At 30.6% G+C, this 72089-nt stretch overlaps 6 protein-coding genes and 2 long non-coding RNA genes across 12 annotated transcripts in view; 6 read left to right on the forward strand and 2 right to left on the reverse strand.

Moving 5' to 3' along the window:
- Window positions 1–4849: 4849 nt before the first annotated feature.
- LOC100810800 (zinc finger protein 10) lies at window positions 4850–6181 on the reverse strand. Its single transcript, XM_003529080.5, has one exon. The coding sequence runs from the start codon at window positions 5886–5888 to the stop codon at window positions 4971–4973; it is 918 nt and encodes a 305-aa protein (XP_003529128.1). The 5' UTR covers window positions 5889–6181; the 3' UTR covers window positions 4850–4970.
- A 5797-nt stretch (window positions 6182–11978) lies between these two features.
- On the forward strand, window positions 11979–17528 carry LOC100803880 (tropinone reductase homolog). Of its 2 annotated transcripts, XM_041017041.1 has the most exons (8): window positions 11979–12287; window positions 12490–12675; window positions 12789–12900; window positions 14340–14457; window positions 14554–14761; window positions 15802–16018; window positions 16330–16442; window positions 17080–17528. In XM_041017041.1, the coding sequence occupies exons 4-8, from the start codon at window positions 14366–14368 to the stop codon at window positions 17245–17247; spliced, it is 798 nt and encodes a 265-aa protein (XP_040872975.1). In that variant the 5' UTR covers window positions 11979–12287; window positions 12490–12675; window positions 12789–12900; window positions 14340–14365; the 3' UTR covers window positions 17248–17528. The 2 variants fall into 2 exon arrangements, with proteins under 2 accessions (XP_040872975.1, XP_040872976.1); XM_041017042.1 differs by lacking the exons at window positions 11979–12287; window positions 12490–12675; window positions 12789–12900 and adding an exon at window positions 14074–14269.
- A 4281-nt stretch (window positions 17529–21809) lies between these two features.
- LOC100817405 (tropinone reductase homolog At5g06060) lies at window positions 21810–26093 on the forward strand. Its single transcript, XM_006583537.3, has 5 exons — window positions 21810–22269; window positions 22380–22587; window positions 23322–23538; window positions 23646–23758; window positions 25648–26093. The coding sequence occupies exons 1-5, from the start codon at window positions 22181–22183 to the stop codon at window positions 25906–25908; spliced, it is 888 nt and encodes a 295-aa protein (XP_006583600.1). The 5' UTR covers window positions 21810–22180; the 3' UTR covers window positions 25909–26093.
- A 12165-nt stretch (window positions 26094–38258) lies between these two features.
- Window positions 38259–42612, forward strand: LOC100804946 (tropinone reductase homolog At5g06060). The gene is made up of 5 exons (XM_003529069.5): window positions 38259–38494; window positions 38588–38795; window positions 38879–39095; window positions 39186–39298; window positions 42364–42612. The coding sequence occupies exons 1-5, from the start codon at window positions 38403–38405 to the stop codon at window positions 42532–42534; spliced, it is 801 nt and encodes a 266-aa protein (XP_003529117.1). The 5' UTR covers window positions 38259–38402; the 3' UTR covers window positions 42535–42612.
- Window positions 42613–44165: 1553 nt separating this feature from the next.
- Window positions 44166–49768, forward strand: LOC102667055 (uncharacterized). Of its 3 annotated transcripts, XR_005892204.1 has the most exons (7): window positions 44166–44402; window positions 45986–46067; window positions 47330–47472; window positions 47973–48054; window positions 49135–49279; window positions 49389–49446; window positions 49579–49768. It is a non-coding gene; the product is annotated as an uncharacterized lncRNA (long non-coding RNA). The 3 variants fall into 3 exon arrangements; XR_005892203.1 differs by having other exon boundaries at window positions 44167–44402; window positions 45986–46229; window positions 47973–49279; XR_001389176.3 differs by having other exon boundaries at window positions 44169–44402; window positions 47973–49279.
- A 9589-nt stretch (window positions 49769–59357) lies between these two features.
- LOC100818477 (tropinone reductase homolog) lies at window positions 59358–61345 on the forward strand. Its single transcript, XM_041017494.1, has 4 exons — window positions 59358–59384; window positions 59518–59734; window positions 59834–59946; window positions 60542–61345. The coding sequence occupies exons 1-4, from the start codon at window positions 59358–59360 to the stop codon at window positions 60707–60709; spliced, it is 525 nt and encodes a 174-aa protein (XP_040873428.1). The 3' UTR covers window positions 60710–61345.
- Window positions 61346–61634: 289 nt separating this feature from the next.
- Window positions 61635–62344, reverse strand: LOC102667183 (uncharacterized). Of its 2 annotated transcripts, none has more exons than XR_415153.4 (2): window positions 61998–62344; window positions 61635–61858 (listed from the first exon to the last, which is right to left on the reverse strand). It is a non-coding gene; the product is annotated as an uncharacterized lncRNA (long non-coding RNA). The 2 variants fall into 2 exon arrangements; XR_005892205.1 differs by having other exon boundaries at window positions 61635–61887.
- Window positions 62345–65959: 3615 nt separating this feature from the next.
- LOC100819003 (ultraviolet-B receptor UVR8) overlaps window positions 65960–72089 on the forward strand; it is a 12267-nt gene continuing 6137 nt past the window's right edge. The window contains exons 1-7 of the mRNA XM_006583538.4: window positions 65960–66410; window positions 66638–66711; window positions 66811–66895; window positions 69503–69634; window positions 69735–69965; window positions 70138–70368; window positions 70586–70629. Of these exons, the coding sequence (XP_006583601.1) occupies window positions 66185–66410; window positions 66638–66711; window positions 66811–66895; window positions 69503–69634; window positions 69735–69965; window positions 70138–70368; window positions 70586–70629 (1023 nt within the window). The 5' untranslated portion in view covers window positions 65960–66184. The remainder of the gene's footprint in view (window positions 66411–66637; window positions 66712–66810; window positions 66896–69502; window positions 69635–69734; window positions 69966–70137; window positions 70369–70585; window positions 70630–72089) is intronic.

The raw sequence follows: 72089 nt of genomic DNA on the forward strand, positions 1-72089 counted from the left end.
GAAAATGGGTCAGTGATGTACATATTATTGATTTGTATAAATTAGCAACATAAAAATGTATTAAATCTTTATATAAATGGAAAACAAAATGTATAAAATATAACAAGTCATGTTTTGTTTCTTTATTTCGATTTCTGTGAAAATCTTTATAGATTTCTTTTATAAATTTATACTTATAAGTTATACAGCATCCCTTTATTATATTTTTGTTAATTGTTAGATGGAATTTTTGGGTGAGAGACTGAATTTAAACAATTAGAAAATTATAAGGATTAAATTTAAATAATTAAAATTAGAGAGACCAAAATATGTAGACTAATTAAAGTATGGTGACTAACAATGTAACTAAGTCAAAATGTAAAATATAAAAAATAAGTAAAATTTACGTCAACAACATTATCTCTGAAGAAATTGTATTGGTTGTGTCTAAGTGAGCTCGTGATCAAAGGAACCACTCCCATGCAATAATACTCTTAATTAGTTTTGTCAAAACCTAACTAAGTACTGCATAAAAAAACATAATTAAGTATAAATAATAAAATCCCAGACAATACCAACTCCCAATATTCTGGAATGTCTATTTGTAAATTTCAATTCACCAAAACAATAATTTTGAGTTAACAAATTAAAGATTTGCTGAACGTAGAATTCCCACGCAAATTCATAAAAACAACATATATTCTTCTTGTTATCTATGGTCGCATTCTAAAATTCGAATTCAAGTTCTTCACATGTGCACTTCTGCAAATGCTCCCAAAACATTATTGCTATCTCCGTCCCAACGATCACTTCTTCGAAAGAAGACAAACCTCGATTTTAAACCCTCAATCCCAGTTACATGTATTTCCCCTGTATATTTAACCATGTATTTCTCAACCCCTTCTTATCAAGTGCAAAATGAATTGAGAGAAACAAAAACAGCAAGGTGAGTACGTTATATGTTATTGTGGTATATCCAAAAGAAGAGTTGGGACAAGTTTAAATTCAACCCTATCTAATTCGAAAATTTGGATAAAACATGATTCAGGTCCTTGAAAGTGTATATGATTGTCACATTAGTATCTAAAAGTATAATTTGTCAATATTTTAATCTAAAATTAAAAAATTATCCGATTTAAGTGATAATATAACATATATTTAAGGATTAAAGTGACAATAAATAGCTACGTCATATGTTAATATTAACATATATACATGTCAATATTTTAATTAGTTTCTAAGTTACACGGTTTTTAAATTTTGGACTAAAATATTAATATATTATATTTTTAAAAATTGATGATTTGAACAAAAATTAGTTTTAGGAACTAACATTGTAACAATGTTATATACTTTTAGGACTAAGATAACAATTTACTCTCCTTTGAACTCGAACCCAATTTGATTATGATCATTAGATAATGTGTAAGACGTACAAGTTGGGTACCTACCAAATGACAAAATATACAATTTTCAACACTATACACTATCATGTCATAGAATATTAAAGTATGAAATTAAAGTTAACATATATTATATAGTATATCTATTTCAAAACAAATAATATTAATATAAATATATCATTAAGTTGTGCAAAAATTAAGTTATACTCTTTAAGTATTTTTTTAGAAATTCAAGATAATATTAATTACTATATATAATTGTATTTACATCTTTATCTTTATGTAATTTTTAAATATTTTATACATTTATCATAAAATTAAGAAGGAGATAATATTTTTTATATAAAAAAGATATTAATTATATTTCTTAATTTATGTGTTATCATTTAAAATGAATTAAATAAAGACAACAGTAGCTTGTACAAGACCTAATTAAACTAAAATGTCAACAGAAAATTAATAAAAACAAGCACTATAATTCAGACAAACATGTGCCAATAAAGTTAGGGGAAGTTGTGGGGGATTTTATATGAGTTGAGATTGGCTTGGGGAGAGGATTTCATAGAATAAGAGTTTATTCTGACTCTAAAGCTACTGTGAGTCTCCTAATAAAAGGTTGTTGTCTTTCCCATCCGTGCTTTAATCTAGTTAAAGGTATTCATGAGATTCATACGCACCAAGGGCTTATAGCTTGAGTGAATGGGTTGTGTGAGGCTAATGAATTAAATTAGCTGACAGTCTAGCAAAGCATGTTTGTAGTTGAAGAATAATAGTAAGGTGTTTGAGGTTGTGCGTAGTTTTGTTTGGAATGCGCTTTACAACCTGACTTGTATTACCTATCGTTATATATAAGAAATAAAATATAATATTTTCTTGATTTCAATTAAAAAAATATAAGATCACTTTATTGTTAAATTATATTTTATCTTTAATTATTTGTTAGATCTATTAGTGATTACACTCATTTTTTAAGGAAAGTGAGTGTATTTATTGGTTGAATTTGAAAAATACCCACCTCTTAAACTATTGGGTGAATTTAAAAAATAATCACCTCTTAAATCATTTAATGTAGAATAAATATTAAAATAAAATAAATTTATAACAAAATAACAAAGCTAATCACTTTTATTGATGTTGATGAATTAAGTAATAATTTCTTATATACAAAGACCATAGATAATATTAGTTCTCTTAGAGGTTTTTAATTTTTTGTAATTAAAAAAAAGTGTCAATAAGCTAGATTTGAGGATAATTAACGAGCGTTTTACACTCTTGGAGTTACACCGGCCACATTTAAACTTATGCAAAAGAGTTGGTTGAAAAAGTTGTGATATATGATAGAAGGAAAGACAAAAGAGATAAAATAAATATAAAATGATCGTGTAAAAAGAACATAAAAAATAGGTACTCAATAGTTGTGTGTGTATATATATATATATATATATATATATATATATATATATATATATATATATATATATAAACAAAAACAAAATAGATATGTGTCTCTGCATGCTAAGGTTTTTCAAGATATATTTCTATATGTGAAAAGGTATCCAATGCATATAAATAATCAAAGTATGCTTTGTTTCTTTCAATATAGTTATAACTTTTTTATATGTATGATTAGAAAATCAAATTGATATTAATATGCTTTAAAAATTTAATCATCTATTGTGTTGAACTTTCTTGGTACGTGTATGTTGATATACATTTGCGTTAAGTTATTCTGAATGTAACTAAAAAAAGAATTACTTTCATTCTTACCAAAATTATACTTAAACTAATTAATTCGATTCCTCTCTGTATATATAAATAAAGTGGTATTTAATTGAATTTTTTAGGTAAAAACAAAAGATACCATTAAGTCAAGGGGTTCTCCATCAAATTCCCATATATTAAAGGTATCGATCAGAAAGAAGTACTAACTACGGTCACCTCGCATCCTGCATCGATTTATGCAGCAGACTCGACTAGCTATGGTTAATTCATAGGGAAGTTGGAGTTCACACACATTATAATTCAGGGAGCTTGTCATTAAGTGTGTGTACCTAATTCATGCATACAGAAGAAGAAACAAAAATTGCGTTGCTAGGTCCAACGAGTTGTTGGGATAATATTCTCCTTGTGAATATAAAAAAAAAAATAGAAGCAAAAGCATAATATATCTAGCCAATTTTTTAAATAGATTGATTCTGGAGTAGGTGGCAAATTTTTGGATAGATTTAGAAGAGACTTAGGAAAAGAAAAAAGGTGAGACAGAGAATGCAAGCAAATGGTTTTTATGCGTAAAGGGATACTAATTAACTGCAACAAATCTGGTGTGTGAAGAGAATAATACACAGTAAAAGGGAATCAATGTTGGGATGTATCTGACTTTATGTGGCTTTGAAACGCTCAAACAAGGTGTTTTATATATGGGTAACTTTAGTGATCTGTCAGTGAGGTACTGAATAGGAAAACGGGCTCACAATATTCCATGCAGTTCTTAGTAGGATCCTTCACCCCTTAAACCCCACATGCATGCACTAGTCTCAATACTCAAACTCAAAATTTTACACACAGAATATATGATAAATTCCTTTATGCTCCATGTTACTTCCTCTAGGAAACCCAAATCCACCTTAGGATATTTTAGAAGTAGGGGGCCCGCAAAATCAATAAAAGAAGCATGCATCAATGGCAAACATGTTCAGTGCATGCATGGAAAGCTTCTTTCCAGCAACATACAATAAAATTCCCATACATAACATATTACAGTAATATATATCTTTCAAATTTTCAAACAAACATTGACATATGAAATCTCGAAGTTGAGACTTTAATTTCATGTACAGTTTTCCACACTGAAAATGAACAGGGATGATATTTAGACATTTATTATTTACAAACAACTTTCTAATATCTTTTGTTTCTCTTTATTTCGTATTATTTTATTAATCATTTATTTATTCTTTTTTTTCTATCTATCCCAAGATGTTTATAAATTCAAAGAGTGTCCAAGAATCATTTTTCCAAAATGAACTATTGAACCGGACTGCTAGACCATTTTAAGTTCTGTACCAGATTTACAAAACCTGCTTGCATAAGTTCTGTCAATTAAAAGTGTAAACAGAACACATCTTTATGACCGGATTTGTGGCACAAGAAAGATTTTCTATATGGCATTAATACAAATAAACGAAATTAACCTATAGCTAGGGTGCAACGTAAGCTAATTATCTAGTTATTAAATTTCTCATATGATATACTATACATCAAAATAGAATATATGTTGTACAATTTACATGTGTCTTAAATAAATGCCTTCACGTGTTCCTACTAAAAATGATAGAACCATGATATATCTTATATGCTTGTACATGATCCTAGTAAAAATTGATGGAGACATCAATTATACTTGCACTCCATGATGAGCTATAGCTTGTTTGTGATTGGCATATATTGTTATTATCACAAATCCAATATATTAAACGTGAAAATCTTCCTTACATGGTATCAAAGAAATAAACAAGGAACAAGAGGAAAACCAGAAGAGTAAAATTACATTTATAAACAATATTGGTGCTTCATATCTGTTACTACTTACTATACCATGGACCTATAACCAAGCCTTAGCTCCAGATCTAGCTCTTCTATGGAACTAGGGCTCAATTCAAACATCTTTGACTGCATATGAAGCCTATCAACAGAGCATGATTTGGGGAAGAATGGAATGGATGAAGCATCTTCTTTCCTCTTCTTGAAACTTGTATCTTTCTCCTTAGTCTCAAACTGCACAGTTGGGCGAGCTAGATTCATAAACAAGTTCAAGCTCACAGCCACGTCCGTTTTATCATCATCTCCCTCAGTACTCCCACACCTAGAATCCAATCCCTTCAATTTTTTCTCAACACCAGCTTCAGGATCGAGCCTACGTGAACAAAATCTGAAGTCTTCAGTTAAATTTGACATGGATTTAGAAGGAAGATCAGGAGAAGACTCATGACATCCTTTGTAAAGCGGAATCTGGGGTTTCTCTCTTCCTCTCTTATTGATTGATGAGACTAAAACCTTGGAAGGTGAAGGAGGAGCATGAGAATAAGGATCAGAATTAGGGTTAGTGTTATTATGGGTCAATACACCAAGAGAAGATGGGTATAAGTAACCCAAAGAAGTAAAAGAAATCTGAACTGAATTCAGGGGTTGCGTGGTAATTTTCTCAAGATCAACACTTAGGATTTCATTCTGAGGGCTATATGGCTGCTTGAGTCTTGCCCTATCTCTTCTATGAACATTCATATGGCCGCCTAAAGCCTGTGCTGACCTAAATTCCCTTCTGCAAAAGCTACAAGAATATGATCGAGGTGGCCATGTGCAACCAGACCTAGCTGCATCTTTTGCGAAGGCTTGTTCTTCCCATGATGAGTGGTCATCATAGGAGGAGGGGTAATTAGTAGATGAGTCAAGATTAGAGCTCATTGAGTACTTTCTCCTACTCTTGATCCAACATTGATCCTCCTCCATTATGTTCAACTTAATTCAGGAAAAGGAAAGGAATTAGAGATGGGAATTGTTGGATTGTGGAGAGGAATTGAAAGCTACATGAGTCTACTATGAAAAAATTAAGCATGAGATATATGGCTTAGAGGAGAGTGTGGTGTGGAAGGTGAAGTGGTTGGTACTCTCTACCTTCAATGTCTCAGAGCATAGTCTTTTTTTATTGTTTGGTATTTTGTGTTTGGTTTCCACCACAGTCAATAAGACATTAGTATGAATACTCCAAGTTCCCGTTTTTCCTGCGTTTTCTTTGTGAAAGGAAGAAATGCAGCGACAGTTTAATTAGAAAATTATTCATGTGGGTCCTTAAATTTCTTGCATAAGATGTGAGGTGTAGATAGAGTAGTACAGACTCAAATGAAGAAATATGACTGAAATACCCTCTATTGAGTAATACATCAAAGTCGTGTCGTTTGGAATTCTTTGCCCAATAGCGGATACGGGGTCTTCATGATATGTCTAGTTATGCAGTAAAAAAAATTATATGTCCTGTTATAATATTTTTATTTGATGGGAATATAAATTTTACTATAATCTAGCAAAATACCATTTAAGACCTTCTTGTGTAGCAGTTAGCAAGGTCTTCAGTGTAAGTGATGATTAGAGTAAAATCCAAAATGGTTGAGAGTACTATATATTCAATTAGTTGTATCCTGCTTCACAATAATTATCATGTAAAAGAAATAAGTATCAATGTTATTTTATTTTTTAATATCATATTAATTCATTTTTATTTATATTCCTTAAAATATTAATGATTAATAAAAAAAATTATAAATAAAATAATGGTATATTAATTTTATAAAATTATTATTTTCTTTTATCAATTTATTAATTTTTTTTTATCTCTATGAAAAAATCTAGAGCAACAAATATTATGAGACCATAGGAGTCTTTAGATCAAATACAACACATTGAAGTAAATAACGTAAGATTCCCTATTGGAGAAATTCTAAAGCATTTATGCATCCAAATCATTAACTAATTGACTTTGTTTAAAGATGAAGTTCTATCAACACAATGAATATGGGAAGGAATTTTCATGATCACATTAATACATTTAACCAATTAGTATTTCAATTAATGAATGCAAACTAATGAGAAGCACAAAATGCTATTGACCTCTCTACCAAGAGCTGAACCTCTAATTTCTTATATGTAGTTTGTAGCGAGGAGTATGTTGAAATTAGACGAGTTTATGAGAAAACGAGAGAATGATGAAAAATAAGAATACCATGACAAAGATTGTATATTATGGAGGAGTATGAACACAGGAGGAGTCAATTAAAGAGGAAAAAAAAGTGGTCCAAATAGAAATTCAAAATCATCATTGCACTTTCGACAGAATATGAATGAGTAATGTGAAGTGTTAATATTACGAGAAAGAAGGCATGTACAAGCTACTTGTACAAAAATGAGGGAAAACTTGAAGAAGGAATATCATAACTCCTAGACTAATGTGGTCAACAGAATTGGAGATGAAGACATGTCCTTAGTAATAATTGAGGTTATTTATTAAATCAAATGAGTGATGAATTATGATGCCTCAAAACACATTTACTTTGTTGAAATTGAGCAACGTTTGACACCTTGAAGATTAATGGAGTGTTTGTTCATTCAGGTAAGGAAATGGTGAAAAAATGAGGTTGAAACTTGAGAATATTAAGAGTTTGAGAATGAAGTTTCACGATGGTGTCATCCAAACTATAATGTGAGATTTGTGCCTTTTGTGGTCACAAATATAACATCTTTGGTGGGGAGAATGTTACAAGTTTGTTAGTTCCAAGTAAGGTTGTAAGGTGTGCAAGAAGAAATAGTTCATCATGCAAACATAAAAAAAAGACAATATTTGTTCCTTAGAAGGGAAGGTCAGAAGACGAGCAAGTGATGGTATGTAGCAAAAGAGAAAAATGAAAGTTTTCTAATGATGGTGAAGTTTGAAAATTTTAATTAAAAGAAAAATTGTTGAGAATCAATTTAAGTTTCGAAATAAAAATTGAAATGAGAGATTCCAATGCCTTACAAATTGTTGAAATTATTTTTTGGGAAGCTTGCACTAATTTTTGGATGAAGGCATTGAGGTGGAGATTTCAAAGGTTTTGCAATTGCGAGAGCAATAAAGAGACACATATCCATTATTGAAAGAAGCGACACCCCCACTCTTTATGAAGGGAATCTTGTACAGAATTGTATTTGTACCAATCCAAGTACAAGAAAAAAATAGTAATTAGGTGAATTTGTTTAAACTTTTTTTTAATAAAATAAGTATTTTTTTTTTGTTTTCCTTGTGTGTTTGTCTAAATTATTTTATTTAAAATAAATAATTTTCTATTTTTTAAAACAAATCTTATTTATTTCTTAAAAATATATTTTAAAAACACATCTTTTAAACTTAAATAAACTTATCTATTATTTATATGTATAATGACTTGTAGTGAGAAAGTCTCTCGTGAATGAATATTCATATCTATTGAGTTGAATATTTGAATTTGTACACTAATTTTAGAGGGATTTAAATTTTTAGCTACTAAATTAATTTTTAATCTTGTGTGATATATTTAACATGTTTATTGACACATTTTTATGTGTGGATATATATAGCCAGGTGTCAAATCATACTCTTTTTTATGTATTCCATTATTTCCTTTGTAATGTATTTTTATTTGTGTTTCATCTTTAACTTATTGGGTGTAATTGTCTCCCAACAATTTAGCTATTTCTGTACAAAAAATATTGTAATTTTAACTTTTCTATTTTGATAGGTTGGATGGAATATTCCTTAATTATACCCCCATACATATATTTTTGTTGCTAACAAAAAAAATAGTACACAAACTAGCAATAAGGAATTTTTTTTACTATAACTAATTGTCCTTTTTTGTCTACTTGTAGAATTTAAAATTTTCAATTGGTATACAACGTGATTTATCTGAAATTCCAAGGTTTTGAGTGCGAAAAACACACGCAAGTTTCTTCATTAAAAAATCATTGATTAATACCCAATCTCGAAAATTTATATAATTAAGTTTGTTTTAAGAAGAGAAATAATAATATAATTCAATCTGTTTGCTTCCTGCTGCAGTTAAGACGAATATTTGCGTTACGTTATTCTCTTCAATAAGTATTGGACGAATTATAAAAGACGCCCACCTGCTACACTGCATACATTATATTTTTATTTATTTTGTAGGTAATTTCACTCATTAGGCTTATCCTTTACAACGAGATAGGTCTTTCAATTCCATTAAGATATTTCATCTAAATTGTCCTATGCTAGCTTAGTATCGCTTAAAATGTCTTCATTCTCTCTACACGAGTCATTTTTTATCCTCACTCGATTAAATATTTTTTTTACTGGCACTCCATTAAATATTAAGGGAGGGAAATATATAATCAAGTATAATTTGCAATAGTTATGACTTAAGAATTGATTTCATTAGACACCACATAATAATGGTTGAGTGATTTGACACTGGATGACCTAGAAATAGTAAGATTTGATTTGAAAGTGTTTATTTTATTGTTGATTAAGTTTATAAGTTTTATTGTTGGTTTGTTCATATTTTAAGACTAAAATATAATTTTGGTTCTTCATCATTTTAGTAAAATTTATTTTATTATTTTATCTTTTAAAATACCCATTTTAATTCTTTAAATCTTAAATTTGTGTTATTACTTTTCAGGATTGTGAATGAACTTACAATTTACAAAATGCTCATTGTCCTGTCGCATGTGGAGATGTCTACACGTTCAAAAATTAGTTGCTTGAGCTGGAATTAATATGCTTAAATTAGAACCAAATATACCAAATACACACACATATATATATAGCAGTGATTATGAAGGAATTGTGACCATTTGGGATGTATATTAATATCACTGTATTATGTCAATATGTCATATATCCTAATTTTATGCAATCATAAGGTAAATATGTCTTTTAATATAATTATTTGTTAAGTTTATTAGCATAAATAATATTGGTTTTATTAAATAAAATAGTAAATTAGAAGCTGTTATGGTATCGTAAGGGAGTAAATATTAAACCTTTAATTTACTAGCGTTTGAAAAAAATATTATATAAAAAAAGTATTATTAACCATTCTGCATATTTGAGTTTATTCAACTTTCTCATTTAGTTCTTAAAAAAGAAAAAAAGAATCTCATTTAATTAAATCTGTCGATTGAATGTAGCTGGGTGCCTGTGAGCCAATGTGAATATAGGTTTAATTAGTATGGATTAGCTTTTGTAGGTCGTTTGTAAGTAACGTAGGTCATCCTAAACTTCCAATCAGTAAATATTTAATATTCTTAAAAAAAATCATAATGACATCCTTACAATCCTGTTAACAATTATATATAGCACATATGTATATAAATTTGTCAAGAATGTATATAAACTTGGTCTAGACAAGAAGCCAACACACGCATGTAATAGTGCGATTAAACAAGTGTTTATCTTTGTTTATTTTCCAAATAAGTTCCTTTACTTAATCGTATTTAGTGTGACTGAGTAATAAGTTGTTTGTAAAAGAACTACATATAAATTTGTATTTAAAATTAAAAAAAAAAGTTATGTATTTATAATATTATATAAAATTAATGGTTGTATTTTTTATCCTAGGTCTAATACAACAGTGTTGTTCAAGTCATTGGATCAAAGACTAATTTTACTCACAGTATGCGTCTGTTGCTGATCCAAGAAAATTTTGTGCAAGATAAGAATCAAACATAAGTTCTTCCACTAAATAGATCGTTTACACTCGTATGAGTATAACAGAGTCTTACATGGTTACATCAACCTTTAGATTATATAAAATGTTTTTATAGTATTTTATCTAATTATAAAACATCATATAAAATAAATTTGTTATTTTTTAATAATTATCTTAAAATTTATATTTACGGTATTTTTTTTATTTGATTGATCTACCGTGTAAAAGTATTTGCATTAATAATACATATAACACCATTCAACTGGTTTTAAAAAAGGGTATGAGGAAACACATCAACATTATAATAATATATGGTATATTGAATAAGATTTAGAAGATCTATAATAATAACAGAGAAAGGACCTCCCCATTTGGATTTATCTTCCGATTCAGATTGATGAATTAATTAGACGAACCGGTCCACTCTACAACTGACCAATTTCTAACAAACAGACAATAGCACCACCTTTTTTTATGCTTAAGCAATTTAATAGCAACAACTGATATCACTCTACTGTTTAAGATAGCTTATGGCTTATTGCCTGTTAATTATTTGGGAAATATTTCTGGATACAAATTGTTATTTAATGATTAGAAAATTGGGAAGACATCACAAAAAGGTAAATTGGAGAGAGAAAACAGAGAGGACTTGCTTAGCATAACAAATAGTAGATGTGCAGTTGTCGAGTTTATTTAAATATGAAGATTATAATTTAAATATGAGAAAAATGAGTTTTGTATTATTAATTTATAATAGTTTACATTCGATAATTATTTCACTTAGAAGATTTGTTATTATTGTGATTGAAATATCGATGCATCCATGGGATTTATATTAATTTCTACAACTGCATGGCTGGTAGTTTTATTTTTCACTAGGATTTGTTTTAAAGAAATTGAGAAAATGAGTGTATTTACTTAACACATAACAAACATAGAGCAACTTAAAGACAATTTGTGTTTTTTTTTTTCTTCTTCAGGAAACTACTTTACGGGATGCAAAATTTCTAATACTTTACTTCTAGAATGTGCTTTCCAAAATGTTAAATTTTTTATATTTTTGGAAAATGCTTTTCAAAATGTGTTAAATTTTTAAGATTCTGAAAAAGAATATTTTTGAAAAAATAAATAAAAGAAGGGCATATTAATAAAGTTGACGGGTGTAAATAACAATTATCTCCTACTAACACAACCACACAGACCTCCCTAGCATGCATGGATTGCATTAGCCCAATGATTAAACTAACATGTGATTTAATAATAATAAAAAAAAAGAAAATTCAGTGGGACAAAGGATGATCAAACAAAAATAAAATATACAAAGAGCACAAGAATTTGGACCAGGAAATGATGAATCCATTACGGAACATCCACTAGTATCAACTTAATGCAGGGCCATCCAAGTAGAAGGATGCGAGCTTAATGCGTTCTTCCTCCGGCGTTGCCATCAAAACGAGAAACGTCTAGCTTTACCGGAGAATGTTGGACGGGGTGAGATGTGGTGTTGGTGGGATGATTGAGGTGGTCCAGAATGGAGTCAACTTTGCAGGCAAGTTCAGAATGGTGGTCAGACCAATTGATAAAAGCAGGGACCTAGCCCAGGTGATGGCCTTGTTTCCAGGATAAAGTACCTCCTATGGAACTGAATTTGGTAAATTCTACTTAACTTTTTCATTGCAAGCAACCTTATTAATACACCACTGATAACAGAATTCCTAACAACCTCTGATAATATGATGACAGAAATATAACAACAGTATTCTAACAATCATTTCTTTTAGCTAGAATATGTAAATTGGTTGTGGTGTGTAAATTGGTTGCGTTTGTCTTGCACTAAGTTGCTTGTTCCTCAGGTCTCGTAGTCGTTCAGGTATTGGGGTTGTGCCACGTTCCTCTTGGGCCTACTTGTGTGGGCTTCGTGCATATTACTAACATATACCCACTTCTAAAAGAATCTGGATATGAGAGCATAGTATTTAATTCGTCCATTGCAGCTGTAAAGGCTTTTCCCGTTTTATCTGCTTATTCAGCCTCTAAAGGTATATATACTTTTCTTCATATCTCAGTATCTCATCGTTGTAAGTCTAACTTATTGAATTTGAATGAAATGGCTCGCAAAAAATATTTCTTCTAAATTTATAATTTTATTCAGGAGCCATGGGTCAATTCACCAAGAATGTAGCATTGGAGTGGGCAAACGATAACATAGTGCAAATGCTATAGCACCACGAGGGGTTGTGACTACACTCTTGGGGTCTTACATCGTAAGTTTATCCACATTTATTCCTGTGAATATTTTTCTTAGTTAACTGTGTGTCCTGCCAATATTGATTGGCAATGAGGGCATCGATAATATTTAAGATATGAAATGGATTATGATAAGTAGAAAAGAAGATGCACATGAGTACCCCCGTCCCCAAGTTAAAATTTATGGCTTAGTTGTCTTTTTTACTTCTAATTTATTTTAATGAATTTTATTTCTAACAAATTTTATCTTCTGTTGTTAATTTTGTGACGTATTAAAATAATTGTATTCTTTAGTTTCTACTTTTTACTTTTTTTACGAATTTTATCCCACTTCTCATAATTATTGACTATTTTCCTTAGTTATTTCTTTTTGCTTATATAGAGGGCTATAAATAAATATAATTTCCAGCAATTTATATACTGATATATTTCTTCCTTAATAAATCTCAATAGTTTAAATTTCATATTTAATGGAACACCAATAGTGTAAAATATTACTTGTGAAACTTTGTGTAACATGTGAAAATGGGCTCAGCAGTGCATTCTGTAATTGAACACATACATAGCAGCTGCTATTGTTGCAGAATTCTGGAGGCGATGAGGTTATAACTATTTTGTCTAAAGTGCCTGTGGGTCGTATCAGAGAGCCCAAAGAGATATCAACATCAGTTACTGGACAAATTATATGTGTAGACGGTGGTTACACATGTTAAATTGCAATTAATGATTTGACAATTAAGAATGAGTCACTTCGTTGAATGAACTCTGTTGTTCATTCTCCAACATTCACGTTTCCTATAACGTTTAATTTTAGCTAGGAAAATAATATCAATAGCTAATAATACATAGTTAATTAGCTTTAAAAGAACTACAAAATTTATTGGTAGCTAAAATTCCTAACAAATATTAAGAATTATGGTGATGCAAGTAGGCACTCTACACCAAAATATTATGACACAAAAGGAACCATCTCTTTAACTTTATTTATTTTAAGGGGAGAAATTGGTTGTACATAACCGATTTCTCACTATAACTTTGTTTAAAGAAAAAAATAATTAAGAGAGAAGGAAAATCGGGTAAGGGAGCACCAAATTTTCAAAGTGCATGAGTGGCATTTTATGTTAGTTGGGTAAATAATTTAGGAGATAGGTTATCTGGATATTTTTTTGGTATGCTAAAGTAAAAAAAAAAAGAAGTCTTTACTCAGTAATATATTAAGTGCTTGTAATAGAACAGTATTAATTAATCCAATAAATGAGTCTTTACTTCAAGCTGACAAGTGTCACGTACAATTGAAATTGGTACTGCCAGCCTTTCTGTACGTATTTGGCGATAAGATTAAGAGACTTTAGAACCACAAATCCTCCAAGAACAATTATACGAGAGGTAGTATTCTACCTCTTCACATCCATATCACAGAAAACTATTTTGGTTTAATTTGCCTTTCCTTTTCAAGGGAGCTCATTGAAGAGACAAAAAACAATGGCTGAAACAAAGTTGAGCATGATGAAGGACAAAAGATGGTCACTCCGTGGAATGACTGCTCTCGTCACAGGAGCCACCCGAGGCATAGGGTTGGTTTGTCACTTAGCCTTGTCTCTGATTATTTGCTGCATATATGGCTTAATTTGTTTTCACTCACTTGCTTATTTTTTTCATTTTTGAATTAGGCATGCCATTGTTGAAGAATTGGCAGACTTTGGAGCAACTGTTCATATATGTGCACGTAATCAAGATGATATTGATAAGTGTTTAGAAGAGTGGAAAAACGAGGGACTTAATGTGACTGGCTCAGTATGTGATTTACAATGTTCTGACCAACGTATAAGATTAATGGAAGTTGTTGGCTCCATCTTTCACGGAAAGCTCAACATACTAGTAAGATTCAACCACTTATTCTGTTTATCCTCTTGTTAATGAAAAGTTACACAAATATAAGATTGACATAACACCAGGTGAAAGTGATAATAATTTATATTTGGGTTAATTAAGTTTTAAGTTTTTAATTTTTTTAAATTCAGTTTTAAGTTTCTGAATAAAAATTGACTAACCAAGTTTGCTAAACACTTTAAAAATCAGTTTTTGTCTGTGAATGAAACCTCGTTAAATAAATAAAAAATAATAGGATTTAAATTTTTATTTAGGACTAGAAATCAAATTTTTTAAAAATTTAAGAACCTTAACCCCTTAAACTTTTATTAAGGGACTAGAAACATTAATGAAAAAAATTAAAAGACCTTGATTAGATAAAATTTTGTTTAAGAAATAAAAATCAAAATTTAAAAAAAAAATAGAGATTAAAAATTTAGTTAATCCTTTATATTTTTTTACTAAAATACTCTTATTTCTTTATGCTTTTAATTATATATTTGATTTGATTTCTTATTTTTAAAAGATTCAATTTAAACCTATATATATATATATTTATAAGGAATTGAATTTGTAGCTAATACATAGTAACAGGTTCCAAAAATTCCCATGTCAATTGAAAGAATGGAATGATTAGGATTTTATTCATCATCAATGATAAGGTTGACAATTGAAATTATTTATACGTGATTCATTTTTATTATTTTTTCCATAAATTATTTTTTTATTATATACATTGATTTTTTACCACACTTATCGCATAAATATTAATTGGGATCACGTGATAGTCTAAAATTACGTAATAATTTCTTGGAATTTGCAGGCAATATTGCTCTCATGTTTTTTTCTTTTTTACAAAATAAAATATCTGCAGGCAATATATATATATAATATACATATACAATTACAAATTGTCCTGCAATTTGAAATGGACTGTAAAAGTTTATCAATATGAATATGGTCTATAGCATAAAATTTCTAGATCCTTACCGACAACTACACTGATCGATCAATCCTACTAATTTAATAATTAAGTGGTTCTCTTTTAGGTGAACAATGCTGGAAGATGTATAGCAAAGACAATATTGGATTCCACTGCGGAAGATATATCAACCACTATGGGCACCAATTTTGAGTCAGCTTATCATTTGTGTCAACTTGCACACCCACTTCTAAGAGAATCTGGGTACGGGAGCGTAGTATTTATTTCTTCCACTGCAGGTTTAAGGGGTTTTCCCTTTTTTTCTGCTTATGCAGCCTCTAAAGGTGTGTTTCATTATAATCATTTCCCATAATTGTGATGTGAATTTAGCCCGCTGCATTTGGAGAAATTGTTTAGTAGCTTCAACCATCTTTTGTCTATGATTCTGATCCATTTCTATTTTTATATGATATATATTTAAGTTTTTAATTAATTTATAGTAAAATAATTAATAATATTTAATTATATGTCATGTAAAGATTGATGGAAATTATGCATTGGGTTATGATTCAAAATCACCTAAAATTTCTTGTGCACAATGATTGATTCAGATAATTTTTTTAAGAAAAGATAAATCTATTTTGAATATACACAGGAGCCATGAATCAATTCACCAAAAACTTAGCATTTGAATGGGCAAAGGATAATATCCGTGGAAATGCTGTCGCATCTGGACCTGTTATGACTGTCCTTATGGAGGGTGTCATGGTATATATGCATTTATTTATTTAAGTTTATCAATGGGTAGATATGCAAGATTGATTTACATATGGCAAAATATTTTCATTATTTTTCCTTATTCTACTATGATAATCACTTGTCTTACGAAGCTAATTAAATATAATAATTTGGCCTGCCGTGCTTCCATATACGATCACTTTAGTTTGAAGAGAAATAATATAATTATTTCAATTAAATACTTTTTATGACAATTGTCATTATCTGTATTTAATGTTTCTTATACTTATTTGTTGCATGTCTTTTTCTTCTTATATTTTTGGTTATAAGTGTTAAGATGACTCTTGTTGATTAAGAATATATACTTCTTATATATAAAACTTGAGCAATCTTCCTTTCTTGAGCCGGTTTTCTTATAGTGATAGTTAAACTCAATCTATTTTTTACATGGTATTAGAGTTTACCATCTTAATGATAAATCACCCGTAGATGTTTAATAATCTCGCAAATTTTTTATGCATTAACATGGTGCAAAGATGGGCTTAAAGATGCATTTTACAATTTAACATAAATCATTAATTATTCTGTTTTATGCTTACCCAAAAAAAGAATTATTTTGTTGTATTTATTTATCTGCTTATATATCCAAAATGATTTGCTCTTACAGAATTCTTCAGAAGTGAGCGACGTTGTGAATGCAGCAACGTCTCAATCACTTGTTGGTCGCATGGGAGAAGCTAAACAGATATCAGCATTAGTTGCTTTTCTTTGCCTTCCGGTTGCATCATACATCACTGGACAAGTTATATGTGTTGATGGGGGTCTCACAACTTAATTAGTATTCTGTTAATTACTATCATTTGGCTGCTGAATTAAATTCTAATGTATGCAGTTGGTGTTTCCTCCAACCCATTCATGCTTTGTATATCATTGGCTGGGTTTAATTATTTCTTGTTTTTAAGCATATCCATGTGCCTTTTGTTCTGTCTCGTGTAGTGTATTTCTTTTGTCCCAAATCATTGAACAAGGATTAACAATTATTACTTACCTTCTCCCTCGTTACCCCATGTTATCTTAATTTGTTGTTAATAAATGAAACCTCGTACGTTGTACCTCGTTTGTAGTAATCTTTGTAGTAATTATTTTCTCCCTCATTGCCCCATGTTAATTAATCATAAACGTGTTATATTATTTTCATTTATATAAAGGCATTTTTTTTAAAATATCATTTTTCTGAATATATTTTTATTTTTATTACAAATATACTTATATTAAATATAGTAATAATTATTTATCTGTAAGGAAGAATCAAATTACACTAAAAGTAAGAAATTTATTTTTCATTTTCATTATTTATTTTCTTAAAATCTAATTATTATAATGTATGACTAATCTTAATTATTAGATTTTAATAAAATAAATGATGAAGATGAGAAATAATTTTTTTTAAATTACTTTTGGCACAACTTGATCTCTCCTCATTGTTTATATATAACTTAATAGTAAATAAGATATTTTAGTAAATTTGTCTACTCTATGTATACTTAGATTATTTCTTTTCCATTAAACTTTTGAATTTAATGAGAAAAATATATTGGTAGTCTACATTTAAAATCATCAATAATATATAGTAAATTTTAGGTAAAATTATTATATAAAATCAAGTTTATTTATACCAAGCCATATGTTTAGAAAAAAAATAGATTCAATTTCAATAAAAATGCAATGTTTTATTTTTAAGATGAATATAAATTTTGTTAATAGAACGGCCATGTCCATTGTCCAACCCGAACATACCAACAACCAGCAAAAGAAATCAAGAATAGTAGAATCTCTACCATAAAAAAAAAAAATAGTAGAATCTCATGAATGTACAGCAATTAGCACAGTAGAAAAGATGCTTAGAAAAACGTTAACAACACATAAAATCTGTATTTAAACGCCGGCTGCATGGGTAAAATATGTTTTTTCTCTAAAATTTGAAAAGTTTAATTTAGTTCCTCTAAAAAAAATTGTCTATTTTATATTCCTTTAATTTTGAACTACACTACTTTGGATATTCCAAGTCTTATCTAAACCATTTTCTCTTTTTAATAAAGCACTATCTAAATCATTTGGAGGACCAAAATGATGTATTCCAAATTTCAAAGGATCAAAATCAAACAATTTTTTTAAAGAAAACTATAACCAAACAAAAACATATTTTATCGTATAATTTTTTACTAAACATTAAAACTCTAACTATTTGGTGGATTCAATACTAAATGGGTCAGGTAAAATTTTCTACATAAATAAGATGGGCCAAATTTTACTAACCTAACGTGTCTCCAAACCTCGGATTGGTCCATGGACTTTGATTCATCTTAACGGCTCTACATATCTATGGAGTTGGTTATTTATTGATGGCCAAATCTAAATAAATCTAAAAATTGTCCTTGTCACGTGTTGGTTGAACAGTACACGGACTATTTTTTTTTTTTATAAAAAAAAGTGTTGTCTAAACAGACTTACACCTAGTTACTGTGGAAAAAAGAAGGGAATTGTTACTCTCATCCCTACTTTTCCTATTTACACCCCACCTGGTATAAAAATATGATTTCGATAATACCCTTTTCATGGAAACATAAATCAGTTTACAAAATACACAATAGAATTATGTTTCCTTTATGTAAGAGGGTGAAAAAAAAATACAAACAAAAACAAATTTTCATTGTGTATTTTGTCAATGAAATAATATTTTTGTTGAGCAATTTTTGTGTTTCATCTTACGCAATGAAAACATGTTTCTATTATGTATTTTTTATGATTTTTTTAGTTGATTATCAACATAAGTTACTTTTTTAAGTAATCAAATTAATTTTAGTGTAAATTATCTTTTTAAAAATTGAAATTAAATTAATTAAGATAAATTTAATTTTTTTAAATAGTAGTTAGTATCATATAGATTATCTTTTTTTATTTAAAATTGAATTAATCAGATAAAATTTATCATTTACAAAACTAATCAAATTAATTATTATATGAATTAAGTAATCGAATTAATTATGATTTTAATTTGTATCAAAATTAATTTGATTACAATTAAAATGGGTAACTTGTCATCATTATTTTTAAGTTGAATAAACAAATTTAATTTATGTCTAATAATTCTATTACTGTTAAAATGAATAATGTGTTTCCTCGTTAAGATAATTTGTATCATAATTAATTAAAAAATAATTAAAACAACTGTAAAAAAATTAACTTATATCCACAATTAATTACAATTTTAAAAAAATAACAAAACACAAACATATTTCGGTTTGCTAAAATGAGGTGCTAAAAAACACAATAAAAATTTATTTTCGTTATATAAAGTATACAGTGTTATATAAAAGATGCAATGGAACATATTTCTATTGTATATTTTTTGTACTTCCTCTTACACAACAAACATATGTTTCTATTGTTTACTTATAGAATGCAAGCAGAAATTTATTTTCATCAAAAGGATTTTATTATTTGGGAATAATTTTTTTCTAAAGCACGTGAGTGGTGTGAATAGTAAAAGTGGAGAAAAGAGGAGCAATTCCAAAAAAAGGACAAGGCAGAGGTCACATAACTATGCCAGAATTTAAAGTAATTGCGTCAATTTACATCTAGTTGGCACTTGACAAAGATGATATATAAATATTATTAGTTATTAATTAAGTCGATCAATTAGGATTTTGATGGATTTTGTAATGATGATGCCGTGCAAGCTGCCCCCCACAGACATAAAAAAGCCAAAATTGGGTGAACTCACCCACTTTCCTTTTTAGCTTCTTTCAAAAGTCGTAAATCTACTCTGTAGGAATCGCTGGAGTGATTTACAAGGTGAAAAGACGAGGAACTCTTAGCTAATTTGACAACATTTTAGAAAGCTCACTACTTTGGTAATTTTAAAAGGAGACGAGCACATCTAGAGACTCACATTTATTAATTCTTGTAAGAGACCGTATGTATTTCTTTATTCGAAAGAATTATTTTCCAGTTTGATAAGAGTATAAAGTTTTTTTTCTCGAGTATTTAATGTTTTTATTAGAAAGAATTATGTTCTAATTGGAAAAGAATATAAAGTTTTTTTTCCAAAGTATTTAAAGTTGTTAATATTTAAATTTGATATTATAGATTAAATTAAAACAATCTCATTCCAATTAATTCATCAAATTCACCCATTCGGTGGTAAACTCACATTTATTATATGTGTTTTTTTTGTATTTTGAATTTAGTTATCAGCACCGCGTTTAATAAATATGATTCAATATAATATATGATACGGTTTCATTAACAAAACCACTTTTTTAAGAAAATTCAAACAAATATTGAACTGATTTTTTTTTTATATATATTTATTTATAGGAATGGAAGATAAGTATCAAAGGATTTTTTGTAACAACTTAGGCATCCTACTCAATTAATTGAGTTATATCTGCTTGATAAATATTTAACTAAATGGTGACACAAAATTGTGAATGACAATATAGATAGATTCTTATAATACCCGTTCTTATACCCGCGTTTCAAAAAAATATTCATACCAGGGTCTCATATCCACTCAAGTAATAACTTCAATCCTCATCCTTGTATCTACCGACTATTTATATATTCATACTTGTACTGTATTTTACTGCAAGTTTATAAATAAAAATATATATCAGTTAAAAAGATAGCTATAAGTAAATTGAAAAATCACTCTTAAATTATCTAAACATAACATTAAAAACATCCACACATAATATTAAAAACAAATAAATATAGCATGATTCTTCCAAACTTTAAATCATAAATAAATAAGTTTAAGTTAATGTTTTAATGACTTAATAAAAATTATAATTAAACTCAAATATCATGTGATACAATGCTCTCTAATACTTATTAACAAAGTCATAAATTTATATATAAAAATAAATAATAATTCAATATTTTTAAATAGAGTGAAACAAATATAATATAATATATGTTAAATCTAATATCATCCTTCTACATAAAATAATATTCTGGCATAAAACCAAAATGATATTTAAAAGTATATGAATAATATTGATCTCAACATAAAACTTTTAACATAAAATTTACAAACTAAAACCATGATTCTATTTTACTTTCTCAACATGAAAATACTTACATAAAATAAAATCAATAAGACATATCTTTAGTTTAGTAATTTCAATTACAACATCTGGATTGAGCATCAACTGTAACTTTAAAATATCAATTGAATTAGAAAAATATAATTAATTTTTTTTTACAGAAAAGTGTATAATATAAGTTAATTACTTAACTAATATATTTTAATTACATTAATTAATATATATATATATATATATATATATATATATATATATATGTATGGGATGTGTGCGACGGAATGGATACTATAATATCGGTACCCGCATCCGTCCTTGCAAAAATTTACGGATAAATATCCCATCCCAATACACATTTTCTGTTTGTGGATATCATCGTGGGTGTCCATAAAATTTGGATCCATTTTGTCATCCCTTGTTTAGAATCTCTAATTCCAATAAATCTTTTCTTCAAGCATCGTACAATTCTAGCTGGCACTGCCAGTCTTACCGCACTGTGTTTGATGATGATAATATATATTAAGGAAGTTTATTATTTAGAACCACAACAAAGCCTTCATAAATTACAAGTATAAAGAGGTAGTCTTACTCCTGCTCAGATCCATATTACATTGTTCTGCCTTTCCTTTGCAACTAGTTCATTGAAGAGCAACAAAAATAATGGCTGAAACAAAGTTGAGCTTTAAGGACAAAAGATGGTCACTCCATGGGATGACTGCTCTAGTCACAGGAGCTACCCGAGGCATAGGGTTGGTTTGTCTTAACTTTTACGTTAATCTTATCTCTAATTATTGGTGCATGGTTTAATTTGCTTTCACTCACTAGCTACTTCTTTAATTATTTCCTCATTTTGAATTAGGCATGCCATTGTTGAAGAATTGGCAGAATTTGGGGCAGCTGTTCATATTTGTGCACGGAACCAAGATGATATTGATAAATGTTTGGAAGAGTGGAAAGGCAAGGGACTTACTGTGACGGGTTCAGTATGTGATTTACAATGTTCTGACCAACGCAAAAGATTAATGGAAATTCTTTCCTCCATCTTCCACGGAAAGCTCAATATTTTAGTAAGATTCAACCACATTTTTTCTTTTCTTTTCTTTTCAAAGACAAGTTTAGGTAAATAAAAAATAAACAATATATATGATATGGTATAATTAATAGATAATTTTATCTTTTAAACACATGATTAAATATTCAATTCTTAGGTCTCTATGTAAAAAAAAATGGTGAAAGAAATTAGGCTCTTAAGATAAAAATAGTCAGGGATACATGAAGCCAATAAAAAGTAAAAGAAAAATTACTCAAATAGAATATTGACATATCACCAGGTCACTTTGAAGGTGATAAATAAAATGATCTTTGTGATCATAAATAATAATATATACATAGACATCTATTTATTTTAAATATTTTGTCAATATTTTTCATTTTTTTATATCTTTCTTCTATCATATTATAAATTTTATCATATTTATATTTTATTTTATCATATTTATATTTTTCTGTTTCTCAGAGAATGTTGAATAATATTGGGTGTCCATCAAATCACATTTTTCTTGTGACGATGCTTGTAAATTCTACTAGTTTATAGCTAGCCATATTAATTTATAATGATTGAGGGATTGATTTAGCTAGCTATTACACGGTGCACGGTACAATACTAGATATCGTTTTATACATACTCCCATGTCTAAATTGTTAGCCTCCATATGTGATTCTTTTTATTTTTCTGATTTGTATTTTTAGGCATTCTCGATCGTACTCGAATTAATTTAATAATTAAGAGGTTGTCTTTCAGGTGAACAATGCTGCGACAACTATAACAAAGAAAATAATAGATTACACTGCAGAAGATATATCAACCATAATGGGTACTAATTTTGAGTCCGTTTATCATTTGACTCAACTTGCACACCCGCTTCTAAAAGAATCTGGACAAGGAAGCATAGTATCTATTTCGTCCATTGCAGGTTTAAAAGCCCTTCCCGTTTTCTCTGTTTATGCAGCTTCCAAAGGTATTTTTCATTTTCTTCATATCCCATACCTGTGATTAATTTGAATCGAGCTTGCAATTGATGCATTTGAAAGAATGACTTATAGAGATATAAATAATTTTACCCAGGAGCCATGAATCAATTCACCAAAAACTTAGCATTGGAATGGGCAAAGGATAATATTCGTGCAAATGCTGTGGCACCTGGACCTGTTATGACAAAACTTTTGGACTCTATCATGGTATATATGCATTTTTATCATTTATAGTATAAGTTTATATCAATGGGTATGCATATCAAGATTGATTTGCAAAATGCAGTTTGGCTCGATCGGTCCTTTTAACTTTGGTCCTGTTCAATTGTTTCTCGTTGCTTATATTGTTTTTCTAATGTTGAAATTTTATAACGTGTTTTAATTAGGATTAATTATGATTTTGGTCCCAAATTTTTTTTTAGATTTTTACTTTTAGTCTTTTAATAAAAGTTTAATCAATCTTAGTTCTTAAACTTTTATTCCAATAAATTTTTATTTCTTGTCATTAAATAACATCATTAAATGATGATGTGATAATAATTTTATAGATGATTTATTATCTGCTCATAATTAAAAAATTATAAAAAATTATTTTGCTGAAATGAAAAATATAATATTTAATGACTAAAAATTGTAATAAAAAAAAATTCCTTTCATGATTTTCTCCCTTCTCCATCCATTAATGCAAGCTCGATTTCAAAATCAAACTTAGACCCAAGATCAAAATTATCTTTAAGGTATGGTCAAAATCAAAAGAAAAAAATAAATAAATTAAAATAAAAAATAAATTACACCTAGACCTATGCATGAGAACTAAGAAAATTGGTCTAAACACATGTAAGAAAGGACCCCATGCATAGAAGAGTACTGTCAGGTACTCATAATTATTCTTGTGAACCATATTAAATGCCTTCTGCAAAAATCCTTCATCTCCCTGCACATTACCAATGCTCAACTTAAATAATAATAAAAAAAAAATACTACACTATCAATCATCACACAATCTAAATTTTGCATTTGCATCAACTCCACACATAACTACAAAAAGCAAAGGACATATGTAAACATAGTGAACTTCAAATTCTTGAGGCTTCTAATCCCAAAAAACCATTATATTCTTTTTATAAAGAAATTATAATTATATGACAGAGAGAGAATAAAAAGAAAAGGACTACCTCGGTGACGATAATGGATCCAGAGAATTGGGATGGAGGCATGGGGTTCATTTTCAATCACCAAAAATTGTGTATTATTAATTTCAGGATAAAATTACATTCACGTTGTCATTAATTTAACGAAGTTATTTGACAGCAATGACTAAAAATATTAATGGAGTAAAAGTTTAGAGATTAAGATGGATCAAAATTTTGTTAAAGGACCAAAAGTGAAAACCTAAAAAAGTTTTGAATAAAAAATATAATTAACTCTTTTAATTAATTGTGTTGGCCTTGAATTATTTCTTGGTTACAGCTTTGAAATATCATTGAATGTTTCTAAATGGAGTTAGCTAGAAGTACTTTTAATTAATTTTTATTTTGCTAATTGTTATCAATAATTTAATATTAAAATATTAATTTATTTTATCAATTTGATAGGGAAAAAAGTATGTAAAAAAGGAAAACATATAATACAATATAGATCTAAATATAGATATATAGATTCTTAGAAGATACAGAGAGAAAGGGATTAAAATTATTTTCTACTAAGTATAGGCCCATGGGCAATTTATTTTTTTTAGATACACATGAGGATTAATATTCTAATATTTTATCTAAACTCCATTGATGGTTATCCTAAACTCTTAGTCTAACTTGGTTAAACAAAAGCACAAATTATTGTAAACTCTTAGTATTTGTTTTCACTTCTCACATGTAAATAAATAAATAAAAACTTTTACTAGTTGATAATAAGGATTTGACTTTAATTTGTTCGTTCTTAGTTTCCAGCTTAGTTGTGTTTGTTTGCCATTCATAAAGAAAAAAGTGAAAATATATGGCCTTGTGAGGCTTAAGGGTGCACTTTTTAATTTAACACAACTAATTATCATGTCATCATCTGCTTATAGTATTCATAGTGCATGATTGCTCTTCTAACAGAATTCTTCTGGAGGGGATGAGTCTGTGGATGGAATAGTGTCTCAAACACTTGTTGGTCGCATGGGAGAAGCTAAAGAGATATCAGCATTAGTTGCTTTTCTTTGCCTTCCAGCTGTGGGGGTTTCACAACTTAGTTTGCTGCTATTCATTTGGCTGCTGAATAAAATTCTAGTGTTCTTTCTCTACCGTTTGAGTTTCTTCCGACCGAATCATGCTTGGTATATCGTTGGTTGGATTTGTCAACTGTTTTTAAACATTTAGCCATGTGTTTTTATTTAGTCCCGTTGTAAGTGTGTCTTTCTGCCAAACTATTCAACAAGGCAGAATAATTGTTAATAACCTTCTCCCTTAGGTTATCCTTTTGTGGTGTTAAAAATGAAACATCACTTCATCGTACGTTTGTGGTAATCCTTCTCCTCAATATTGAATATATATTTAATTAGTTAGATTGTGTATGTAGGACTCAATATACATGGATATTGTTATAACCTATTTATATGACTCTCTTTGATAAATTGATTATATTTGTACAAAACTCTTCGAAGAATTTTAATTTGTGTAACTGTGCAAATTCTAAAAAAATTACTTGAATAAATCTTTCTATGGATTAAAACATTCAGGACATATTTAGTACAATATCATCTTACTGGGTATTTGCTAAAAAAAGATATATAATTAATTTCATTGGTCCTTGTATTTTTATTGAAAGGTTTGAAAATGAATTTTTTATAATTGTTTTTTATATAGAAAACATAAATATAATTGAAATTCCTAAAGGACTTCCAAAATTTATATATAATTTACTAAGGGGCCTAAGTCAATTGGTTGAATAAAATATATATAAGTATTATAAATCTTTTAATAACGTGTTTAATTCTTACAGATAAAAAAATTATATATAACTTAAAGAAAGAGTTTGAGATTAAGAATGTAGCTAGGAAGGACCAAGATGTGTTTGAGATTATAAATTGAATATTTAAATAATGAATTTTTTTTACATCAAGAGACTTATAAAATAAAGGTGTTTAAAAGTTTGAAATAGACAAATCACATATGTGATGCACTCCAATGGTTAAAAGATCTTTAAATGTGGATAAAAGCGATTTTAGACCTCAAAAAAAGATGAAGAACTACTTAATCTTCAATGATCACATCTTTATGCTGTAGATGTGTCTTAAAATATCGTATCATTGTATCATAGGAGTACTACACAACAATTTTTTTTTGGTACATTTAAAACAAATTATTTAAATCCATAATATTTAAACAATTATTATTCCTAAAAACACTACTAAAAAATAATTTTTTATAATTTCTTTTTTTTACGATGATTTCCAAAAAACCGTCTTAATATATGAAACGATGACATTTTTGTATAACCAAATACATACGACGATGATTTTTTAAAAATTGTATTCAAAGATAATTTTAAGAAAACCTTAGGGTCATTCTCGCGCATGAGCCTTATGCTTATTGTGATGCTCAGTCCTCAAGTGTTCAAAGACGGTTCACATTCACTACTTCTCCTTCCACAGGACCTTCTTCTTCACTCTGTTATTGTCTTCCTTCTCCTTCACTGTCACCTCACTTTCTCCCTTCCTCCTCGTCGTTTAGGTTACACTCCATTAAAGCCTTCTATCAAAACAACCCTGCATTTCACACCCCCTCTCCTCCAAACCCTAACCTCGTTCATCACTGCCACTGCCTTCTTCTTCATGTGCTTCCACCACACAACCCCTCGTTCTTCGCCTCGCACCAAAACACGTGGCTGGCGGATGAGAAGCTCCTCCGACACCAGATTGACACCACGACGGAGGAGATTGTGCGCTTGCATGGCCACATAGTGGAGCTCGATGACGGAGGAAAAACATTTTTGGGAACAGTAATGGCTTTGATTTAGAATTTATGGCCTCTGCTTCTAAGCTCTGGGCTGAGAAAGCCTCGCTTTGGCAGGTTTGTATGAATGTGCTTCACTTCTATCTGTTTCTTTGTATGATTTAATTGTATTTTGGTTTAAATTGCAAATATTTAACTTTGACCCTGTATCAAATGGAACCCTGTAGTGTATTCTTTGTTATCCCTTGGAGCAACCGATTGATAATTGTTCATGTCTTTTTGCTATGAAAAACTGTATTGTTGAATGATTGAATCAAAAGAATGGAGGGTTTTCTATGATGTATTGCTTTATCTTGACTTTTTTGGTTTGCTGTTTTTCTGAACTTTAAATATGGCAATATATATCTGTTAACTTAATTATTGATAATGGAAGGTTATTGATAATGATCGGGGAGTCATTGGAGCAGGAGATGAATCACATGAATTTTTAGATATGGTAGCCTCTGGAGCAGTGCTAGGGACCTGATGGACAGGAGTGGGCAGTGTAGATGCAATTGCCTTTGATGTTTTGATGATGATCATGATGATATGATGCAATTTATGCAAATGGGCTTTTCAAGATTAAATTCAAGACAATACTTCAAGATTAAATTCAAGACAATACTTCAAGATTAACAAGCCACAACATCAAGATGATCACTAGAATATTAGGAAGGGAATTCTTGATTGAATTAGCAAAAGGTTTGGCCAAGTAATTTAAGTTAAAAAGAGTTTTACAAAGGTTTTACTCTCTGGTAATCGATTACCAGAGGATTAATCGATTACCAGTGACCAAATATATTTTATAACAGCTACTAAAATTTGAATTCGAAATTTTAGACTGTGTAATCGATTACACAACTTTGGTAATCGATTACCAGCAGTTAGTAAACGTTTTAATTCAAATTTTAAAAGCTGTAATCGATTACACAATTACTGTAATCGATTACCAGACAGGATTTTCAGAAAAATAATTTTAAGAGTCACAACTTTTCAAAGGCTTTATTCATGACCACCAATGGTCTATATATATGTGACTTAAACACGAAATTGCTTAGAGATTTTCAGAACAACAAGTGTTTATCCTCTCAAAGAGCAAATTCATTTTATCCTCTTAAGAATTCCTTGACCAATTCAATTGCAATTCATTAAGGAATTATTTGAGTGCTCAATCTGTAAAATCCATCTCTTTCTAGAGAGATTTATTCTTCTTCTTCTTCTCATTCTCTAAGGGATTAAGAGACCGTGAGTCTCTTGTTGTAAAGGAATTCTAAACACAAAGGAAGGATTGTCCTTGTGTGTTTAGAACTTGTAAAAGGAATTTACAAGATAGTGGAACTCTCAAGAGGGTTGCTTGGGGACTAGACGTAGGCACAAGGGTGTGGCCGAACCAGTATAAAACTGAGTTTGCATTCTCTCTTCCCTTAATCTCCTTTATTTATTATTGCTTTATATTCATATTCAAATTGTTTTATTTGAATTAATATTTAAGAAGATTATCATTAAGGGAATTCATAACTTAAATAAAAAGTGAAATAGATTTCTAATTAGGGGAAGTAGTTTGGAATATCTTAATTCAACCCCCCCTTCTTAAGATATTTGAGGCCACTTGTCTAATAGGCAGAGACTACTTGACCAAGCAGCTGGAAAAGATTCACTACAAAAAGCTGCACCTAGGGCAGTGCATGAACATCTTGCACTAAGAAGAATGGATTGTTACTGGTGCATAATTGTACATGCTCTGGCCAATGGTTGTGGAGCTCCAGGAATAAGTTTGCCAAAGTATCCTGAGTTGACTAGCCACCCAAGTTTTGTGATGGGAGACTGATCATAACCGGTGAGGAAAAATTTAGCTTTGGATCCTAATTGTACATGCTCTTGCTTGAGAAGAGATGCAGTCTACTTTAATTTACACTCCCTAACTAATCGGGATTTCATAGTGTCCTGTGCATTGCTAGCAGAGATATTTACAATAGTTAATTGTTTTGTGTTTGAACTTTTTTCCTTTGGTTATTTTTATCAAAATTATATTTATATTTGAAAATTTTGGACTAGTAGACAAAGTTTCATAACTCCATAGAGTAAGAGGGTTTGACTAGAATTTTGCTTATGAATATCATACTTAGTAAACCATATTAAAAAATACTATACCTTTGTTTTATTAACCAAATGCCACATCTTCTTCCTAGCATGTGTGTAGGTTCTGCTAATATCACATTTATGCATAATTTTAAAAGTACAAGTTCAATGAATAGTATATTCTTGTGTAGGGTGAAATAAATTTTCAAGAACTACTGATAAAGCAAGAAGTTCTTCAAAAGGAAATTGTCCATTGTACCACTGACTTATTGATAAAAGAAAAACAATCTGAAGCAGATGTGGTCCCTATAGCCTTTGCTCCCTTGTGCCTTTGTAACCTCAACCCTCAGTTTTATGACAATTCATGCCCTAAAGCTCAGCAAATTGCCAATTCCATTCTTACTTTGTATTTTGTAATTCAACCCGGATATGCAACTCAAATTCTCAGGCTTCATTTTCGTGATTGTTTTGTCACGGTCTCTCCCTATGACTTGCCAAGAAAATTAGTGGTTTATTGCACAACAACATCTCATTATTAACATTGTAATATCATAAATAATTATATGATGTTAGTACTTAGTCTTATTGGTAACATAGTTGTATTATCATGTGACCGATGTTAATACTTAGTACCTAAGAAGCACAGATGTGGCACTTCAGCAGCGTGTCCTACACTGGACACGACTCTGGTGCGATGCGGTGTTAGGTGCTTTCACCGTCACCGTACACGGTTGGACAGCCGAACATGCACGATCATGCGTGGCCCAACAAGTGGACGCAGACACCTCAGTTATTTTTATTATTTATTAAAAAATTTTAAAAAAATGCTTACCAAATACGAACCGTTCTCATTCTCATGCACCTTCATCTTCTCCTTGTCGTTTCCCATAAGCAAACCAAACGCCTCCCTTGCTACACGTCGTCACCTCCGTTTCCCCACGCAGGTAGGCCCTTGTTTGAGTTGTTTCTTTTTTCTAATTTGCTCAGCTGCTCCCTATTTCTCTCTTTTTCTTTTGTGGAGAATGGAGATAAAAAGTATTGCTTTCTAGTATTGCTTTTGGTATATTGCTCCCTCGTATGCGCTTCCCTTTCTAGAATCTAGTATCGCTTTTGGTATATTGCTTTTTGAAAAAAATATACCACAAGTTATTGCTCCCTCGTATGCGCTGCCCTTTCTAGTATTGCTTTTTGTATATTTCTTTTTGAAAAAAATATACCACAAGTATTGCTTTTTGTATATTGCTCCCTGTTTCTCTTTTTTTCTTCGGATATATTGTTTTTTGTTTGTTTTTTGTATTCGACTACGCTGCCCTTTCTTGTTTTTCACTTCTGGTATATTTTTTTAAAATTGTTGTAGGGATGAGTGCTTCAAGTCCTAGTCAATCTAAAGAACAAGATGATGATACCAAACCTTTATGGACCTATGTTACAAAGATAAAAAGTGTAGGTGGTGGTGGAAATTATAAGATAAAATGCAATATTTGTGATTTTATCTTTAATGGGTCTTACACTGGAGTGAGGGCACACTTGTTGAAGATGATTGGAAAGGGAGTTAGAGTTTGTCAAAAGGTAGCAATTGCCAAACTTATAGATTTGAAGAAGATAGATAATGAGGCTAGATTAAGGGTGGAGAAGTCAAAAACAAAATTTGTGTCATTGCCTCCGGTTTCTACTCAACACCAAATGGATACAAACACTCTTGGTGTTGATCCAAAAAAGAGAAAGACATCAAACGTAGAAAGTGCCTTTAATTTTCAAGCTAGAAAGACACTTGATCATGAAATTGCTAGGATGTTTTACTCTTCGGGGCTGCCTTTTCATTTAACAAGAAATCCTCATTATAGGAAGGCGTTTACCTATGCTACTAACAATCATATCAGTGGTTACCAACCTCCAGGTTATAATAAATTAAGGACAACATTACTTCAAAATGAGAGGAGACATGTGGAGAACTTGTTACAACCAATTAAAAATGCATGGAGCTAGAAGGGTGTGAGCATTGTTAGTGATGGATGGAGTGACCCACAAAGAAGATCTCTTATTAATTTCATGGTTGTCACGAAGAGTGGACATATATTTTTAAAGGCCATCGATTGTTAAAATGAGATAAAAGACAATGATTTCATTGCCAAACATATGAGGGAGGTAATTATGGAGGTTGGGCACTCAAATGTTGTGCAAATAGTGACGGATAATGCAGCCGTTTGTAAAACAGCAGGTTTAATAATTGAGGCTGAGTTTCCTTCTATCTATTGGACTCCATGTGTTGTCCATACATTAAATATTTCTTTGAAGAACATATGTGCAGCCAAGAATACAGAAAAAAAAAAAAAACAATGTTGTTTATGAAGAATGTTCTTGGATCACCCAAATTGCGGAGGATGCAATGTTTGTGAAAAACTTTGTCATGAGTCACTCTATGAGACTATCAATTTTCAATTCATTGAAATTGATATTCATTGCTCCAACAAGATTTTCCTCCACTATTGTAATGCTCAAGAGATTCAAGCAATTGAAGAAAGGACTCTAAGAGATGGTCATTAGTGACCAATGGTCTTCTTACAAGGAAGATGATGTTGCAAAGGCTAAATTTGTGAAAGATACTTTGTTGGATGATAAATGGTGGGATAAGGTTGATTACATTCTTTCTTTCACTAGCCCTATGTATGATGATCTTAGAAGAACTGATACGAAAGCTTCATCTCTCCATCTAGTATATGAGATGTGGGATTCAATGATTGAAAAGGTGAAGAATGCCATATATCAATATGAGAGAAAGGAGGAGAGTGAAGGATCAACCTTTTATGAAGTAGTGCACTCCATATTAATTGATCGTTGGACTAAGAGTAGCACTCATCTCCATTGTTTAGCTCATTCCTTAAATCCAAGGTAATTAACTCTATACTTTTTTACTTACATTTTTTTAGAATATAAATTTTAATCATGTATATATTTCTTTTTAATTATAGATATTATAGTCATGAATGGCTAAGTGAAGATTCTAATTGAGTTCCTCCACATCAAGACATGGAACTCACTCCTGAAAGAGTAAAATGCTTCAAGAGGTTCTTTCTTGATGTGGATGTAAGAAGGAAAGTGAATATTGAGTTTGCCAACTTCTCGGATGGAAGAGAAGGTTTTGATGATCTTGATTCTTTAAATGATAGAGGTCAAATGGATCCAAAAGCTTAATGACTAGTTCATGGCGTTAATGCTCCAATACTTCAAAAGGTTGCCCTTAAGCTACTTGTGCAACCTTGTTCATCTTCATGTTGTGAAAGGAATTGGAGTACATATTCATTTATCCATTATTTAAAGAGAAATAAAATGGCACCACATAGAGCTGAAGATTTAGTATTTGTTCATAGCAACCTACGACTTCTCTCAAGGAATACTCCACAATATCATCAAGAGGAAACTAAAATGTGGGATGTAGCTGGAGATGATTTTGGATCACTTGATGATTGTGGTATTCTTGAAATTGCTAGTTTGTCTTTAAATGAACCAGAGTTAGAGGGTATCTTTTTCAATGATGATTGCTAGTTTGTGGAATTCTTAAAGACTTGAAGTTGCTAATTCATCATCTTGCTTTATAATTTTTTTTTGTAAAGAAACGAAGCGTACAAATTGTATAATGAGGTCTCTTAGTATTTTTTGTGAAACTCATTATCATAGGAAAAGTTCTTTTGAGATGATGATGAATATCTAAATCTTGATTTTCAATTTAGATCTTTTATGCATATTGCTCGTATTTAATTTTATGTAATTTTATTTTATTTAATTATATATATATAGTTGTGTCCATGTCCTATATTTTGGACATTACAGGTGTCCACATGTCCGTGTTGTGTTAGTGTCTGTGCTTCATAGCTTAGTACTTAGTCTTATTGATAAACATATAATAGTTAATTATGTTATATCTAGTTCTTTATTCAAATGCTTAATTCCAAGTTGATGTTGAAGGGTTGTGATGGTTTGCTGTTGTTAGATAGCAATGAAAGCATGGTCAGTGAGAAGGAATCAAATCCCAATCGTGATTCTTAAACATACTCCTTTATTATTGGCTAAATTATTTTTTATTTCACCTCATTTAATGAATCTCTCTTTTTTTATAGTTTTAAATTGATTTTAATGAATAATAAAATGTGTTAAAAAAATGAATTACTATCACTCTTGTATAAACATAAGGAGTTTTAGTATGTCCAATATTTTTCAATTCATTTTCAGTAAAATAAAATTGAAAATAGTGTAAAAAAATATGCTCCAAATTGAAGGTTAAAAAGTCATTTTCAACATTTTGAAAGGATATGAAAACAAGAAGAATGAAAAATTTTTCTCATGCCAAATGAATTCTATATTTTTCAATAAATAACAGAAGGAGACAAACGTAATGAAATAAACATGAGTGGATATGGTTATAATATAATGGTTGGATGGGAAGATAATCTTCCAAACATATGTTGTGAAGTCATACTATTTAAATATTATTTCTAAAAAAATTATTATGATAAAGTGCTTCATATAAAATACTCTTAATTAACAATTTTAAAATTTTAACTATCACCCAACAATTGAATTTATGTAAAACTTATCGATATTAATATTGGATTTTTGACAAGCATACCAACTCCTAAAGTAGTATTTGATAAATAACAAGTTTTTACTTAGTTAATATTATAAGTTTTTACTATCTAAACTAACAAATAAACAATGATGATTTGAACTTAGCATTTAACAATAAAAGGCTAAACAAACAAAGCTATAAATTATGATATTTTTGGGATTTTTTGTTAAACGCACAATAAAACGATATAAATTTTAGATGATAAAGGTTTTCAGGGTTAGATTTATCCGAATCAAACTCTCTTTATGTTAAAACATGGTATTCAACTTGTAATTCAACATTAATATTAGTCATAGTTCAAAATCGATATTTGTAAAGACTTGTCACATTAAATTTTTCAAGATATACATTTACCAAACAATGCACAATTACTTAAATGAATACACAAACACACACACACACACACACACACACACACACACACACACATATATTAACTTGATAGATATCGTTCACAGAATGGAAAGTAAATTAATTCATACATATAATTAAATCTGTGATTTACATCCTTAATTCGGAAAGAATTATAGAACCAGCTATGGAGGAGTTGATTAACAAAACATAACTCTCTCCCAAAATAATTCCAACGTCATCATGTTGACTTAGCGGCTCCACAAAAGAATCTCACTTCACGTACTCTATTGTTGTTCATCTGCTCCCACGAACGAAGGTTCACGATCATCACAGGTACCAACCACATGATACAAAAATTACAAGGGTGAGTTTATTATAAAAAAAATCAAGACAAAACTCAAATAACCATGATTAGTAAGAAAACATTAACAAATACCATAATCATACATAAACATCCATTAGTCCAACATACACTCAACAAGTAGTCACCAGCCTTCCACAATTCCAATCAATCATGCTCAGCATGATGCATGCGTCTGATCTCAACTCTCAAATGCAATGTGGTACCATTTATCGAGAAATAGCCTAAGCATGTCCATGCGACACTCTCACTTAGGAAAACTAGCAAGCAGCAAGTGTTGAGATCACCTTGTCGTGCACAGGCAACTCCTCCCCCCCAATAGTCATCAACCTAAGTTTCAAGAGAATTCCAAACCGAGTGGCATGCCCCCAAGTACAAGTATTCACCTTCATGAGGACTACAAATACTTATTGACAAAGTTTATACTATTTCCATATAATATGAAGTATGAAACATAGACATCATCAATGCATTGATCATGAATAATTAAATATTCTAAGTCATCTCCTTCGAGAGATGCTTAAAATTATTTAACCATTCTATTTTCCTCACCAGGGATATCCATCATGGTCACTGCAACCCTCATGTACATACATAACATGCATCATCACAATGACATTTTCAACATCAACATCTTATCTCAATGTCATTATCAACATCATCCCATCTCAATGTCATTCTCAACATCATCTCATCTCAATAACATTATCAACAACAACAACATCATCTCATATTAACATAATTATCAATAACAACATCATCTCATATCAATATTATCATAAACACCAACATCATCTTATATAAATTATTATCAATATCATTTTCAATAACGACATCACTATCTATCAACATTATCATAAACATCAATGTCACCTCATATTAATTAATATCATCAATAATTATATCATCTGCAAATCACATTCCGCACGTACATACATATATAGTTCGTGTATGAGATTAATACTCCACAGGTCTTCAGACAACACAAGTCTAATAAAAACAATAATCTCATTTATCAATAACAGACACATCGCATCCCATTAGTCAAAAATATTATTTTTCTTGAAAACCAACTTACACAGGGACAGGACATACATTCTCATAATTGGGTTCCCTGGCCCCAATTATGGTATCAAAGTCATAAAATTATAATATACTCCCCTCACCTATCGTGAGTTCTCTATCAACTCCTCTCTATGTCGCTGAGAGACCTCTTTCATTCACGTTCATCAGTTCAAGCGCAATGTTCTATATACCAAATCGAAGGGAATTTAGTATAGATTTCAAAAATAAGGTTAATAATAACAATCAGGGTCAATTACCCCTGTCAAAACAAAATGGGCTAAGGGGTATTTTGGGTTCTACGATAAAAGGACATCATTTTGAAATTCTGATCATACTAATGTGACCATGATTCATTGAAGGTCACAAAAACAACATCAATTTTATAAAACGATAACATTTACAACGTCTCATTTTTAGGGGTTTTCAAAGGAAGTGTAAAAACATCCTATTACAGTACCCAAAACACAAGAAACACTAAGAGAAGCTCAAAGTAACTAGGAGAAAGACATAGAAGTCAAGATTACCTTAGAGAAACTACAAATGAAAGAATTAAGAGTTTGTTATCAGCCGAATCCTTAAGGTGGATTCTGAGGATTCTGCTCCAATTAAAATGTTTCTCTCCGTATGATCATTTGGTGGCAAGCAACCACAGCTCATGGTGGCCACCAATGGTCATGGGTGGTGAAGGAGGAGTTTCTAGGGTGGTTTGGCGGAGTTTTGAGAGAGAAAGGTGTGAAAATTGTGTTTTTCACCCTGAAGAACATATTTATAATCTGCTAATCTCGCTTAGTGAGCTCGTCTCGCTAAGCGAGAATCCACTTTTGACGTTAAGCGTGACTTTCGCGTTAAGCGCAAATCCCTCTCAGGTTGGGATTTGTGTTAAGCGCGACAGTTCGCGCTGAGTGCAATTCCTATTGCACTGAGCTCAATTCCTTCTCGGGTTGGAATTGTGCTTAGCACGCTTCTCACGTTGAGCGAGTTGCAAAAAATTATTATTTTTTAAATCTCAACGGTCAAAACGTGAAGAAATGGGTTATGAACCTACTAACCAAATTTGAAGGCGACCCAACGGTTAACGAATTTGGGATCACGGTTTAACCTGAACAAGTTTAGGTAAAACTTGAAATCTCGTAATTTCGACTTAAGTCAATAAAACTCCACATAACTCAACATCCACATCAAACAAATCACACATTGCTAATTCATACAATACCTCAACTCATCCAAGTCAATCACATAATCAAATAACACAAGAAATACATTTAAATATCTTTTTACAGTTAGCGAAATTTCAGGACGTTACAATATTCTGATCCCTAATTGCTTAGGTGAAAAGACCTAAGTTCCTTCATTAAATATCAATCCCTTGCACATTTAACAAAAGAACTTACTTTAAGCTCAATGACCCAAAGATAATCATTACCCCTCATCTTATTCCTAGCTTCGAGGTTTAATGGACATTTTACCACAATTCAAGATAAAGAAAGTATTTTCAAATAGCAATTGCATCCAAGAATCAAGCTATGAATGGCCAAATCATAACAAGTATGAAGCATAAAAGTAAAAAAGTTAACATGAGAACATAAGGTTCGGATACAATCTAACCCCAATAAGAGAGAGTTTAGTTACTCATCTTCGAGAATAGCATCCAAAAGCAAGGAAAATGGAGGAACAATGGAAGAAAAGAGTTGGGAAAGAAGAACTTTTTTAAAGGAAGTGTTTTTACAAAATGAGGAAGTGTGCACAAGGGTATCTATTTATAAAGACCTAAAAAATTTACACTTAAGTGAGTATCTGCTCAAGCCAAAAACTTTATGCTTAGATAGATATTACAGCTATGCTGTTCTGCACCTCTTTCCAAATTCAGTTTAAGTCAAAAGTTATTTTGCTGAAGCCAATTTTTCTTTGCATCTTTTTTTTTTCATTTTCTCCAAAAAGAAACTTTAATATGGGCCCTCCAATCTCAACTTAAGCACATTGGAGCTAGAATCTTCACTTCAAGCTTTCATTGAACCTTGTTCCAAAATAATTATTATTTGATCCAATTCAAAAATCTTTCAAAATGGTTCATCTATAAGCATGTGAAATCTAATAAAATAATAAGTTAAACAAAAACAAATTACAAGTTAACAATTTACATTAAAAAAGATGAGATAATTATCTAAATCCACATGTCTCCACTTAAGTATTTCTAACAATTATCAATTAACAAATTGCATACTCCCATGGCCATATGCCACTTAACTCAATCCTCCACCACAAATAAAACTAGTCAAGAACTTATCCTAAGTAGGAAATTGACAACCAAATCACACAAAAAAAAAATTGTTTTGTATGCTGTTATATTGTCTGAACTTCGAAAGATTTCACAAAACTAGTAAACAGAAAAATTAATATATGGCAAAAACAAAGTTGAGCTGCATCAAAGACGAAAGATGGTCACTCCATGGCATGACAGCTCTAGTGACTGGAGCCACACGAGGCATAGGGTTCGTTCTCTAGTGTCTTTTCACTTCTTTATATTAATTCCTCAGTTGTTGTTATTAATTTATTATTATATTCTTTTTTCCATTGTGAATTAGGCATGCAATAGCAGAAGAGTTGGCAGAATTTGGGGCAGTGGTGCATATATGTGCACGTAAACAACAAGATATTGATAGATGTTTGGAAGAATGGAGTAAGAAAGAATTTCGCATAACAGGGTCGGCATGTGATGTACTATATCGAGACCAACGTGAAAATTTAATGAAAAATGTTGCTTCAATCTTTCACGGAAAGCTCAACATTCTGGTAAGTAAGCCTGACCCTCCTATTTAGATTCAAGTCTACACCATTAGTCTTCTTAATTAGATATAGATAATGGTTTTCTATAGATAAACAATACTGGAACAAATACACCAAAGAACCTCATAGATTATACTGCAGAAGATGTAACCACGATAATGGGAACTAATTTTGAGTCTAGTTACCACCTATGCCAACTAGCACATCCACTTCTAAAAGCATCTGGATATGGGAGCATAGTATTCATATCCTCCATTGCAGGTCTTAAAGCTTTGCCTCTTTGTTCTATCTATGGCCCCTCTAAAGGTATGTTTTTCCTATGTTTAACTAGAACGCCACGTGATAAATTTGGAGTTGCAAAAGAGCATAATCAATCAGCATATAAATTTTATTCAGGAGCTATGAATCAATTGACCAAGAACATAGCATTGGAATGGGCAAAGGATAATATTCGTGCAAATACCGTGGCACCTGGACCTGTTAAGACCTTACTTCTGGATTCTTTCGTGGTATGTATACACTCCGAGGCATATAAAGATAGATTCACTTCATTCATCTTTGTTATATGTTCTTAAGGCATGTTTAGGGAGGACCATTTTATACGAAAAGAAAAGGGAAGACAGATTTTCTACTTTTAATTTTTCTAATTATTTTAAATAAAAGAAATAAACTAATAAATTAGTAATATAAGTTTGATGTATTATTTATTTATTTATTTATTTTTATAAATATTCTATATTTCTTTTAACTTATAAATAAATAGTATAAATGTTTATTTGATATTACCATTTTCTTAATTTTGCATGTAAATTTTATCCTTAGATTATTTTTCGGCGTATTTAATCTCACATTTTTTTAAACATGATTAAGTTTTTTTCCATATAATTTAATATTTTGTTATTTATTTTTCAAAATCATCACTTTAATTTCTAAGTTTTTACTTTTAGTATTTATCATTAAACACTTAAAAATATTAAATTATTGACGTCAGTATGCATCACGTTTGTAAAAAGTATTATAGGTAGCTAATTCATCACTTATTTACTTTTTTTTTTACATTTTTTCTAATTTATTTTATTATCATTCATAATAAATAAGGTAAAAATATACAAAGTGGTCTGACAAGAACTTATGACCTAACTTTGACATCTTTAATAAATAGATCAAACCAAACTAGACCTTATTTATATTAGATGGTAGGTATTTGACAAACCACCTAACTATCTTATTTTTATGCTTATTTACTTGTGAATTATGATATAAAAAAATGAGAAAGTCTAAAAGACAATGGATGTGTGTGTATTGAGTGAGGGGAAAAAAGAAAATAAGTGGAGAATTAATTATTTATGTGTGTGTTCATGTTGAGAGTGTATGAAGTGTGCATGTTTTTTCTTCTTCTAAGATATATGTGTTTTCGAGAAGGAAGAAACAATATATTGTGAGTGGGAGACTTTAGAATGTTTTATGCAATATGTAAGTGACCTTATAGTGTTGAACAAGGCAAAAAAATATAATGAATATTATTTTGAAAATGCATGATTATTAATTTTATATCGATTTTCAATTAAACTTATACATTATATTTAAGGCTTAATTTTTTTGCCTACAAATATGTTACTTTTTTTTTTCTCTTTTAGTCTTTTTTTTCATTTTTCATCCTATAATTTTTTTTCATTTTTTTGTCTAATTTTTTTTTTCATTTTTAATTAGTATTGTAAATTCCGATTATGTATATGAAACTTTTTTATGACGTGTCATTATGCTTATGTCAATTTTATGTGTTGACTTCAATATCAATAATATTTAATGTTTTTAAATAGAATTTTACAACAAGGACTAAAAATAAAAATTTTAGAACTTATAGGAGCAATTTTCGAGGGAAGGGTTGATATTACATGGATGAAAAGTGAAAAAAATTTAAATTAAAGGGAAAAAATATAACTAAGCCTTATTTCAATTGTGCAATTTTTGAATCATTTGTTAACAATATTTAATAGAAATACTAAATCTGTGATTGTATGAATACATGATTTTGATGATGCCAAAGAATAATTAAATAAGGTTGCGTTCAAGATTACTTCAACAAACATTCATAAAAGTTAAGCATTGCTTCAATATTAATACAAGGTTGCTTCAACAAGCAAGCATTGCTTCAAGATTAATTCAACATCGAGCTTTGCTTCAAAACAAAGTATTTCCAAGACATCCAAGGTTGTGGTAATCGATTACCAGCAATGAAACTCTTGAAATTCAATTTGAAAAGTCATGATCCTTCAAAATATAATTGTAATCGATTATCAGAAACCTGTAATCAATTACCAGTGAAAAAATTCAGAAAAAACTTTTTGAAAAGACACATCTCTTCAAACCATTTTAGAAAGACACGAAGGGCCTATATATATGTGTGTCTGATTTCAAAAAGTAAGAGAGTTATTCCAAGAGAACTTCATTGTCAAATGCTCTCTTAACAACTCTTAGGCACACACTTACAAATCTATTGAGAGTTCATCTAGGAACTTCAAATTGTATTATCCACTCTAAAGAAGAGAAATTTTTTTGTTCATCTCAGAAAGTAAGTTGTAATCAAGAGATTGATTGTCTCTTGAATTGTAAGTTTCCTGAACACAAAGGAAAGTGATTCCTTGGGTGTTCAGAAGTTGTAAAAAAGATTTTTATAAAGATAGTGGAAAATCTCAAGTGGGTTGTTTGAGGACTGAATGTAGACATAAGGCGTGACCGAACCAATATAAATCAAGTTTGCATTTCTCTCTTCCCTTATCTCATTTATATTATTACAATCAATTTTTTCTTACACGTTTAAAAGAACATTGTTAAATTGATTACTTTTTATTCTTCTTCTGTATTCTAAGCCTACCATTTAAAAAAGGGAGTTAAAAGTTTGTTAGTGAGACTTTTGAAACTTAATTCACTCCTCCATTCTTAAAGTTATTCAGGCCACTTGTCCAACAAAATTTATATTGACATGATACTCTTCTACATTCTCACATTATTTTTCCGTTAAATATTGAATGCTAAGTTAAGAGATAGACCAAAATTATATAATTAAAATAATAAGATAATCAAATTGACATAAAAATAAAGGAACTAAATTTGTAAAATTAAAAAATAGGGAAACCTAAAGTACAAATAAAGACTAAATACAATATTTGTCCTTCCTTTGTTAACATATTTTGCTAAGACTAAACATTAATTTTACATCAGTTGTTAATGTAATTAATACAAAACCAATTTAAAAAATATCCACTTATTTAAAAAAATATAAAACTCATTTTGCATGAGTTGTTGGAAAAAATCCAAATCCTACATCGATTAAAAATAAAGTTAAATTAAAATATATAAATGAGGAGTAACTCTCACCCTTTTAACTAGCTTTTGAGATTGAGTAATCCTAAACTCATTTAGTGCCCATAAATTAATACCAGTGAAGTACTTTTATTGCCGTGTTACATATTTCGTACAGTTGTATGTCAATCTTTTTTGTTCTCGTGCATATTGTGTTATTAATTAATTCAGCAGCAACCATGCTCAAAATTATGTATTGCTCTTGTTATAGAAATCTGGTAATGAAGCGGATAAAGCCATTGAGGCTATAGTGTCTCAAGCACCGGCTGGTCGACTTGGAGATCCTGAGGACATATCAGCAATGGTTGCTTTCCTTTGCCTTCCAGCTGCGTCATTCATCACTGGCCAGATTATAAATGTGGACGGGGGTTGTACAATTTAAAGTTAACTTATTTATGTTTTTAATCCCTCGAATTAGAGATCTATTTTCTTAGTCTTCTAAATAAAAATGTATTAGTAATTAGTTGTTGTTTTAAGTACTATATATTTCAAGTGTTATAATGTTAATTTGTACTGAGAAGTTTTTTTCAATCATTTTTTAGATAATTTTCAAACGAATTTATATATTTTGCTTTAATTAGTTTCATGATGAAACAAATATCGTTTTGTCCATGAAAATTAAAGGTGAAAGATCAGAAAATATTTAAAAAATAATTACTGAACTGCTTATATATTTTAATCTTTTAAAAATGAATTATATATATAATATTTATAGGCTTATATAAATTTTTGGTCCCTATAAAATAAGTTTTTATTTTAATCCTTTAATGATTTTAAGAAAATTTGTTTTTATATGTTGTCAAATAACGTTAATTAACAACGTAATAATAACATTGATAATTACTCATTAATTTATCAGGTGATTAAGAAATCTGATATAAGAACTACATCTAATTTCTCTTAATAAATTATACTTAAATCTCTCATTTAACTAATCCAACTTCATCAATTGTTTTAATGGTACGAGGTCAAAGTGCAAACATGCATAAACATGTTCTACTCATAGGGTATAATGAATCTCAAACAATATTATTCTTACCTATATATAATAGCAAACCACGATCATAACCAACATTGCACACCACAAGTAGAACAATAGTTATGAAACTTGGTTTGCTTCGGTCAGATCGGTCCAATTATGACTTAGTGATCTAACCGGATCAATTTTATTATTGGATTTGTTATGTAATTAACCTAGCCGGCTAGACAGTGCTGTTTTGGATATTTTTGGGGTCCGAAACAAAAATTAAAAAAGAAACCCTAAACAGCAAAGACGTATTTCATAAATAATTAATCAACAAAAAATTTCATGAATTTATAAATTCAACCATAAAAAAATAATACACAAAATTCTTATATATTAAAAAGTTCACCAAAATAAAGTTAATAATTTTTTTTTCAGATTTTTTAAAAGTTATGGGATCCCTCAAAATGAGAACTCTGAGTCGTCGATTACCTTGTGCATGTGTTCGAGATGACATTACAATTAGGTATCGAATCTTGGTGGGACCGGTCTGACCCGACCAGTTTTACAAAAAAAATAAAAGAATAAAAAATGGACCACCACTATGACATCATTTTGATGTCTTAATTATTATTATTGATTGTTATCTTGAATTTTAGAATATGAATGAACTTTTCTTACTCAAATAATGTTAGTTATATACTTATATATAATAGATACATATATAATTTTAAATTTTTAATATATATCTATCAATTTTTTTAATTTTTAATATATACCTATTAAATCGGATTGATTAGTGATCCACCAGTTAGACCATTGACCCACTATTTCGATCGGATTAGTGATGAATTTCATAATTATGACCACACAAAATACTCTTATTTAACAATTTTAAATTTTACCTATCACGTAATAATTTAATTTATATAATTATTGATATTACCACAAATTACGTACTCCCAACGATACGTCACTGAAACCCAATCCTCCACCATAATTTATATAATTATTGATATTACTTCAAATTACGTACTCCCAACGATACGTCACTGAACCCAATCCTCCTCCACAAAACTAGTGAAGACTCAAGACACTTATCCGAAGTATGAAATTGACAACAAAATCACACAACTATTTTGCAGATGCTATTTTTATTTGATGGATCTAACTAAACTAGTAAGCAAAAAAATTAATGGCAAAACCAAAGTTGAGGTGCGCCAAAGACGAAAGATGGTCGCTCCATGACAGCCAGCTCTAGTGACAGGAGGCACTCGAAGCATAGGGTTCGTTCAATTCTCTATTATCAATCTCATATCTCACCTCTAACAGGGACGTATATGTCTTTTACTTCACTTAAGTAAATTCCTGTTACTAAAAAAAACTAAATTACCATCAATTTATTACATATTCACATACAAACAGTCATTTATCCTACTTATTTTATATCGCACTTCTCTCTCCTTTTTTTACATCTCTTTTTATTGTCCAAAAAACATATGAATTAAATGTAAAAGTATAATGTTTTTCAATGACCGAAAAACATAAGGATATAGGAATTGGGTGGATAAAGGGCTTTTTTTAATGAAAGAATTGGTTGATACGGAGGGGTTTGAAAGAAATAATTTAGTCATAATATTCATACAATTATTATTTCTAAAAAGATTATCATAGGTTTTTTTATGTAAAATTAATATATATATTCCTATTTCTCTATTTTAAAAAATTCAATTACAATTTTAATTAATTATTACGCAATAATGAATTTTTTTGTAAAAATTACTAATATTCCAACACACTACTCCCAACGATACAGAACCCAACCATATCCGACCTCTCGATTGTTATAAAAATAAAATAAAATAAAATAAAAGGAATAAATAAGAATAAGAGGTAAAGTCTTATACTAAATAACAAAATCACATTAGTAAATTAACTTCAAAATATAACAAAACATGGATTAACAATGCAATATAACATACAATTAGCATAAAGAAAATAATGTTAAGGGATAAATTTTAAATAACCTGGGTCAAAACACGCAAATGTTATCCTTAGAGAGAGAATATCCTCACTGCATTGGTAGAAAAAAATCAGATTATGCTCTATTCCAAAGATACGACAATTTGTTTGTTCTGATCATGTGTAGTGAAAGGATCTTTGAACCTTCTGAATATTAATGTTCTTGCTCTAAAAAAATAATTTTTATAAGAAAAGGAAGAGAAGAAACTTAGAGAAGATAACATTATTTTTTCTGCTTGTCTTTTTTGCTAAAGGAGAAAAAAGATATATATAGACACAACCCAATAATCTTGTTATGTGTAACGTTAAGAAGGAGTAGTCTAGGAAAATTACATTTTTGCCCTCACTTTATTTGTTGACACTTGTTAATTTTTTTGGTTTTATGATCTTTTTAGTCTAGGGAAATTACATTTTTAACCTCACTTTATTTGTTGACACATGTCAATTTTTTTGGTTTTATGGTCTTTTTGGTTTAAGATGGAAAATTTGAAGAACAAAAAGTTCACGTAGGCTTGCTTGCAATCGTCATTCTTCTCTCCCTCAACCCTAAGCTTTCATTTTCTCTTTTCATCATCTCTCTTGATTGGTGTTGTATTTTGGGTTTCTGTTAGGGTTTCATGGTTTAAATCTATGTAAATGAGTAATTTTAATGGGTTTTTGTTTGGATTTTGTTTCGCTATTGCTTTTTGAGTTTTGGGTCTCTCCAACGTTCGTTGTTTGTCTTTGAGTTTAGGATTTTCATTTCATTCTTTACAACATCAACACCGAAGAGTCCAGTAGAAACGATATTATTTTGCTACCCATTTCTTTTTTCCTTAATCATTTTCTTGGTTTTGTTCTTTTTCAGTGAGAGCGCTTCTCCATCCAGAGATAGAAAGGTTTTTTCTACATCATCAACCCCAAAGAGTCCAGTATTGGCCTCTGAAACGGTATTCTTCTGCTACCCAGTTCTTTTTTCCTTAATTATTTTCTTGGTTTTGTTCTTTTTCAGTGAAAGTGAAAAGATATTCTTTACACATAGACGGTATTATTCTGCTTCCCACTTTTTTCCCAAGACATAGGATGGAGAGAAGAGAATATAGACAAGAAAAGTAAGATAGTTCTAACTTGATAGCAAAACAACATAAAATGATATGAACTTGGGATGGAGTATTGATTCATGGGTGACAGTGATGTTTTGATGTGTTCAATTTTTTAAAGGATATTTTTTCCGAATCCACTTGGCTGTAGAAAAGTGGTTTCTCTCTTTCTATTTTTTTATCATTCTTTCATTTTTGAATGAGTCAACCCAGTGCGTACCTCCCAATGAGCTGAGAAATATGTTATTGCAACAACTGAAAACTTGATTACCCTTCCTCTATTCTATTGTCATGTTCTTGTTAAGTGTTACCGGTATTATTATTATTATTTATGTTTTGCATTATTTTGTCAAAAAAAAATCTTATTTATCAATCCAATTACTCTTTTCTTTTGTCCAGGATATCAATGTATGGTCAGACTTCCTATCATCAACCTTTTCCACTTTGATAATATATTTGTCATTTAATTATTCGTTATCGCTGAAACCGATTTAACATACAAACCTTGCTTTACAATTCACTAAATTTAATATCACTTGATACTGAATTCAGAATTGGTTGGTTTGTATTTGAGTTTGTTTAAATACATTTTCTATTTACAGTACGTAACAAATTAAAACACAGGCCCAAAGTTAATTGGTATTTACTTTGAAAAAAAATCACAAAATAAATTATATTGATTAAGTACCGTGAAATAAAAATTTGATTTTATTTGTATTACAAAAAGATCAAATATAGGTTAATTTGATATTCTATACTAATTAATTTTTAAATACTTCCTGTGTAAAGCGTATGAACATCCTGTATGTATAATATATTCCTACTACTAATATAACATTGGATTCCATTTTCTTGCATGCATAAATATCACATTGAATCATCAACTAAAATTGTCTTCGATGTGTACCAATGGATATTTACGTCATTGATATTTCTTTTCATTATGTTTATTTACTTTTTCAAGAAGTTATTATTATCTGTCAAATATGTCTTTTCAGTTACATCTACTATATCTAATATCTAATATAAAGGAGTAGTCTAGGGAAATTACATTTTTGACCTCACTTTATTTGTTGACACGTGTCAATTTTTTTGGTTTTATGGTTTTGAAGGACAGAAAGCTCACACAAGCTTGCTTGCTTACTGTAATGTAATGGTTATAGAGAGTTAGTATTTATTAAATTGATGGAAGCATCAAAAGGTTGCAGAGAAAAAGAGAGAGGCATGGCAGCGCTTGCAGTACAGATCACGTGTGGTATGTTTATCTTCTTACCTTTATCTACAAAAAAAAAAATGAGAAGTACAGATCAAGTGTGGTAGGATTGGAAGTGCAGATTTTGAATGAAAAGAGAAGAAAATAAAAAGTAAAAAACTTTCTCTAAGCTAGAAAAAATAAAAAAAAAAACTTTCTTTCTTTCCCATCTTAGATAGAAAAAATGAAAAAATTATCATTCTTCTCTCCCTCAACCCTAAGCTTTCATTTTCTCTTTTCATCATCTCTCTTGGTTGGTGTTGTATTTTGGGTTTCTGTTAGGGTTTCATGGTTTAAATATATGTAAATGAGTAATTTGTCTGGGTTTTGTTTCGCGGTTGCTTTTTGAGTTTAGGGTCTCTACAACATTCGTTGTTGCTCTTTGAGTTTAGGATTTTCATTTCATTCTTTACACCAACACCGAAGAGTCCAGTAAAAATAGTATTATTCTGCTATCCATTTCTTTTTTGCTTAATCATTTTCTTGGTTTTGTTCTTTTTCAGTGAGAGCGCTTCTTCATCGAGAGATACAAAGACTTTTACTACAACATCAACCCCAAAGAGTCCAGTATTGGCCTCTGAAACAGTATACTTCTCCTACCCATTCTTTTTTCCTTAATTATTTTCTCGGTTTTTTTCTTTTCCAGTGAAAGCGCTTCTCCATCAAGAGATACAAAGGTATTCTTTACACATCAGTAACGTCCAGAGTAGAATGGTATTCTGCTTTCCACTTTTTTTTTCGAGACATAGGAGGGAGAGAAGAGAATATAGACAGGGGAAGTAAAATAGTTCTAACTTGATAGCAAAACAACATAAAATTGAATATGAACTGGGATTGAGTATCGATTCATGGGGTGACAGTGATGTTTTGCTTCTTCAAGAAATAATGTGTCTAAAACATTCCATATTTACCGTGAATGGATTAATGGATCCAATTATGTGTTAAATTTTGGAAGGATATTTTTTCCGAATCCATTTGCCTATAGAGAATTGGTTTCTCTCTTCCTATTTTTATCATTCTTCCATTCTTGAATGTGTCAACCCGCGTGTGCGTACCTCCCTGGTAAGTTAGCCAAGACAAAATGAGCTGAGAAATATGTTATTGCAACAATTGAAAAACTTGATTACCCTTCCTCTTGTTGTTAAGTGTTTATTCTTTGCTCTTGACTTTGTTCCAGCATGTTCAAAAGTTTTCTCTTTCTCTCCCGTCTAAGACAGAAAAATGAAAGGTAGCATGTGCAACTTATCTCCATTAGAGACTACAAGACAAGATAAAACATGTGTTATACTTTGGGTTTCTGTTAGGGTTTCATGGTTTAAATCTATGTAAATGAGTAATTTTAATAAGTTTTTGTCTGGATTTTGTTTCGCTGTTGCTTTTTGAGTTTAGGGTCTCTACAACATTCATTGTTGCTCTTTGAGTTTGTGATTTTCATTTCATCAACATCAACAACACCGAATATTCTACTACCCATTCCTTTTTTTCTTAATCATTTTCTTGATTTTGTTCTTTTTCAGTTTGAGCCCTTCTCCATCGAGATAGTAAATGTTTTCTATACAACATCAACCCCTAAGAGTCCAATCTTGACCTCAGAAGCGTTATTCTTTTGCTACCCAGTTTTTTTTTCTTAATCATTTTCTTGGTTTTGTTCTTTTTCAATCAAAGCGCTTCTCCAAGTTTCCAGATTTATGCCAACATCACAACATTGAATTCCTCCCGTTTAGAGCTATACTTGCTTCAACAATTGACAGTACAACAGGTCAATTATTACATACACCATTCTCAAAGAGGTTCTAGAAAACCTATCAAGGTATGTATAATATCTACATACTAACCATTTTCCTAAAGCATTATAATGTATTCACTACTAATTTAGTTACACTGGAGTTTTTTATGCACCTGTTTGAACCTATATGCAGCTACATTTCAGATGATGTTATACTATAATTCTTACTAGAACCCCTGCGTTTTCCTAGGGTAAGTACATTTTTTCCTTATTTCTAATCTCACACTCCTATACATTGCCTTATACATTCTTATACAAGCCGCCACCAAAAATCAGTTTTTAATAGGGTTAGAGATTCAAAAATTGGTATATTCATTTAACAGGTGGTTTACGGATGAAGCAAGGTTGACTCTCCACACCTATTGGAGTTGCTCCCATTTATCCAATGGTTTAAGAAATATGTTGGATGGTTCACTAACGATCCAATAATAGTATTGACTCAATCTATGCAATCCATTATTTTCTTTTGTAATTGGATATTTTGGCTGGATTTATTTATGGATGAATTAGAAAGTTATGGGATAAATAGATCCAATTGTCATCCTTACGGATTATCAAATGTTGAGACTTTGGCAAGTGCACCAAATCGCTCTTAAGTAATAAACCTCGGAAGTCTGAGTATCATTTCCACAGGGATTTTATTGCACTTTATCAAATATTTCTCAATTTGTAAGTAAGAGTAAAATAATAAAAATAGGAATAGGTGTAGAAATAGGTTGCTATTACCAAATCAAATAGATTAAAAGGAGAGACAATTAATAAAAATGTCAAGACCGGACAAACCCAATTGGCCTACGATGCATGTAAATATGATATTCATTACCAATGCACTGGTATTAGTTCTACCCACATCTGTTGATTTTACTTGTCCCTGATGCCTCACGTTTATAAGCCTATTTTAACTACCTATCTCCCAAATGCCTTTGCAAAGATTTAATAATTAAAATGCATTAAGGTTAAGTTCTAGATGTTGCTAAATGCATGGGTAGTGAGTTATCATTCTATGCCTAGCAATGCTAACCCAAGGATTCTTTTCTTAAGATGTTCTATTAGGTGTTACCCTTTCCCAAGTGTATAACCCCTAAAACTAATGCATGCATTAAATCTTAAATCCTTATTAGGAAATACCCTCTCCCGAGCGAATAAAACCCAAAAGAAATTTAAGAACAAATGCAAGATAACAAGAAAAGAATTAGAACAGAAAAACCTGGAATAAATTCCCTTTGCATTGATAATTCTTGAAGCACATTGTACATCGTTGGCTTTTTAGGCCTGCCAGGCCCTAGCTAGGGGATTAGCCACTCATGGGCATTGAGGGCTTTACAATTGGGGTGAAAGAAAGAATAGGGATAATAAAAACAAAGAATATAAAGAAAGAAGGGAGAGCTCAGGCTTGGAGTGCTGAGAAAAGTGCTTTAAGGCAAGATGTGTTGATTCCTTGGGACTGGCTCTCTATTTATAGTTGCTGAAGTGGGCTTTGGGCCTTCATAGTCGCGCTTAGCGTGACACCTCGCGCTTAGCGCGCCTTGCAGGCTTAGCCGGTGCTTCTGTTGGATCGCGCGCTTAGCGCATAGCTGGGCTTAGCGCGCGTAACGGTTTCTGCTTCTTCGAGCTTAACGCCTGTCTTCTTTACTCGCTAAGCGCCTGACGCGCACTTAGCGCAAGTGTTGGGCTGGGCCTGCTTCAGAACTCCTTCTTTCTCTTCATTTTTATTGCCTTTTTTGCTTAATGTAACCTCATTTTTTGTATCTGCAACCAGAAATTCAACTTAATTAATTTTTTCAACTTCTAATTATGAATAACTGCTAAATAATTAATTTTAGGCCAAAATTTGACTATTTAACTACTGTTAATTTGCAATTATTTAGCAGTTATCAAAATCCCCCAAATTAAACTTTGCTTGTCCCCAAGCAAACCAAGAATAAAAGCAAATAAGTTTTCAAGCAAGTTCTGAGTGTTCCAACACTATCAATGGCTTCAGTTCCTCCTTCTTTCAGTGGTCCTTTCCGCATCTGTCAACATCTCAAAATGAAAGCATAAAACACAAGAGTGGAATTAGTCTGTCCTCTGGAATCTTAATCAAATCTGGCTTGCCTTACTTTCCTCGTAAGGCTGGTATTTCCCTCTGCTCACAAGTGTTTGGTTCAGTGTTTGCAATTTTACTAATAACCTGCAAGTAAGACTCCAAAGTTTTGCATTTCATCTTAAGTACAATTATCTTTAGTTACCTTTAGGTGGATCACTAAGGACTTTATTGGCTTGTGTTGGGGCCTGGCTTACAAAAAATCATGGTTTTTCTTGAGAATTCAAACTTAGGATTAAGAGAGCAAAAATTTCTAATACTTCCGAGGCCTTTTTCTTAACCCTTTTATTTCCCCACAACACTTTTCTTTTGACACCTCTCTTGCTCTTTTGTTTCTGCCCTTTATTACACTCATGATTTTTTTTTTTAATTGGGCCTACAGTTTGTGAAAGGTGTCTTACTATGTGTTGTACTATTGTCTTAGCTACCTATTTCCCAAAATCCCCCAAATTAAGACCTTTATAACCCATTTTTGCTCTCTTATCATCCTAAAAGGTAGGACAATCATTTTATTGGCTCAAGGGTTAATTTAAAATAATATATTGGCTCAATCATGGGTGCAAGGGGTAAAAATCATGTCGGGTTGGCTTTTTGGCTAAGTAGCTAACATAACAAACACGGCCTTGATCATATCCACCTTAAGTAACTATTCTAACAGTCTAACAATGATGCAAAACCAGGAACTTAAAAACAGGCGTTTTCTCTCATAATTAAGTTCACACTCTCACTGGAATTTAAGCAAGTATACGGCGTACCAGTTATGACCTTGTTCCATCAGACTAACCTTCCCACCTTGTGCTATTCATGTTCCATTTCCTGACCTGACTTGTGCTTCCAGAACTAGAGTTTCCAAGGATTAGTGGCATCTCAAGTGTTTGAACCTTCCAGAACAAGCTCAAAAATTATGACTGCTCAAGTTTATTATCATTATATAATCAACAAAATGAACTTAAAACCTAACCATCCATTTTTTCCAATAGCAATCAAAAACTAAGGCACAACCTAGATGATAAATTTTTTTCTCCAACAAAACATTTGAATAAAAGCAATCACTCTGTTGCAAAAGTCCTGAACATTCACGTTTTCCACGTCGCCATGCTCCTCTAGGCTGCTCTTCCAAGTCTCCGTGATCTCCGTGGCATGCTCCTTCACGGTAGGGGTAACCAACAGCCTCGATTTTCCATTGACCGGGTCGACGACGACCGGAATTAGCGACTCAAGGACAAGGACGCAGGCCCAGCCCAAGTCGTGGCCGGCCTTTTCCCCTCTCTTGTCGACCGGAAACACCTCTAAGATTGCCTCCAGCACAAATTTCATCGGATTGACGCACTCTGCCAGCGCCACCGACATCTCGGCGCGTAGGCCGTCCAGCTCCTTCTTCTTCGCTGGATCGGCGCACTCCGCAACTTCTTCACCGACGAATACGACAATGACTTCTTCTCCAGCGGCTGCTTCTTTTTCGCCTCCTCGCTGGCGAAAACCACCACCACCATGCCACCAACCTCCAAGGCCTCCATTTTGATGCAGCGGCGGTCCTCGTTGTTGGAAGCAGTGAAACACGGTGCCAAACTGGCCTCGGACGAGTTCTTCAAACACTTGGTATTTTTCTTTCTTCACAGCTACTTCTGGATCTAGAACCTTCGAAGGCGCAAATGAAGAGACGCAGTCATTATTTTTTAATTTTAATTAAATCAATTAAAGACGGTGTTTATAAAATCAACCGTAGTTATCTCTCCTGGCTTCAAAGGCGGTGTATATGCACACCTCTTAAATTATTTTAAATAAAATAATTTATTTTATAAAATAAATTTGATTGAGCTTTCTACAGCGATCCCTGCAATACCCGTCGTTGAACAACTAATTTTAAGACGGGTGTGAATAACACCATCTTCTTATAGAAGCTTCAAATTACGAAAATGTCATCACGTATATTTTTAAGACGTTTGCGTCACGACCGTCGTAAAAATTGCGTCTTGGAAAGGACTATTTCTAGTAGTGAAAAAAGGATTTCGCATAACAGGGTCGGCAAGTGATGTACTATCTCGTGACCAACGTGAAAATTTAATGAAAAATGTTGCTTCAATCTTTAACGGAAAGCTCAACATTCTGGTAAGTAAGTTTGATCCATTTAGATTAAATTTTAAAAGAATTTTACATTAATTTAAATTACATGCCCAAATTTCACTTTCGACAGTTGTTTTAAAAGTATTTTGTGGCGGTTGAAAAGTTGTTTCTAGAGTTAAAAACTGCCACCAATTTCACTTTCGACAGTCAGCATTAATTCAAGAATACAAATGTCAGAAATGGTTTGTGAGGTTTTAGTTGAACGCGGTAAATTTGCCAAAAATATTATAACATTTTTAACCGTCACAAAATAAACGTTTTCATTTTTATATTAGCATTCATTCATTTGTTTTTACTGTTTAAAATTGTCACAAATAAACAAAAAGTGTTTAATAATTTTAATTATTTAAAAAAATTCTGTATGTCTAATATTTATTCATTAATTATCTTTATTTTTGTATAACCAATATTATATATTTTACTATACATTATATCACCTATTAATTAGTTTACTAAAAAAATACAACATTTTTTTTCAAAAGCTCAAAAAGATATATAATCCACAACAAATTCATTCTTAACATTTAACTTAATTAACTAACAATTAAACGAAAGAAATCAAATTTAACAATTAAACAAGTTTTCTTAATTCTTAATTAATTAAAAAGAAAAATAAGACAAAAGAATTTTCTCAACCAAAAATGTTATCGTATCAAATTAAACAATTAAATGTAAGAAATATGGTTTTAAAAATCACATAGTTCACCAATCAAACTCTTAATAAACAAATTGCATATTAATCAAGGTAAAGAATTTATTTACAAGAATTAATCAAGTCAGTAAATCACAGAAAATCTATATCTTTGTGCAAAAAAAAAAAAAAAACAAAGAAAAGTAAAATGAGTGGTCATCTTAACACTCAAAATAAGATATTAAGTAACCATGTCTCTATCACATAGCCTTCTGCAAAATTATCAATTACCTCACTGCACCAGTTACAAATAATAAAACACATCACTAATTTAAAACTTCATACTCTATTATCAAAATATGATTTACAGAGGAAAGCAGATTATATAATAAACTCAAGGATACCTCATAATTTACAAAGCAACTCTTGATTAATAAGCCAGTAGAAAGAAATAGAGTACACTACTTGTAATAAATATTGTTAGAGAAAAAAATAAGTGGAAAGAAATAGATCAATACATTGCTTAAAGGTATTTTGTATATATAGATTGATTAGATATTAATTTATTCCATTTCCTTCAAAAACATATCTTAACTAACTTTCATGATCTGGTTGGAATAAGAGATGATTAAGATAATAGCTACAAGTACAACTTTAATATCTCTAATATAGATTCTTAAATTTAAACAAAAGAAATGTTCCAAAGGACACATTAGAAAATGACTAGCACAATGAAGCAAAGTTTGAAGTATCTGTTGGTATCACACACATTTTTTATCAATGTTTGACTTGATAGAAATTAGATATTTTAGTTGGAAGCAAAATTAATTTGTGCTTGAAATTAGAACTCTATACCACTTTGGGATAGATAAGAAGAATTAACTTGTACTGACTTGAGAAACCTTAAAGAATAATATCCTCTTGGAGTTAAAGGGTGATTGCAAGCTATGGGATTAAACCTTCCACAAATGAGATCAAGAATATAATATAACATTAAAATTAATAAAATAAAATATATAAAAGCAAAATATATACCTGATTTGGTTTCATCTTCCTAAACCCAAAAATGGAGAAGTGTGCGTATGAAAAAACAAGGAAAAGAAAAACATAATATTATGAGAACATAAGAACTGTAGACTATGACTATTGCTTGAATTTATAAACCACAGAGCACCTCAAAATAGGGAAATTTTATAAACCTAGTCACTTAGATCAATTAGTATATTTTCATTCATGTAGTGCCTAATCACATTATCTGGTATTGACAGATGGTATTGCAGTAAAAAAACAAGCATGAATTATTTCACATGTGGAAAGAAAAATTTAAGCTAGGTATTACTATAGAAAGGAATATCCAATAGTTCAGGACAAATTCAGACTTTGACAAATTTCTCCTGAATGATAACGTTTTAGAAATAATGATACAAGGATAAGCAAGAGCTTTGGAAATAAAAAATAAAAAGAAGAAACAAGAAATAATAGAAAGAAGCAACAACTTAAAAGGAAAGAGAATGATTATATTACAAAACTTGATAATGATAAAAAAAAAAACCCAAAAGTAGAGAAAGAGGATGCGATTTCAGGGTATTTCTGATATATATTTTTCATACTTTGATTACTCAAACATTGAACTGTCAACGAATATGCTAGAAAATTCTTATGAGAAAAATTAACCACCAAGCATCTAAAAGGAGAGAAAGGAATAAAAAAAATTCAATATACCACAGAACTGCCAATCATATGGTGAATATTTGGAAAACCTTGTTGGTTTTGAGGAGGAAATTATAAAAAACAGAGGAAAGAAGAGAGACAATGCGTATGTGGAGAAAATATAATTATTCTATTCTAATTCAAATTGTTCTTAGCAGCGATACAATAAATAACAAAAGATAAACTAATTAGATAACAAGATATTAGCAAAACAGAATATTAAAACTAACTTGCTCCTTAAAGATAGGAACACCACTTATTGACTAGGCTAATCCATTAAAACTGCCTTACTCCTAAAATATAGGAAATCAACTTATTTACTAAATCTTATCTTAAAAACTGAAAAATAAAATATTATGTAGTTACAAAAGTATATCTTCAACACTCCTCCTTGCTTTTGGAACTGCAAACTCCAATTCTTTGAGTTTAAGTTTGTTGATAGGTAGTGACTTTGTAAACATGTCAGCCAATTGATCTTTAGACTTGCAGTAAATAAAGTTCACTTCTCTACTCTGTTGCATCTTTATTAAATAATAAACCTAGATGTTGAAATGTTTAATCTTCTCATGACACACGAGATTGTTTGCAATAGCAATGGCTACTTGATTGTCAACAAAAATTCCAGTTTTGTTCTTTTTAGAAAATAGAATGTTTGACCTTGTTGAAGTGAGATACATTAGACATCCAATCAAGCTCCCATAATATCCTTCATCAATGTTATCAACACTTTCTTCCTTGCTAAACTTCTCCTTTTGATTCATTGGTGTGCTAACAGACTTGCATTCTTCCATTTGAAACTTTTTCAAATTTTCTTTTGCATATTTCCTTTTTTTCATGTTTAGCATTCTTTCAAGATGGCAATGATCAAGTCTCTTGTGCTTGAATTCCATGGGTGTGACTTGAGTGAAATAGGTTGTATGCTCCTCCTCTGCTGAATCAAATGAGAAGCTTTTACCTTTCATTTTAACCTTTAGAACTTCCCGGCCAACAATGACATAGATAAAACAATGTTGATGTTCAAAGGACACTTTAAATCCCTTTTTAATCAACTGACCTACACTTAGCAAGTTTTGGTCAATGTTAGGTACATAAAGAACATCTGATATTAATTTGGTACCTGAACACGTTGAAATTGTAACAGTTCCTTTTCCTTTTACTGGAATATAGTCACTATTCCCAATTCTAACCTTTGAGACACTAGTTGGCTTCAAATCTTTGAATAAAGTCTTATTATATGTCATGTGGTTCGTACAACCACTATCAATCAACCAACATTTAGAACTACTCCTCATCGAATAACTTGTTGCAACAAAAATATAATCTTCTTCCTCCTGCTCAACAACTTGGGCATCGGCTTCTTGCTGCTGAAATTTGTTTTTACAAATTATAGCTTCGTGTCCAAGCTGATTGCACTTGCTGCACTTTGCGTCTGACCGTTTCCAACATTTGTATGATGGGTGACCCAATTTTTCGCAATGTTGACAAGGTGGATAATTTTTCTTTTTATCCTTACCTTGGTTGTTTGCACTGTTTTCGCTGCTTGCTGGTTGATTCTTCTTGAAAAAATTCTTTTTGCTTTCATCAACTTCATGATGTTTGACGGGCAAAGCACCTTCGACAACACGATCTTGCCTCGTCAACCTTCGTTGCTCTTGAGCTTGCAGGGCATGTAGCACTTCTGCCAATGTGATTTTCAACATATCCTTTGTGTTCTCCAATGAAGTTATAGATGCTTCATACCTCTCCGGCACCGTTACCAAAATTTTCTCTACAATTCTCGAATAAGCAAAATCACTTCCCAACAACTTTATCTTGTTGGCAATACCCAATAATTTGTTTGAGTATTCTTTGATTGTATCTGACTCTTTCATCCTTTGAAGCTCAAATTCCCTCCTTAAATTTAGCACTTGCATACTTCGTATTTTATCATCTCCAGCATATTCCTCTTTCAGATAATCCCAAATTGCTTTGGGTTATTTAAGAGTCATGATTCTGATGAATATCATTTGTGAAACACCAGTGAACAAACATGACCTCGCCTTTGCCTTCTTCATCTTTCTTTCCTTGTGATTTTTAATTTGGGCCATGGTGGGATTTTCAGGCAGCGGATATATTTCATAATTCTCTTCCACAACATCCCATAAATCCAAAGACTCCATGTAGGATTGTATTTTCACTTCCCAAAGATCATAATTCTCTCCATCAAAGATTGGAAGAGTTATGTGGGAAAAACTTGTTTCACCTTCCATGGTAGAGGTCCCGTAAGAATAAGGCTCTCGATACCAATTGTTGGTTTTGAGGAGGAAATTATAAAAAACAGAGGAAAGAAGAGAGACAATGCGTATGCGGAGGAAATAGAATTATTATATTCTAATTCAAATTGTTCTTAGCAACGATACAATAAATAACAAAAGATAAACTAATTAGATAACAAGATATTAGTAAATCAGAATATTAAAACTAACTTGCTCCTTAAAGATAGGAACCACTTATTGACTAGGCTAATCCATTAGAACTGTCTTACTCCTAAAATATAGGAAATCAACTTATTTACTAAATCCTATCTTAAAAATTGAAAAATAAAATATTATACAATTACAAAAGTATATCTTCAACAAACCTTATCAGAGGACTCTCCAATTTCCATCTAGATTCATCATGTCTTGAAAAAGAAGAGGACAAGTAATTTCATTCTTTATAATTTTAATAATTATATCAATATAATAGAGAAGAAAAATGAAACCTGTGAGCAAGGTTCAGTCCTATCCAAAAGCATCTCTCAATCTTTACATTTTATGTTTGGGATGCCACCTGGATTAAAGAAAATAAGAAATTAAAAAATTTAAAACCTCACTAGCTTCCTAACAGGAAAACCTTCCATCTCTACACACCAATTCATTTATCCACTCAGGCACACACATACACAACACTAATAATAATTATTAATAAAAAACAACAACAAGGCAAATTGCTTAAAGTTATTATTAAGGAAAAGAAAACTACATACTTCCTCCTTGAAGAATATTATAGAGCTTGGCCTCCTAAAGTAATTGCAGATAGTTTCGTTTTACCATTCTCCTGCAACACCTAAAGTATGGATACGTTTCCGGCTAGAAGTGCAACATTTTCTGGGGGTTTACTTAGGCCGCCAACAATAAACCGTCAGTAAAATCACCTTTTTTTTGTAGTGTTTGTTAACTTTCATTAAAGAAACGGTACTAGTGGTAGTGGTACCACAACAGGACATAAAAGACACTAAGTTACCAGGAGAGCAAGCAGTTGACAAACAAGATCGACAAATTCTACGTTCAGTGTTCAGACTGTAACTTGCAAGAAGGCGACAATACATAGATAGCAAGAAAAAATTTATTTCAATGACAAAATTTTGGTGTGCTTAGTCAAAGATATATGCGTCCTTCAGATATTTATTCTTTTTTTTTTTTTAAGAGATCAAATATGTCACATTCTAAATAACTGAATTCTGTTAATGCATATCCAAAGGAACAAGAATTATGCATGGCTGAAATTAACAAAAAAAAAAGAATTATGTGTATATGGCGAAATTTCTTCAACTTATTCAAGTCTCCACCATTAGCCTTCTTATTAATTACATGATATATGGTTGCCTCTTCTTTTCTTTAATTTTCCTGTTTCAATCTTTTTTGTTCCTAATTAAATTGACTAGAGTTGACTTGGTAAATGGGTCTTCTATAGATAAACAATGCTGGAACAGCTTACACTAAGAGCGTCCTAGATTATACTTCAGAAGATGTTGCAACACTAACGGGTACTAATTTTGAGTCATGTTTCCACCTATGCCAACTAGCACACCCACTTCTAAAAGCATCTGGGTACGGCCGCATAGTGTTCATATCCTCTATTGCAGGTCTCAAAGCTTTTCCTATTTGTTCTGTTTATGCAGCCTCTAAAGGTATGTTTCCTTATCTTTATATCCTTTAACTATAATGCAGCAACGTGGTAAATTGGGGTTGCAGAAGTTAATCAATCTGCATATAAAATTTTGATTCAGGAGCTTTGAATCAATTCACCAAGAACATAGCATTGGAATGGGCAAAGGATAATATTCGTGCAAATACCGTGGCACCTGGAGCTGTTAATACCGAACTTTTGGATTCTCTCATGGTATGTATTGTTAATAACTTAATTGTAAAAAGCTTATACATTGCCACTTTGCCAGGCATATCTAAGATTGATTCACATCACTCATCTTTGTATATGTTTTCTTAATGTGCGTTTGTGAATTGTGAGTGAAGTTTTATAGGAAAAGCAATGGGAAGAAGAAAAAAAAATATATTTCCCTAATTTGATAGTTAATTCAAATAAAAAATAAAATGATAGATGGTAAAAAGTTAATGTCCTATTTTTTTTTACATCTCATAAAGCTATATAATTCTTTTAATTTAAAAATAAAAAACTTGTCCTTCCTTTTTTTTTTTCTTTAAAACTTCACTCACAGACATTACGGACGCCCCCGTGAGATTGAAATAATACTTTACTTTTTTTATTATGAAAATGCTTTACCTTAAATATTAAATGCATAAAGTATGAGTTGTTCCAACTTAAGCTAGTCATCTTGATGTAACCAAAGAATTGAGTTTTTATTGCCTGGTTACATATCTACTTCTAGTTTTCAATCCCATTTTTTTTCTCCTGCATAATATGTTATTAATTCAGCAGCAATGCATGCTCTAAATCTATTTGATTGTTCTTGTTATAGAAATCTACGTATGTGGATAAGAACGTTGAGACTTTGGTGTCTCAATCACCAGTTAGTCGCCTTGGAGAACCTACGGACATATCAGCAATAGTTGCTTTCCTTTGTCTTCCGGCTTCTTCATACATTACTGGACAGATTATTACTGTGGATGGGGGTTCCACAATTTAAATATATAATTATGCCAGACTTGTAAAATAGAATAAATTAATTAATGCCCAAAACACAAATCTATTATTGATCAGCTTGGTTTATTAGAAGCTCTGGAACTAATCATTATCAGTACTTGTTTTAAGTACAATACTTGTTTTAAGTACAATATATTTAAAGTAAAGGTGCTAAAACAAAGTATTATATTTAAAGAGTTGTGATATTTCCCCTATATAAATTTCTTTATGTCATTTTTACGTTAATTTCATACTATAATATTGCTTTATTAGGTTTCTTTCGTTGCTAAAATTTGCTGCCATGGCCAACATTTACTCCCACTCATGGTTTTGGCTAATAACTAGATAAAAATTGGATGTTACAGTAAGTATTACAAATTTAGATATTAATAAATTTAATATAAAAAATACAATAAATAAATAATGAAATGAGTTAGTTTTAATTTAATTAAGAATATAATTAGATAGTATATATAAGTATGAAGTATGTATACGATTATATGTTATGGTAACCAAATTTGAGTATAATACATGCAACATATATAAATAGTGCAGTTATCGAATTTGGATTGTTCATTGATTCAATCAGAATATTAGATAGTATTAGTATGTACGTGGTCAAACTAATATAAGTCATAGATCAAATCGCGTGAATCAGTTTATATTAAAACAATTATATAACTATATTCTAAAAAATATAAAAAAATTACATTGTACTTAAAGAATCAATCTATGTATATGTATATATTAAAATATTGATATGAAATTAGTAAAATATATTACTTTAATGATTGAGTATGAAATTAGTAAAACATATTACTTTAATAAAAAGACATTTTTAGTCTAATATTAATTAATTGATCCAACATATTATAAATAAATAATGGTGATTTGGCCCATATAATAATAATAATAATAAAACAGTAGCATATATAAAGTATTCAAGGCATAAATCACTCAACAACTGAGTCATAGAAAACATGTTTTTCACTTTTTTCACAAGAGGATTCGAGAAAAGGCCTAATCCTAATGCTAGGGTTCACCAAAACATGGAATGGCACAAGTTTACCATGCCTTCATGGACTTGAGCTTTCATCTCCCTTTACCTCATCAAGAAAATCTTCAAAAAGTTGTAAGCTTTAACCAGATTTAACTACAAATGTAACCAAAACATCAATGAACCTAAAACATGGAGTTCAAAAATCAAGCCTTTTGAAATAAATAAAAAAATTAAGGAAGAGACTGGGTATTTTGAACCAAGAAGAGAAAATAGAAGAGAAAAAATGTTTTACCTTAGTCCTTGTTGAAGCTTAGAGGAGAAGAGAAAGTAGAAGAAGAATAGTAGAAACTTGTACTAGGATTCTCCATTCACAATATATTTCCAAATGCCTTCACATCTCTAACTTAAGACAAAAAAAAAAAAAAAAGGAGATAAGACAATAACCAAAGGGATAAGGAAGGATAAGGGAAACACTCGGCAGAGAAAAAAAAAACATGAAGATGAGTTTCGACTAGGAACAAACAGCAAGAATGATATAATATAATATATCTATAATTTAAATATAAACAAATTTCAAGATAAGATAATAATATTTATGATAATACCTAAAGTATTGTTTAATCAAATGATCAAATAATATAATAATAAGTCCTAATAAGGGTCTTCTCATGATATTTCTAATATTTAAAATTTAGAGTATTACAACTTTACCCTTTTTAAAATATTTTCATTTATCTAAAAAATAGCCTAAGAATATATTCATAATTGCACTTCTATTAATCCTTCTCAATATACTAAGATTCATCCCACTAATTGCCACTCAGGCAAGTTTTAACTTTAAAGGTTTTATTATCCTTCCTCAACCTTTCTTAAGGAAATTCCTACTCTCAATGTCAAAATGTTTTTTTAAAAAAATAATCCGTTTGCACTTTAACCAATCTTGGCAACCATTATAGTAAACAGGCTTTATCTGGGTAGATACCTATTGTCGTCTATTCCTCTTTGTCCAGGCCTAATTCCAAAACGTAACTCTAAGATCAAGTGGTTCTCATTCTAGGCATATGTTTAAGGAAGTATTTGGGCTTGATAATTCTTTCTTGCTTGTCTCTTCTAGAGCTAACTATCTCAAGGTTGCTGCCTAGTAGGTAGGTGGTACTTGGAAATCTATTGTTTTAGGTTTCGTTAGTTGTAACTCACTAAGCTTTCTCTTACATGAGTGTTCTAATTTATCATCACTCAAATTACTTTTGGGTTGTGATTTGAAAATGTCTCTATCGATCTTATTTTAGACACGCTAAAACAGTTTTCTTTTCACAATATTTGTTGTTACACTAGTTTATCTAGGATAACATTCTTCTCGTAGGGTTTAGGCTACCTGCAATCTAATTCATTATTCCTTCATCCTAAGACAAATGCACTTTAATCCATGTTCCCAAAGCACACAAACAAACATATATTCAATTACTTCTTAGTAAGTCATCAACAACATAACATATTAAAAAGGTACGTAGAAGCAACACATTGCAACATCAAACATATCACATATGTCAGACATATATAACATTATCAAATATCCATGTAAGTTAGGGAAAAACACACATAAACATTTGTTTCATACTTTACACCCTACTCATACTCTCACTCAACAATGAGGCATCACTCAATGATTTTTTCTCTATTATCTTCCTTGCTCAACGAGACTCATCTCGCTAATCCAGAGGTGACGAACAAAATGCCAAGCTTTAAGTTATGCAAACCCAAAAGTCTCCCCAAACATTTTAAACACTACAAGAATGAATAAAAAATACACTCACCATGGCAAAACAAAGGGATTCATAAGGTGTTGAGGACGACAAGGATGAAAGAAGCAACAGTAGTAAAACCGTCACAATTAAGAATGTCATGATAGTAGTTTTCGAAAACGTCACAATCGAAAATAACTTTAGAGTCTATGACTATTGTTTACCTAAAATGGGTAATCATTTAAATAACAAAGAACTTTTGCGTAAGCTACATTTAACCTTTAAATTAATTAACAAATTAATAAAAACTATCTCTAAGGATAATAGGTGAGATATCACAACCTTTGAATATAGAGTAATTCACTTTCAAAGGGTAATAATCACATAATGAACCATCCTAAATCATTTTTTTTACATCATAGCTTAAGTCTAAATGACATTCATTAGATATAAAGTGCTACCCACGTATTTTTGTAATTTTTAATATATTTTGATCAATAAATGACTGTGTGATTTTAAAAAAAAGGCGTGTGATAAAAAAGAGAGTATATTTCTTATTTATATTTTTGATTTTCCTTAATTTCTATCTATTAATATATTCTCTTTTATGCTTCAATAATTTTTTTTAAGTATAACCTTATATCAAAATTTAAAATATTTATCATATATATATATGCATACATAAATTTATTATAAATTTAATTATATACAAATAAATATTTATTCTAAACTAAATACATTTTGTAAATTTTCTAGTAAGACAAGAGAAAGCAGTCAAGCATCATGCGGGTGGGTTACAGTGTTAACAAAAATAAAAGAGGTTTTTTTACCAAATAAGGGTAAAAATTTACACAATTCTTCAATCGGGAGTATATTTTAAAAAATTATACAAAACGGGATAAGTCATAACAAGTGTTACGACTTTTCTAACTCAGAAGTCGTACGACTTTTTATTTTTTTAACTAAAGTCGTAAAATTATTTATGACTTCAATTCAAGCATTTTCTTTTACGACTTTAAAGTCGTAATTTTTTTTAACTGAAATCGTAAAATTATATACCATTTTAGTAAATTTATGATTTTTTTTTGTTTTATGACTTTAAAGTGTAAAAACTTTTTTTTAATTTTTTTAAAGGTTTAGGACTTTGAAGTCGTAAACCTATTTTTTTTTTAGTTTTTTCTAATTTATAATTATTTATGGTTTTATTTTTATTTAAATAAAAAAATTAAAGAAATATATTTAAATATATAATAAATAATATTAAGTTGCCTTATTACTATATTTTTTATGATTTTATTTGATATATTATTATTTTATTTTAATATTTTATTATTTAAAACATGTTATATATATTTTTAATATATTTTATTTTAAATGTTTTTTTATTTAAAGTTTAAAGTTTATTTAAAGCATGAGACATTTGTTGAATTGTTGAAGTCGTGACACGACTTTACTATTCAAGCAATCCATGATTATATATATATATATATATATATATATATATATATATATATATATATATATATATATATATATATATATATATATATATCCTAATAAATTTAGGGTTTAAATTCTTAAACTTTCTTATAAATATGTATTTTTATTGAAAGATTATTTAAATTTTAAATAAAAAATATTTAAATTAAACTATATTAAAAGTATATATAATATGTTTTAAATAATAAAACATTAAAATAAAATAATAACATATCAAATAAAATTATAAAAAAAATACTAATAAGTAGGTCAACTTAACATTATTTATTATATATTTTAATATATATTTTTAATTTTTTTTATTTAAAATAAAAATAAAACCGTAAACCATTGTAAATTTAAAATAGAAACTAAGAAAAAAAATAAGTTTATGACTTCAAAGTTCTAAACCTTTCAAAAAATTAAAAAAAAAGTTTTACAAGTCCTAAAACAAAAAAACTATCATAAATAATTTTATAACTTCAGTTAAAAAAAAATTACGACTTTAAAATCTTAAAAGAATATTTAAACTGAAATTATAAATAATTTTACAACTTTAATTAAAAAAATAAAAAATCCTAACAAGTGTAACGACTTCTAACTCAAAAGTGATAACAACTATTATTATTTATTCCGTTTTAAACAATTTTTTAAAATATATCCTGATCGAAAAATTTTGTAAATTTTTATCTCTATTTGTTAAAAAAACCAATAAAAGAAGACTTGGCACATGTCATGTAGACGTGTCTGTTTCCTGTCCGTGCATTAGGTCCAACCTAACCGCAACGATGCCCACAATCTTCAGTTTTTTTTTTTTGCTAAATTCAAATATAACTTCTGGAACATTCCTAAATTTGAATTAATCCTATTTCATTAATTAATTATATTCTTACACGCTAATCTTGTCCCAAAATATCATTATTTTAATCGCTAAAAGCCAAAACACTTAAGCACAATCAGACACGCGTCGCTCAGAAGAGGCCCCTCGAAAGCAACGTAAATGGTCCCCTACATTTTCCAGAAACTTCGATGCCTTCAAACGATGCAATCCGCGAGTGCGATCCTGATCGCGCCACGTGTTCCAATCTCCACGTCATCGTCCGACGTGGCGCGCGCTATAACCCTGTAATTGATACGCTGTCTTCAAACTTCAAACCTCTCGTTAAGTTTTCGCTTCAGCAAACGCAGCGTTGCCGTCGATTCCCTCTGCGTTTTGGAGCTTCGTGTTGTCGTTTAACAGATCGGAGTTTTCCTCGCCATGACCGAAACCGAAGCTTTGGAGGATGCGAAGGAGGTGGTGGTGTTGGAGGAAGAAGAGTGCGCGGAGAAAATGGTGTACATGTGGGGATACCTTCCCGGAGCCTCGCCGGAGAAGTCTCCGATACTGTCTCCGGCGCCGGTGAATCTCTCCGATCGTTCACTCGCCGGAGATTCGTGGAAGGACGTGTGCGGCGGTGGTTGCGGATTCGCCATGGCCATCTCAGGTTGATTCCTCAGGCCGTTGACTCTATTTTGACTAAATTCATACAAAAAACTTAATCCACTTCAAAGATGTTCTAGATCTGAAACCGTTAGAACCAGATCCTCGAACTTTATTTTTTTTTCTTAATCCGGATTCATCTGTTAAAATCTGGAGAACTGTTTTTTTGTTTTCTTTTTTGTGAACTTTTGGTTAATTTGTGAGCCGATTTGTGATTTGTGATGTTTGCAGAGAAAGGGAAGCTCATAACGTGGGGTTCTGCGGACGATGAAGGGCAGAGCTACTTAATATCGGGGAAGCATGGGGTAATGCAGTTAGTGTTCTAATGTAGGGCTTGGTTTTGGTGTGAATTTGTTGTTGGAATTGATTTTGCAACTTGTTATGGATGCATGTGCTTTCTGAAGGAGATTCCAGGGCTTTATCAGCTTCCCACTGAGGCTTCAGTGGTGAAGGCTGCTGCTGGTTGGGCTCACTGTGCTTCAGTTAATGGTAATGCTTCTTGTTCTTTCTTGATTCAGTGGTTGTGTGAAGACGATGCTGTGTGATTGATTTCCTTGTTTTATAATGTGAAGGAGTTTACTGGATTTTAATTTGTTTAGGTATAAATTAAATTAAGATATTGGAAAAAATAGTTTTTGTTTACTATTATACTTCTGTGACCGATATCTTTAATTAGACTTATTAAGCTGAATGTGGCCTAAACCAAGCACATTGTTGTTGCTTATTATAGGATTTGGGTGTACCTTAAAATGTGTAAACTTTTTTTTTGTCGCACAAAATCCTTAAGTGTACTGTATTGATTAACTGATTGGTAATTGATTACAGTGTAATTGACATTGTTCATTTGGCTCATTATCTGTATAGTTTTTTTGTAAGGGGTTAAACGAGAAGAATTTTAATAAATAGTAAAAGCAATAGCATACACTTGTATAATAATGAAGTTGTTGAGACTTTGAGAGAAACAAGAATGAAAAATAGAATATTTGAAATTCTTAAGTTCCTAAGAGTGTGTTTAGTTTGCATTTTCATTTTCTGTTTTCATTTCTTGTTTTCATTTTAGAGGGTGAGCCCTGGTGCAGCGGTAAAGTTGTGCCTTGGTGACTTGTTGGTCATGGGTTCGAATCCGGAAACAGCCTCTTTGCATATGCAAGGGTAAGGCTGCGTACAATATCCCTCCCCCATACCTTCGCATAGCGAACAGCCTCTGGGCAATGGGGTACGAAGTTTTATTTCTTGTTTTCATTTTCAAAAGATTAGAATTCTAAAAATATGTTTGGTTTGACTTCATGTTTCTGCTTTCAAGAAATAAAAACATGAAAATGCCTTTTCAAAAGGAAATTTTTAGATTTGCTTAAAGTTACATTCATTGCCACCGTGTTTTCATTTTATCCAAAATAAGGTTCCTGATTTTAACTGAAAACATTGTTTCCAGTTCTTGGTTCGTTTGAGAAAATATTTTTACTAAAAATGTTTTCAAAAATTCATCCAAACACATTTCCATCACCATTTTCTATTTTTAGTGAAAATAAAAATAGAAAACAGTCAAACGAAACACCCCTAATATTTTTTTCATGATTGATTAAGGTTACTGGGAACTCTGAAGCTAGGATGAGAGAAATGGAAAATATTTTCCGTTTTTCTACCCTGCTTTCCTACGCTTCAATGCCTGGTTTCTCCTTATTCATTAATAGAATATATGAAGAATGGCGTACTAGTACCACTAACTATGGGGGCTGAACACATTTGGTAGCCTGAGGCCTCTTATTAAACTTCATGTATTTTTTTATTCAAATTTAGTTTTATTTATTTGTGAAACAAAATTATAAATTAAACCTTTGTGTAATCAAAATAACTTGATTATTGAAATTGATTGTTTATAACGTATAATGCTACTTTGTCTAAGTGCTTCAATTGATTGAAATTACTTTTAAAGATATTGAGTTGTGTAGATAATAATTAACAGTTAACAATAAGATACAAGAGCTATGTAGATAAGACATATTCAGAAAGAAGTCAAAGCAGATAAAAATAAATAAAAAGTGAGTGAATATTTAAAGTTTAAAACAATCTTGTTGGAGTTTTAACTTTTAATAACATTGGGAATTGGGCATAGTGAAAGAGAATTTGTAGGCAAAGATAAACAAGGAATAAAAGTTATGCTAGTTCATGATAGTTATTAAGCATTAGTTTACTTGTTTAATAGGAAGTAAAGATAGGATATAGCAAAGGAGTGTAATATAAGGTATTAAATCAGGAAATTGAGAATACAATATATGTGGCCTCTTTTTAATTATTTTAACTAATAGATGTAATTTTGTAAATTTATTATCACTAAAAACAATTTTTAAACATTTTGTAACAATCTAATTAGTATAATTTCCTAATAATGCTTATTAATTATAGGATGAAAGAATTTTTCTTCCCTTCAATGAGATCTGAAACTGAAATTTATATATGAAAATTACAGAAGCAGATGTATGGTATGAAAACAAAGTTTAAACAGTTTGTAAAGCATATATATGGAGACACTATATTTCAAATGATGTATATGGAATATTGTTAACAAGTTCAACGTGTCATTAAATGGAATATGGTTGAAAAGTTCATTGTGTCGTTAGATTTTTCTACATTGGTCTTATAGGCTACCATTTTAAATTTTTAATTAAAGTCTATTCTAAGTTAGCTGCAAAAATTATGTTTTAGGCAACAACGAAAATGGGCCATGCTTGGCCAATAATGTAATAAGAGACTAAATTTATTTAAGCCACATTTTGCATGCTTTTTGGTCCTTAATATCCCAATTTGTAAAGAGGAAGACTAATAGATGGATTATTATTATTATTATTATATGGGAAAGGAAAAAATAAACTACAAGGACTAGATTCCAACATTTTAAAAATGTGAAACAAAATGAAGCTATATTTAGAGGGATCAAGAACATATTTAAACTTAATTATTATGACTTATTCTACTTGGCCTTTATAATAATTATAATATGTTAAAGAACAACTAGAGTCACCTCATAGATTACCTGTGAAGGAACGGCCAATATATAACACCAGTGCTTTGCTAAGGAATATACCGTGTCTTGTACAGAAGAAGGTGAGGTATATGCCTGGGGCTGGAAAGAATGTGTGCCTTCTGGGAAAGTTATTACTGATTTCATCACTGTGGGAAGTTTCCAAAAGGATGTTGCCGGGAAACAAAGTTCATCAATACCTGAACAAGGTGCTAATCATCACTTTTGCATACAACAAAAATAATTTAACAAAAAGAGAGTTTTCTGATTTCATTTCAGGGAGCTAATGGAATTTCAGACATTAAACAGGAAGCCCACAAAGCTCAAACACGAGCAGTGGATCAGATTCTCATCATGACAACAAGAAAGTGGGAGATGAAGTATTGAAGCGAAGGAAGATCACTTTTTCTAGACAGGATTCTGACAGCCAAGCATCTGGAGATGAATTCTTTACTGTGTCCCCTTCTCTTGTGACCCTTGCCAGTGGAGTGAAGATTACCTCTGTAGCAGTTGGAGGGCGGCATACCTTGGCACTGTCAGGTTCACTTTGTGTATATCTATAGTTTACTATAATGATTCTGAGAATCTAGGGATAGTTGCCTCTTGTGGTTACATTATATAGTTTTGTAGGTTCAATGAAGTATGAAGATAAGGATGGTTTTTGATGTAAAGCAAGACACCTGATGCATCATATTTTTACCAAAGTTTTCAGATGTGGGACAGGTCTGGGGTTGGGGTTATGGAGGTGAAGGACAGCTAGGATTGGGTTCTCGAGTAAAGATGGTATCATCCCCTCATCTTATACCTTGTATTGAGTCTTCTGGAAAGGATAAATCATCAGCTTTTCATCAAGGAAGTGGTGCTGGAGCTCAAGGGTCAAATGTTACTGGAAGTTATGTGATGGACATTGCTTGTGGGGGTCGGCATAGTGTTGTGATAACAGGTCAGATTTCACTGCTGTCATTTAGTCTTGCAAAAGCATCTCTGAATGTCTATAAAATTGTATGTTTGTTGTACTACAAAGGCTAAGTTCAGTTTCAGAATTGTAATCAGTTACTAAATGTCAATATTCATTAATGTAGTTGAAAGAGATGCATATTTTAGTTAGTGATTAAGAACAGTCATAATTTGTAACAATTTTTTTAAAATTCTTTTTGTAGATGCTGGGGCGCTTCTTACATTCGGCTGGGGACTGTATGGCCAGGTGAGTTTGCTGTTAATGGAATTTTTTAATAGTTTCCTATGTTGATCTTCTGCCTAGTTGAAAGGCATTTTATTTTTGTTGCTAAGGATAAGATAGAGCTGGCACATGTTGAAAACTCTCACATTTTATTATGATGGATTCCTTAGGCCTGGGGACACACAACAAACAATGAGAGCTAATGTTAGGTTGTTATTTGGAAGTATATGGTTCGAGTACAATGTTAAATTAACTAGAGTTATTGCTGTGGTATCCGAATGTAGTGTTAAATGAGCATGGGTTTCCAAAGAGATATGGGAGAACTAATTTTATAAGCTTAAGCTTTTCTATTGGGGGTAAGGATTGACATGTGATTTGGAAGGATTAAGAATCCAAGAGGATATACAAACTTGGCTTACTATTGCATAATTGGTTGGAGAGGTAAGAGGATGGATAATGGTAAAGTTTTTGGTTCTGATGGTATTCTTATTAACGTTTGGAAATGTGTAGAAGAACAGTGCATCATTTGTTTTACTGAGTTATTTAATGAGATTTTAAATCTAAGAAAATGTCAAATGAGTGAAGGAGAAATACTTTGGTTCCTAATATTCATTTGTTACACTACGAAATTGTGAGGAAAAAAGGTCATTTAAGAGAAGAGACTGATATTGCGGGGAATCAATTTTGATTTATGCTAGGAAGGTTCACGACATAAGCTTTTTATCTTTTACTTGGGGTTGCTGTAAAGGAAACAAAACAAAGAAAGAGACCTACATAAAGTTTTTATTTACTGGGAGGAAGTATATAATCAAGTGCCTAGATAAGTGTTGTGGAAGGCTTTGAAAAAAACAAAGGTGTTCCCGTGAGTCATGACTAATAATTTAAATTATAGTTGATATTTCATAAATCAACTACATTTTAATGTATAACTTTTAAAAACAAAATTAATACATGTCAAAATTGTAAAATTACATACCTATGAATGTTAAATGTTTCTAAATTTTGGTATGTGTGATCATAAAATAAATATAATTAGATTTTATTGTGTGTGTGTGGGTGGACGTGCGTGCGCGCGATAACTCACCTCAAAATCTAAAATACGAGGAGAGAATTAAGAGTAAAATAGGAACTAAATAAACATTGTATGCCATGTTTCATGAATTATTCAATTAAATGCATGGTATACTGTAGTTTGTTATGAAAATATTTGTAATAAAAGAAATTAACAATCTAGCATCTCGCATCTCATAAGCAACGGTGAATGGGTTTTGATTAAGTAGAGATAAAATCATGGAAAAATTGAAAAAAAGTCATTTTGGAGGGGCGATGATCTAATTAGTATACAAGGTATACCTAATTTTATCCCAAGTTGTAGCTAGTATCATTAGTGTACAAGTATGCTTGAGAAAATAAAATAGGATTGTGATATTTGGACACCTTTTAAATCTATTTCTCATGGACAAAGGGAGCAGATGATTGTCCCC

The sequence above is a fragment of the Glycine max genome, chromosome 7 (assembly GCF_000004515.6).
Source record: "Glycine max cultivar Williams 82 chromosome 7, Glycine_max_v4.0, whole genome shotgun sequence".
Classification (NCBI taxonomy): Eukaryota; Viridiplantae; Streptophyta; class Magnoliopsida; order Fabales; family Fabaceae; genus Glycine; species Glycine max.

Coding starts and splice junctions, on each gene's coding strand:
- LOC100804946 (XM_003529069.5), top strand. CDS start 38,403: ATGGCAAAAACAAAGTTGAGCTGCATCAAAGACGAAAGATGGTCACTC. Junction 38,495..38,587: donor GGAGCCACACGAGGCATAGG/GTTCGTTCTCTA, acceptor ATTGTGAATTAG/GCATGCAATAGCAGAAGAGT. Junction 39,299..42,363: donor TACTTCTGGATTCTTTCGTG/GTATGTATACAC, acceptor CTCTTGTTATAG/AAATCTGGTAATGAAGCGGA.
- LOC100803880 (XM_041017041.1), top strand. CDS start 14,366: ATGGCTGAAACAAAGTTGAGCATGATGAAGGACAAAAGATGGTCACTC. Junction 14,458..14,553: donor GGAGCCACCCGAGGCATAGG/GTTGGTTTGTCA, acceptor TTTTTGAATTAG/GCATGCCATTGTTGAAGAAT. Junction 16,443..17,079: donor TCCTTATGGAGGGTGTCATG/GTATATATGCAT, acceptor TTGCTCTTACAG/AATTCTTCAGAAGTGAGCGA.
- LOC100818477 (XM_041017494.1), top strand. CDS start 59,358: ATGGCGAAATTTCTTCAACTTATTCAA. Junction 59,735..59,833: donor TGTTTATGCAGCCTCTAAAG/GTATGTTTCCTT, acceptor ATTTTGATTCAG/GAGCTTTGAATCAATTCACC. Junction 59,947..60,541: donor AACTTTTGGATTCTCTCATG/GTATGTATTGTT, acceptor TTCTTGTTATAG/AAATCTACGTATGTGGATAA.
- LOC100810800 (XM_003529080.5), bottom strand. CDS start 5,888: ATGGAGGAGGATCAATGTTGGATCAAGAGTAGGAGAAAGTACTCAATG.
- LOC100817405 (XM_006583537.3), top strand. CDS start 22,181: ATGGCTGAAACAAAGTTGAGCTTTAAGGACAAAAGATGGTCACTCCAT. Junction 22,270..22,379: donor GGAGCTACCCGAGGCATAGG/GTTGGTTTGTCT, acceptor ATTTTGAATTAG/GCATGCCATTGTTGAAGAAT. Junction 23,759..25,647: donor AACTTTTGGACTCTATCATG/GTATATATGCAT, acceptor CTCTTCTAACAG/AATTCTTCTGGAGGGGATGA.